Genomic DNA, 51906 nt, shown 5'->3' with positions numbered 1-51906 from the left:
GTATGCAGATTTCTCAAAAAATTAAAACTAGAAATATCACATGACCCAGCAATTCCACTTCTGGGTATTTATCCAAAGAATCTGAAAACACTAATTAGAAAATTGTATGCACCCCTATGGAGAAGGCAATGGCAACCCACTCCAGTACTCTTGCCCGGAAAATCCCATGGACGGTAGAGCCTAGTAGGCTGCAGTCTATGGGGTCGCTAAGAGTTGGACACGACTGAGCGACTTCACTTTCACGCATTGGAGAAGGAAATGGCAACCCTCTCCAGTGTTCTTACCTGGAGAAACCCAGGGACGGTGGAGCCTGGTGGGCTGCTATCTATGGGGTCACACAGTGTTGGACACGACTGAAGGGACTTAGCAGCATGCACCCCTATGTTCATTACGGCATTATTTACAATAGTTAGGATGTGAAAACAACCCAAGTGTCTACTGATGGGTGAATGGATGAAGAAGATGTGCTATGTACCCAGTTGTCCAGGTACGTCTGAATTTCAGATACACGTGGAAATTTTTTTAGAATGTTTCAAATATTGCATTAGGCATACTTGTACTAAAAAAATGTATCTGTTTACCTGAAATTCAAATGTAACTGGGCCTATATTATTATCTGGTAAATCTGGGGGACAAAGTCAAATAAAATAGTATGAGAAGTGTCAAGGCAGAGGTCATCACAGGATATTTGGGCACATGTCAGGAAAGACTTCAGAGAGCTGATAAGACAACTGAATTTTAAGCTGATAATTGTGTGGTCTGTGCCACTCATTTCAGAATTATTAACACATCATCATGATTTGTGATTTCACTTTTTGATGAATATATGTTTTGTGTACAGAAACTTGCTTAAAGACAGTAACCAGTTCTTTGTGTTCCCCATATCACCTAGTACGGACAGCCACACATAAGGCATGCATTGATGTTATGGAAATACCCAAACTTTCTGGCCAACCCAATAGTAAGTAACTGCATGAATTGATTCAAATGGTTTTACCTTCTCAAAGTGTAAAAATATTCTGTTTAGGAAATCATTGTTAACTGATATTTTCTTCTTTAGTTTTTAAACACTATAGCCAAGAGTCCTGTCTAGAACCTTTGGAGTCAAATTAGTAATAAAGATATGGGTTGTTCGTAGGGCAGTAACCTATCAAGTCTCATGATGCAGTGGGCATATTTTTGATGTTTGGGCTCCTTTCTAAGGCCCACCCTCCCCCCTCCCCACCCACATTTAGATCCCTTTTCCACTTACTACAGTTTGGAACTGTTCCCCCCACTTCCACTACAGGCAGCTCCAAGCTGATCCAGAGTGAGGTCTACTGCTGTACAAGGTGTTGGAACCACAGAGGAAGATCATTTTTCTGACCTCCTCTCCTAGCCTCAGCTATTAAGACTAGACCTGGGGGAGGCAGCCACATTCCCACTTAGCATATTTTCCCCAAGTGGCATCTTTCCAACAATTTATAAGGTAGTATGTTGACATGATAGATGTTAGATTCATCATGAAAAGACTTTAAAAAGAAGTATGAGGAAAAACATGCAGAGTGGGCAGTCAAAATGGGAGCCTTTTTAAAATCACTTTTCCTCCTTTAACTCCTTAAATTGAGTCTGAATTTATCATTCATGCCCATCCCTGGGCCAAGAGTATATTCTGTGGTCTAACCTAAGGTTCTTTCCAATTTCTTTTTCTGCAATATTCCTAAGAAGACAGTAATCAGGTCCAGAGTATCATGAGGACTCGAAGTTTCACCCCATGTGGCTGCCAAAATAAAAAATGTCTTTAAAGTCTATGCACCATAACCCATTTTCATGACTGCTTGGTTAGTTTCTCCAGGCCAAAGATAAAGCAGGACACCAGGTAAGGTGGTTAGGACAGACTTCAGTCAGTAATATATTGCAATAAGGAAAAGTGTCAATCATGAAGTGAACTCACCCTGGATTTGTACAGAAGTGACTGGGCAGTTTCAAGAGAAAATACGGGTGTGTGTGCGTGGTGACTCAGTAGAGTCAGGGAGTGAAAAATAAAAAAGAATGGGAAGGAGAACTGACCTGAGACTGCTAAGCAGAATTTATGGAAGTTAACCTCCTCCCTTCTTAGAGACGCTGGGGATAGAGATCTTGTCTTTGGATGTTAACGGGAACAAATGCTGAATTCTTTTGGTAGCCTTGAGCTTTCTCAGTTAGGCACTTCAAGTGGGGCTGGGGTGACCCAAGGGATGTGGTGGTAGTTGTTCAGCTGCTAAGTCGGGTTCCACTCTTTTGCGACCCCATAGACTGTAGCCTGGTGGGCTGCAGTCCATGGGGTCGCGAAGAGTCGGACACGACTGAGCGACTTCTCTTTCACTTTTCACTTTCATGCCATTGGAGAAGGAAATGGCAACGCACTCCAGTGTTCTTGCCTGGAGAATCCCAGGGTCGGGGGAGCCTGGTAGGCTGCCGTCTATGGGGTCGCACAGAATCGGGCACAACTGAAGCGACAGCAGCAGCAGACTGTAGCCCGCCAGACTCCTCTGTCCATGGATTTTCCAGCAATAATACTGGAGAGGGTTGCCATTTCCTTCTCCAGGGGATCTTCCCGACCTAGGGATGGAACCCGTGTCTCCTGCACTGGCAAGCAGATTCTTCACCACTGAGCCCCAGGGAAGCCCCAAGGATGTGGACTTGATGTTACAAACTATGTTACTATTCAAGTCTTTATAGAGCAAGGTTGAGTCTTAGTTGAGAAGAGGGCAGAGGAGCCCGTCCAGTTAGTTTAAGTAAAGACTCTCTGTCACTTATCAATTAAATTACTTAGTAAGCGCTTCCTCCACTTCTGGAAGTCTACAGGAAGGGTCCAAAGAATGTATACCTCAAGTTGCACTTTCTGTGTTCCTGGAACCACGTGCAGCGCCTGTTAAGAGCCAGGGTAAGCAGCACAACACAAGCACTAGGGACAATTCCAGCCAGGACCCTTTTTAAGTTTGGAAACCTCAACATAAACACAGGGCGGCGTTCTCCCAGCTTCAGCGCCTGGACCTGAGGCCGCAATTGGGAGAGATCCACGACTCCATCAGCCTGCGAAAGGAGCTCAACGAGCGTTCCGGGAGCCATGCCCTGTGAGGCAGCTCAGCCAGCTCCGCTCACCCTCCATAAGGACGCTTCGGAGTCCAGGGGCTGACTGCGGTGGCGGATACAGGTATCCAGGTGGCCAGGACCTGGTGTCTCAGGCAGGAAGCGAGGAGCCGTGGGAAGCTGAGCAGACGTCGCAGAGGAGGTGACGTCACTTCTGGGCGGAGTCTCGGGCCATCCCGCGCAAATTGAAAAGTCCGGCCCTCCGTGCTGCGCTGCGTCCCTGCTTCTAGCTTTTGGCGCAGCTGGCTGGCGCGCTGCGGCACAGGTGAGTGCGGGCCGTGGCCTTGGGCTTCTGAGTCCGCACCTAGCTGCCATCGGACGGACGGGAGAAGAGGGACCTCCCCGGGAAGCAAGCGGAGCCAGCTGTGCAGAACACGCGGTAGATCCGGGCTGGTCCCCGCCCCTGCCCTTGGATATCCCGGGTCTTAGGGGCAGAAGAGGAGCATCTGGCAAGTTACTAGACCCTGCAGCGGCCCTGGGAGACGGTGCGGGGGTATATGGGCCAGGGGAGGGCGCTCAGCCAGACCAGGGCTGCGGTTTGGCTGACTGAAGGAGGGTCCTTTCGTTTTCCTGAGGAAGCTACCAGGGCAGGCTTACCTGCAAGCTCCCACCTTCCAAATGCTTGACAAGTATATTCTTCATGTTGTGCAGGCCAAAGGAACGTGTCTTCTGGAAAGGGCGTGTGGGCCCCCCTTCCAGTCCGTGAGAGAGGCTGGAGCGATGACGTTGTGCTGTCAGTACTGCCGGGTGCCGCGGGCGGTCCCCTGAGGACGCTTTGTGCCTAAAACCCCCGATCTCCTTCATTGTTTCATCGTGCTAAAGAGGAAACATTTAGGAGAAACTTGTAAGTTTCACGAAATATATGTATTGTGTCGGGCTTCCCTGGTAGCTCAGTGGTAAAGAATCCGCCTTGGGGATTCCCAGGTGGCGCTAGTGGTAAAGAACCCGCCTGTGCAGGAGACAAGAGATGAGAGTTCGATCACTGGGTGGGGAAGATCCCCTGCAGGAGGAAATGGCAACCCACTCCAGTATTCTTGCCTGGAGGTCCCATGGACAGAGGAGTCTGGCAGCCTACTGTCCATGGGGTCGCAAAAGAGTTGGACACGGCTTGGCGACTAAGCACCAGCATACACTATGTCAATTTTCCTCAGAAGAAGAAAACTCTTTTTAGGAACCTCTGAGAGGTCGGAGACTAATTGTTTTTCATAAATTGTGGTGTGAGGACCTCCTGCATCCAAATGACCTGCCTTGTTTAAAATGCAGAATTCCCACCTCACTCGAGGACTAATGAATCATAGTCCCTAGGAGTGGAATTTAGACTGTAGGAAGAACTGAAATTTGAAGACTGCTGTACTAGACTATCAGAACTTTGATACAGGGTATCATCAGCGTGAGTCTGTCTTTTGATCTTGTACATTCTTCTTTTCCTCCCAGACTTAATACCTCTTGTGAGAGATTTATTTTAGGAAATGCTAAGCAACTGCTCAGTTTTTGTCACGGGGTTTGGAGGAGGGGACAGTAATTGCTAGGGAAAGGATTGGCAGCTACAGGTTTCTGTATAGAAAGGAGGCTTGGGGCTGCAACTTGGATGGAAGATGGTGGAAAGCTAAAACATTTTTCTCGAAACTAATTGGACAGTAGGTGCAGTTTCTCCTTATTTGGGGATAGTTTTCAGAGAGTCTGATGGAGTTGCCCCTGGGCACCACCACTGCTTATTAACAGAATGTTGGTTTCTTGGAATAAAGCATTCTGAAGGTGGTAAATTTCAGTCCTAAAAAAGTACACCTTTAGTTCTAGAATTGTTTGTTTTATTTTTCAGTTGAAATGTCTTATGAAGTATTTTGCATGTTATTTCATATAATGCCTGTGCAGATGCAGGTGATATCATAGCATATACAGTTTTATAGATGTTATAAAGCAATGCCTTTTTGGAGAGAAGACAGACTCATACTTTTTTAGTACCTTCTACCTGCTTTGTTCAGTGTTAAGGGCTTAGAGTAAACATGATTCCAAATGGGAAAGCACTTTAGAAAGAATAAACACTAAGGAACTATCAAGTGGCATTAGATTAGGATACTAGACTATGGAGGTTGTTTGACAGAGAGGGGCCCACTTAAAATATTAAAGAGCAGTGATTCTCAAATATCTGAACAATAACAGTTGCTATATCAATTTCCAAGCTCTTTTCTTTATTTTTCCAAAACTGCAGTAAATATATTTTGCTTTAAATTTTGCTGTTTTCCCTTTCTCTTTTTATATCATATAGTTAACTTGGCACTATGGGGATACACGGATTGCTGCAATTTATCAAAGAAGCTTCTGAACCTATCCACATAAGGAAGTATAAAGGGCAGGTGGTAGCTGTGGATACATATTGCTGGCTTCACAAAGGAGCTGTTGCTTGTGCAGAAAAGCTAGCCAAAGGTGAACCTACTGATAAGTAAGTTTGGATCTTATATTAATTCTTTGCCAGTTAAGAATGAGACTTACAATGACCTTTTTTCAGAAAGGAGTCATTTTTATTCAGTGCAGGGTTTATTAAGAAGTGAGAATATATGCTTTAGAATATTGCCAAGGAACATTTCCCTCTTTGATGTAGGTCTAGTTTCCATTCTTTCTAATAAGCCAGAGTATTAGAACACTAATGGACAAAGGCCAAAGACTCTCTTCTTTTTTCTATTATCTAAGGTAAAACTTTTTAACAATATTCTACAAATCCATGGTGATTTCACAATTCATAGGCAACACATTTGCTAAGCCCTGTTAGCCAAACAAGGCAGTTGTTTCTAAGGGACATGGTGTTCTCATTCCCTTTTACTTCACTTGGGGCCAAAAATTGTGGCCATCCTGATATCCAGTCATAACTCTGTGCCTTCATTTGAGGCAGGACAAATGCCTTCTTTATTTTTTAAATAGAAACACTAGAAAAACAAGCAAGCATAGTTTTTAGACAGAGATTTTCCACAGGGATTTGGACACTATTATGTATTTTCTTTTCTGCAATGCATGCTTTATCTCCTAGAGTAAAGGCTCACAGATCTTAGTCCGATGTACTTAAGCACAAAGGACATTAATGATCCTTTTTGTTTACAGAAAATGGAGGAGGGGGTGGGGATGGACAGCAATAGAGAAATCATTATTGAAAAGTAGCTGTGTGTTTGGGGCTTTCAGGCCTATCAAGTTAATTTGCCCAAAAGTGGAGAGTCTGGGCATTTCAGCCACTCTCAACTGTTGTAATCATTTTTGGAAAGTGATTTGTTTTCTACCACTGAATTTGAATGGGACGACAGAGGATGAGATTGTTGGATGGCATCACCGACTCAATGGGCATGAGTTTGAGTAAGCTCAGGGAGCTGGTGATGAACAGGGAAGCCTGGCGTGCTGCAGTCCACGGGGTCACAAAGAGTCGGACATGACTGAGTGAACTGAACTGAATTTGAGCAGTAGCAGTAATAGTTCAAAACTGCAAGTTTTTCAGTGCTGCCTTCAGTGTTTCTTTTAATTCTCTTCCCTAGGAGGAGAACTTTATCTCCTATTTATTGGTATTTGTTAAGGGTTCTAATATTTTTGAGTAACTGGAAGAGCTATCCAGAGTGCAGGGGATATCTTTTATTACCAGATGAACTCCACAGGTCCGGCCTCTGGCAACCACAAGCCTGTAGTCTAGATCGCCTCCTTTGTTGACGATCAGCTGTCCAGAGGTGTGTGAGTTTATTCTTGCGCTGTGTATTTTATTCCATTCATCTCTGTGCCTGTTTTTGTGCTGATACTGTGTTGTTTTGGTTACTATAGCTTTGCAGTATTGTGTGAAGTCCGGGAAGTTAAGCAGGAGCCTCTTGCTTTGGTTTTTTTTTTTTCTCAAGATTGCTTTGGCAATTCTAGGTCTTTTATGGTTCCATTTAAGTTTTAGGATTATTTACTCTAGTTTTGGGGGAAATGTCATTGGTATTTTCATAGATATTGCATTAAATCCATAGGTTGCTTTGGGTCATATGCCATTTTAACAATATTAATTCTTCCAATTAAAAGAGCATGGGATATCTTTCCATTCTTTGAGTCATCTTCAGTTTCCTTTTAATGTTTTATACTTCTCAGCATATGTCTTTCACCTCTTTGGTGAGATTTATTCCTAAGTGTTTCAAAAGGGATTGTTGTTTTCATTCCCTTTCTGCCATTTCATTGTTAATATATAAGAACACAACTGATTTTGTATGTTAATCTTGTATCCTGCTACCTTGCTAAGTTCGTCTATCAGTTCCCCTGGTTTATGTATGGAGACTTCAGGGTTTTCTATTCATAGTATCATGTCTTCACTACCAATTTAAATACATTTTATTTCTTTTTCTTATCTGATTGCTGTGGATAAGACTTCCAGTATTATGTTGAAGAGAAGTGGTGAGAGAGGATATCCTTGTTTTGTTTCAGATTTTAGTGGGAAGGCTTTGAGCTTTCACTGTTGAGTATTATATTCACTGTGGGTTTGTCATAAATAACTTTTTATTATGTTGAGATATGTTCCCTCTATACCCACTTTCATAAGGGTTTTTATCATGAATGGATGTTGAATTTTGTCATATTTTTTCTGTGTCTATTGAGATGATCATGTGGTTTTTGTCTTTTCTTTTGTTGATGTGATGTATCACCTTGTTTGATATACATGTGTTGAACCATCCTTGTGACCCTGGAATGACTCTACACATAGTAATTTTAATTGTCTTGCCAGAATAAAAATCTAAATGCAATACATGATTCTTGTTTGCATCCTGCACTGGGGGAAAACTGTAGCAGAGCTGTGCTACAGTCAACTTACATGAGCTTCCTATACACCATCTTCTCCCAGTTCAGCATTTAATGAGCCTGCGTTAGTAGTTTATCCACCATTGTAGAATACGCATGTCAAGGCAATTGACAAACACTACAAATCAGGCACCCCTTTCCCCAGAACTGGTTGTTGCACGTTTATTAGGTCACCACTGGTTATAACCTTACTGAGACAATTGGATAAATTTTAATATAGACTGTATATTAGATAATATTATATTACTATTAGATTTCTTGGGTATAATAATGGTGTTGTTGGAGAAATCAGGTATTCTACTGTTCTTTTAACTTTTCAATAGATTTGAAATTTCTCAAAGCAAAAGAAAACGGGTGGGAGGGTGGAGAGGTAAAAAGATTAGATTTAGAATAATGCAATGTCAGAACTTCAGGAATGTAAAGTCTTAAATCTACACCTGAAGAAAACATATAGCCAGTAGCCCATTAGGATCCAAGGCAGGATTTGAATCCAAGTCTAAATTAGAGTTTATATTTCTTAATTATTTTTCTTCATTTTCATAGGTATGTAGGATTTTGTATGAAATTGGTAAATATGTTACTATCTCATGGGATCAAGCCTATCCTGGTATTTGATGGATGTACTTTACCTTCTAAAAAGGAAGTGGAAAAGTCTAGAAGAGAGTAAGTGATACCTTAATGTAATTATTTAAGGTTTGACATTGTGGTCTCTATGATACTAATTTCTCTTTTGTTTTAGTTTGTCAAGGCTTGTTTTAAACTCGTACCTAAATGGATTTCCTTAAATGTTCCATGTATGCTGGAAAGGAAAGTATTCCTCAGTTATTGAGTGGATAGTTTTATGTCTGTCCAGTAAATCAAGCTTATTGGTTGTAGTATTCAAATCTTCCATATCCTTATTGATTTTTTGAATGTTTTTTTAAATGTGTGTCTACTTAATCCTACTTAATGAGCTTCCCTGGTAGCTCAGCTGGTAAACAATCTACCTGCAAAGCAGGAGACCCCAGTACGATTCCTGGGTCAGGAAGATCCCCTGGAAAAGGGATAGACTACCCACTCCGGTATTCTTGGGCTTCCCTGGTGACTCAGACAGTAAAGAATCTGCCTGCAATGCAGGAGACCTGGGGTCAATCCCTGGGTTGGGAAGATCCCCTGGAGAAGGGAATAGCTACCCACTCCAGTATTCTGGCCTGGAGAATTCCATAAACAGAGGAGCCTGACTGGCTGTAGTGGAGGCACAAAGATTCAGACACAACTGAGCAACTTTCACTTTACTTAATCTATCAATTACTAAGAAAAGTATGTTAAAATTTCACTATAATAGTGGAATTGTCAGTTCCCTTGTAGTTCTGTCCATTTTTTTTTCCTGCTTTGTTTGTTTTGAAGCTATTTTATCGGTAGCATTCAGGTTTAGAATTTGTTATTTTTTTGGCATGTAAGAACAATATGCACTGACTTTTTAAATTTCTGTGCTTTTTTGTTCTAAAGTCTATTATGTCTGATGTTAATATAGCCATAACAATTTTCTTTTGTATGTTTCTAATTTCTTTTTCTGTTGACTTTTACTATGTCATTGGTTTTAAGTTTGCCTTTTATAAAGAATATATCACTGTAATTTTTTTAATCGATTCCATCAGTCTTTGTCATTTTTAAAACTGTAGTTTTATTCTTTTTACCTTGATCTTAATTACTAATATATACCTCCTACCTTGTTTGATTTCTGGGTTGATTGTTTTTTCCACTCTTATTGTTGTCCCTTATTTCTAGTTGAAAAGTGATGTACTCTATTTTTATTCTTTTAGTAGTTTTAATTGAAATTGTATCTCATATTTAACTCAACAGAATCTAGTATTTTTACAGTAGACTTTAAAAAGGATTTCTGTATTTTCTTTTAAGAATTTTAGTGAAGCATTTTAGTGAAGGGTCTGTTCTACTACTTTCATCGATTCTTGTTTTTATCCTCTGTTGGTTTTTAGGAGTCATTATGCTGTACAGGAGACACCACTGGGCGTAGTTGTTAAAGCTAGTGTGAGTCAGCCCCAAATAGAAGTAAACCTCACTAAGTGGGGTTGGTAAAGTTGTACCTTTATAATGGAAAGTTAATTTTAATGGTATAAAAGCCGTGACTTACATTTTCTTAACGTGGCTTCATTACTTCACTTTCTTTTGACATGTACCAGTGCTGTGAGAAAGTCTGATGATTAGCTTGTGCATATGGGCACTGTAAATCCGTGTTATTTTTGTCTACAAGCCCAAAAGATCTGGGTTAGCATAGTCAAGGAACAGGTGTGCACGTTCATATGAGTCAAGCATTTTTTATTCCAGAAAAAATTCTTGAATACAATTCAAGGGTATAATATTGTAATATTTTGAGTCCTCTTCTCACTTTTTTTTTTTTTTTTAATCTTGCAGAAGACGACAAGCCAATCTCCTTAAGGGAAAGCAGCTTCTTCGTGAAGGGAAGGTCTCAGAAGCCAGAGAATGTTTCATACGGTCTATTAATATCACACATACTATGGCCCACAACGTAATTAAAGTGAGCTAAACAAGAAGCTAAAGTAACAGATTACACGGTTCATTTAGGTTAATGGGAGAGCAAGGAGGTGAAGGGAGGAGGATTATTCTGGGTCTAACCTTTAGGAAAGCTGGTTGTCAGAGGAAGAAGAGAAGAATATCTAGGTAAAAGAGAGGAGTCCAGCAATTTCCAAAGAAGAAATCCTGAGGAACAAACAGCTCAGCTCTCACTTTCTAGATGAGTCACTTACATAGATAAATGTTTTCTGCAGAGACAGAAGGAATAAATTCCTAGAGGTTCAATCCCACCCCACTCTCATAATCTTCAACACTTACTCTTGAGTGTCTGTCAGAAATCTCTTGAAGTCAACTGGCCAGCTCACGAGATTTGCAGCAGATCATTTCCACTTGACCTGCTTCTTAGAAGCTTCTTTCCTTATTACCTATTACCATAAATCTTAGTGTCAGCACACCCACAGTCACAGCCCACACAACCCCTTTTCAGGTCTGTGTTCAAACTATTTGATAAACAAATGGGAAGATAAATAGTTATAGAGTCTGTTAGTTTCATCAGTTCAGTGTCAGGCTTGTGTTCTGTGGTAAGAGATTGTGGGGAAACAAGTGACTTGTGTTCTTTAGAGCACAATCATTCTTAAGATGGTAGATTTCTATAATTTGAAAAATTGAGTTTGCAGCTTGTATTCCCCTCCCCCCCCCACCAAATGTATAGCAATATTTCTTTTTCCCTAATTCATACATTGATTTTTAAAAAAGATTTATTAGCGGCTATATGATTCAATATATAGGACTACATATAGCTCAATATGCCATCAAATTTGGAAAACTCAGCAGTGGCCACAGGACTGGAAAAGGTCAGTTTTCATTCCAGTCCCAACGAAAGGCAATGCCAAAGAATGCCCCAACTGCCGCACAATTGCACTCACCTCACACGCTAGTAAAGTAACGCTCAAAGTTCTCCAAGCCAGGCTTCAGCAATATGTGAACCGTGAACTTCCAGATGTTCAAGCTGGTTGTAGAAAAGGCAGAGGAACCAGAGATCAAATTGCCAACATCCGCTGGATCATGGAAAAAACAAGAGAGTTCCAGAAAAACATCTATTTCTGCTTTATTGACTATGCCAAAGCCTTTGACTGTGTGGATCACAATAAACTGTAGAAAATTCTGAAAGAGATGGGAATACCAGACCACCTGACCTGCCTCTTGAGAAACCTATATGCAGGTCAGGAAGCAACAGTTAGAACTGACATGGAACAACAGACTGGTTCCAAATAGGAAAAGGAGTATGTCAAGGCTGTATATTGTCACCCTGCTTATTTAACTTATATGCAGAGTACATCATGAGAAACACTGGGCTGGAAGAAGTGCAAGCTGGAATCAAGATTGCCAGGAGAAATATCAATAACCTCAGATATGCAGATGACACCACCCTTATGGCAGAAAGTGAAGAGGAACTCAAAAGCCTCTTGATGAAAGTGAAAGAGGAGAGTGAAAAAGTTGGCTTAAATCTCAACATTCAGAAAATGAAGATCATGGCACTGGTCCCATCACTTCATGGCAAATAGATGGGGAAACAGTGTCATAGTTTATTTTTTGGGGCTCCAAAATCACTGCAGACGGTGATTGCAGCCATGAAATTCAAAGACGCTTACTCCTTGGAAGGAAAGTTATGACCAACCTAGATAGCATATTCAAAAGCAGAGACATTACTTTGCCAACAAAGGTCCGTCTAGTCAAGGCTATGGTTTTTCCTGTGGTCATGTATGGATGTGAGAGTTGGACTGTGAAGAAGGCTGAGCGCCAAAGAATTGATGCTTTTGAACTGTGGTGTTGGAGAAGACTCTTGAGAGTCCCTTGGACTGCAAGGAGATCCAACCAGTCCATTCTAAAGGAGATCAGTCCTGGGTGTTCTTTGGAAGGAATGATGCTAAAGCTGAAACTCCAGTACTTTGGCCACCTCATGTGAAGAGTTGACTCATTGGAAAAGACTCTGATGCTAGGAGGGATTGGGGGCAGGAGGAGAAGGGGACGATAGAGGATGAGATGGCTGGATGGCATCACCAACTCGATGGACGTGAGTCTGAGTGAACTCCGGGAGCTGGTGATGGACAGGGAGGCCTGGCGTGCTGCGATTCATGGGGTTGCAAAGAGTTGGACACGACTGAGTGACTGAACTGAACTGATAGTTCAATATTTAGGACTAAAAGTAGAAACCTGTACTTCAAAGGAAATGACTTCCAAAAATAATACTAGCATGTATTCAATACATGTTGAGGCTGGTGATAAATTGGTTTGATACAGGAAGTTGTTCAGTGCTTTCCAGATGCTGTTCTTGAGACTGACTCATCCTTTCTCATAGGCTGCTCGGTCTCAGGGAGTAGATTGTCTTGTGGCCCCATATGAAGCGGATGCGCAGCTGGCCTATCTTAATAAGGCTGGCATTGTACAAGCTGTAATTACGGAGGACTCTGATCTCCTTGCTTTTGGCTGTAAAAAGGTACCTAACATAAATAAAGGTGCTGAAGTTTTTTTATCTTATATAATACCTGCAACTAATATCTACTTGTGATGTTAATAATAATTTTATTTAAAGTGGGAAGAAAGGTTTTGCTGCTTGACATTTGTATAATCTGAATGATTTTTCAGATTAAGCCCTTAAAGTTAGAGGATTTTGTTTTCTCTAAATTCTGTAGTGGTATGTAGCCTTATTTTTTAATAACGATTACTTATATGCTTTATAGTTCTCAATTAGATTAGATGAATAAGCTAACTTATCTACTAATGAGATGCTTTGCAGTTTTTTAAAATTATGTATAAAACTTTAATGGAAATTTTTATTATGATATTAAGATACAAAACTATACGTTGATCTCATTTTTGTTAATATCTATTTTATATTATCTATTTCATAAATGTCGAGAAGGATCTGTGAAAAGGTTGATGCTGGGTAATAGTGATAGATAAGACATTTGGGGCAATTTCTGTTTTCTTCCTGAATTTCTGTTTTCCAAATTTTCTACAAGTAACATGTATTACTTTAAGACTAAGCAAAGGGTTACTTTAATATGTAAAAGTGGAAGGTAAGGAGAAGATGCTTTTTGTAAGAATTGCTGTTTGACATGATAACCCGGTAGTGCAGGTAGGAAGTAGGTGCAGAAAGAGCCTTCTTTACACCAGAGGCTAAACGATCGAGTGCTGGCATATGACATTGTCCAGCCATGGCCTGTGTTTCAATTTAACTTATTTGCAAATTTCACAATAATTACCTGGCCTACGTATCTGTCTGCTCACTTATGATAAAGAACAGGAAAGATTTCTTAGAAATGCTGCAGTGGATTAGATGATAAAAAATAAAAATGACTCTTACAGGTGTTCACAGTTTCCCTTCCTCTTGAAGGTTATTTTAAAAATGGACCAGTTTGGAAATGGACTAGAAGTTGATCAGGCTCGTCTGGGAATGTGCAAACAGCTTGGGGATGTGTTCACAGAAGAGAAGTTCCGTTACATGTGCATTCTTTCAGGCTGTGACTATCTTTCATCACTGCGTGGAATTGGATTAGCCAAGGCCTGCAAACTATTAAGACTAGCCAACAATCCAGATATTTTAAAGGTAAGAGTGACTTACCAACTCTTGTGTTCAGTTTCTAAGCAATTCTTAAGTAATAGGTGAATCAATCAGAATGTGGATCTTAAATATTCTATTATATCCATAACCAATATTGTGTCATTGAAAGGAGAAATGATTAACACTACAGCTTTGCTTTCAGCAGCAGATGAATCCTGTTTTCAGCAGTTGACAGAAGATTAGTAGTAGTTTTTTGAAAATGAAGACTAATATAAAGAAACTTCAGGATAAGATATTCTAGGGTTGAATTAATGTTAAAATGCACGATTTTTTTTTTTTTGTTTCTGTCCTATTACTCTGTAGTAACGGTTCTCAAAGTTTTTGGTCTCACAGGATCCCTTTACACTCTTAAAAACTCTTTGTGACAATTATTTTTGTTTATATGGGTTATAGCTATTGAAATTTACTGAGTCAGAAATTAAAAGAGAAGAATTTTAATGTTTATTAATTCACTTAAAATTAACAATAATTAATGCATTGCATTTTAACATTGATATCGTATTTTTATGAGAAGTACTCTTCTAAAAAAATGAAAGTTATGAAAGGAATTGCACATTTATGTAAATCTCTTTAACATGGCTTAATAAAATATAGCCAGATTCTTACTTCTTCATACAATTTGAGGACGTGTCATGTATTTTCTAAAGAAACTCTGAGACCTCATTACATCACTGCTGTATAAATTCTCTGATGTCTTTTCCTTAAAAAATGAAGTAGATTATTCCTACCCTCACTGTACCTTGGGTAGTTCTCTTAAGCCCTTAGAGTTTGCAGAGCAGAATTTCCAAGATTATAAAATGTGAGTCCTCAGGGCCAAGGGTGGTGTACTGAAGTAGACAGATCTCAAGGTTGGGAGATAGTAGCAGATTTTGAAATAGAGCAACATGTACTAACTAGCCTGTGACTTCAGGATCACTTCAGGTCTCTGGGTCTTCTCTTCTTCATCTCTTCCAGCTTTAATCATCCATGACTCTAATAGAAGTTAAAATGTTGACTTCTTTTTTGAAATATGATCTACAAATATTTGTGTTTTTTTGTTTTTTTTTTTTGTTTTTTTTTTAATTCTCAGGTAATTGTGTGTTTTGTTTTTGCTTTCTGGATGAAAGAGACTTTGAAGGCGAAGAACATATCTTTGAATTTTAAGTCATGACGTGTTTACCGGTTGAGGTTTTTAATGTAGCTGTATGATGGCCTAGACGGGTGGGTTGGGGTGAATGGGAGAAAGGTCCAAGAAGGAGGAGATATGTATACATGTGGCTGATTCACTTCATTGTACAGCAGAAACTAACACAACATTGTGAAGCAATTATTCCACCTACCCCCCCAAAAAAGGCAATTGATTTTTCTATCCCTCCTCATCCTTCTCTAATGTAAAGTGATGGATCTTGGGAATAATACTTCCCCTATTCTTTATCTTCAGGTATTAAATAACTCATAAATATATTTATACTCATTATTAGGTCGTCAGGAAAATTGGACATTATCTCAAGATGAACATAACAGTACCAGAAGATTACATCAAAGGATTTATTCGGGCCAACAATACCTTCCTCTATCAGCTAGTTTTTGATCCCATCAAAAGGAAACTCATCCCTCTGAATGCCTATGAAGATGATGTTGATCCCAAAACACTAAGCTATGCTGGGCAGTATCCTTTCTGAACCAGAATGGTAGAACTTTGCACTCCTTCCATATCTTTGTGGTGGTATTTTTAGCTAGACATTCAGTCAAAAGCTGGCAAATTGTTTTTGGCTTTCTTTTTTTTATATAGTGGAATCTTTATTTTGTTAAATTTAATTATCATGCGAGTTAAAAATTTAGAGTAACTATTTGTTTATAAACCTGAAGCTCATCCATTATAACTTGCTAATTACTTAGGTTGATTTGACAGAAACATGTACAGTCAGTCTCTTAAGGTACATACTCCAGAGGTGGCACTGAAGAGAACCACTCATGGTAAGCAAGCTCAGTTAATCAGGAAGAACGCTCTGGTCATGTGAGTATACCAGTTGAGGATGCTGTCCGCAGAGCCACTGGCCACGTACATACTGGGTGATGTGGAGCTGTGAGTCACCTGGGCAGGGCTTTCCTCTCCATCTCCCTTGACAGGGAATAACTGATGCCATGGGGCTTTGCTTCAGAAAATCGCCAACTCCTGCTGTGACTAGTAAACTATCATGCGGTTTCAGTGAAGCCAAATGTGGAAAGGAAGTAGGGTCCTTTGAAGTCATAAACCTGAAGGTTTTCTCTGACAATAGACCACACTTTGCTGTCTTAATACAGTATTGTTTGTTTTGTTGTTAGTAAAATTGTTTTTCCTTAATCTTACCAACCTAGGTATGTTGATGATTCTATAGCTCTTCAAATAGCACTTGGGAATAAAGATATAAATACTCTCGAGCAGATTGATCACTACAATCCAGACACTGCCATGGTAACATATTAAAGACTTCTTTCTAAAAGCATGTTTTGTTATTGCTTAGGAACTAATACTAAAGGCAAATCTTCACTTAGTAAACATCTTTTAAACATTTCTACATGTGAGCACTGTACAGAGTGTTGATTGAAAACAACTCAATTCTAGAGAAAATATGTCTCTTAGAACCAATGGGTATATTGGTTAATTTTCTTAAAAAGTGACCACAAAATATAAGACCTTTATACTTGAACATTTTTTTTGAATATACCAAGTGCTTAGTGCCTTTTTCTCATCTCACCCAATCCTACCTCTAGCATTTGGCATTGTTGAAGACTCAAATCTAGAAATACCTCTCGGGAGTAAAAACTTTTTTTTCTCTCAATCACAGTTTAGCAGTACTTACTGACTACCTCTGCTATATGTCATTCAGTCCTTTCCTATTTTCTTCTACTTTTTCCCAATAGTATGTCTCTTGTGATGTATGCTCCCATCGTTCTCTCTTTTCTGTTCATATTTCCAGATTCTGTTCTCTCTTATGTTCAAATTTATTCCTTAATAAGTTCTTACGACTCTAATTGGAGAAGGAAATAGCAGCCCACTCCAGTATTCTTGCCTGGAGAATGCTATGGACAGAGGAGCCTGACAGGCTACAGTCCATGGGTCACAAGAATTGGACACGACTTAGCAACTAAACCACCACCACCTTGACTCTAATTATCTCATTTTATGCAGAGAACTTGCACATCTTTAACAGTCTCTAATCTGTGTACCAGCCACAATAATTGTAAATGTCTCCTGTGTCTACATAAGTACTTTCTTATAACCTTAAATCTATCTACAATAAAAAGCAAACTCTATTTCTTATCAGCTTCTTTTTATAACCTTTATTCTTTTTAGCACTTATTACACCATAAATTCGGAGAAGGCAATGGCACATCACTCCAATACTCTTGCCTGGAAAATCCCGTGGACGGAGGAGCCTGGTAGGCTGCAGTCCCTGGAGTCGCTAAGGGTCAGACACAACTGAGCGACATCACTTTTCACTTTTCACTTTCATGCATTGGAGAAGGAAATGGCAACCCACTCCAGTGTTCTTGCCTGGAGAATCCCAGGGATGGGGGAGCCTGATGGGCTGCCGTCTCTGGGGTCGCACAGAGTCGGACACGACTGAAGCGACTTAGCAGCAGCAGCAACACCATAAATTATGTCTCAACTGTTTATTTTCTGATTCTTTCCAATAGACTGTAATCTTCATAAAGGCAGGATTTTGTGATATTCATTGCCATATTTTATTTACCATTTTTTGTAATGAATGAATGTCAGTTACATGATCTCTATTATTCTCTCAGACTATAAAATTTGGAATTTAATTTTTTTTAATTGAAGTATTGTTAACTTACAATATTATATGATTGACCCTTGAATAATATGGCTTTGAACTGTACACATCCACTTACTCATGGATGTTTTTCGATAGTAAATACTACAGTACTACAAAATCCCATGGACGGAGGAGCCTGGTGGGCTGCAGTCCAGGGGGTCGCTAAGAGTCGGGCACGACTGAGCGACTTGACTTTCACTTTCCACTTTCATGCATTGGAGAAGGAAATGGCAACCCACTGCAATATTCTTGCCTGGAGAGTCCCAGGAACGGGGGAGCCTAGTGGGCTGCCGTCTACGGGGTCGCACAGAGTCCGACACGACTGAAGCGACTTAGTAGCAGCAGCAGCACACCATCCATGGTTGGTTGATTCCGCAGGTGATAGAGAACTATAAACACAGAGGGCCGACTGTCAGGTATACTCAGGTTAACCCTCACATTGTTCAAGGGTCAACTGTATTAGTTTCGATTCTACAATATAGTAATTTGATATTTCTGTAGATTATACTGCATACAAAGTTATTATAAAGTATTGACTATATTCACTGTGCTGTACATTACATCCTTGTAACTTATTTATTTTATACCTAGTCTTTTGTACCTCTTAATCTCCTTCATCTATTTTGCTCCTCCCCACCCCTGGCTTCTCTTTCATTGCTAAGTCCTCCTACTTCTTTTTTGTCTTTCTGGTTAATAGTTACTTCTTTCTCATAGATTTTAGTCTAGTCCAGATCTTTACCTTTACTCACCATTCAGTTCTTTACTAAGCATTAATTATTATAATGAACATACTCTGGAATGTTCTGGAATATAAAGAAAAACAGAACATAATCCTTGCTTGTAACATACTCATTGTCTAAGGGAGAGACACGTGGTTATATACATAGAAATATGGTATGTCCCATAATAGAGATGTATTCTAGGCTCCATGGAGACAAAGGGGATGTACTTAACTCCACTGAAAGAGAGAATACCTTTTACTAATAATAAGAGACATTTATTGAGCTGTTTTCTTAAGTGCCTTTCTAAGCACATTACACATAGTAACTTATTTACTCCGTAAAAAGCCTCTGAGGGCAGTACCATTATTTCTACTTTGCAGATGAGGAAACAATTAGAGATTAGGTGACTTGCCAGGTCATACATTTAGTCAATGGGGAAGCTCTGACTCCAAGCCAAGCCCTCTACTGTCTCCTAATAGAGGAGCTCGAGTGTGTCCTGGATTTACAAAGATGAGTTGGGATTTTCAAAATGGGTGAGTGGTTTGAGGCTAAAGGAATAGCATGTATGGAAGAGGATAGCATATTAAAGGTACTCAAAGTAGTTCATTCTGGCTGGACTAAGAATGTCTCAGTGTTTACCAGCTAAATGAATCAGAGCACCTTGAGAAAGAAAACGAAATGAGCCTAAAGAAGATGGCCACAGAGAAACTGGTGACAAGTTGAGCATTGAGAAGAATCATTACTGTCAGCTGAAATAAGCCAAGCTTATTAAGACAGCACAAATGTATAATGGTACTAAAAAAGAACTTTATGTTCATCAGCTCAAATTACATAATCCTTATACTCAGGTTGCTGTTTCTTCTTTTCTGTTTCCTCTGTTCTGTTTCTGGAACTTCTATTAGTTAGATATTGGTTTTTCCTGGTCTTTAGATTCTGGAACTTTTCTATCTTATTCGTCTTTGTCTTCTTTTCTTTCTGGGGGAGACTTTTTTTCTATTTTGTCTTTCAACTTTGTGCTATCCAGTATGTTAGCCACTGACCACAGTTCAGTTCAGTCACTCAGTCGTGTCAGACTCTTTATGACCCCATAAATCGCAGCACGCCAGGCCTCCCTGTCCATCACCAACTCCCAGAGTTTACCCAAACCCCATGTCCATCGAGTTGGTGATGCCATCCAGCCATCTCATCCTCTATCATCCCCTTCTCCTCCTGCCCTGAATCCTTCCCAGCATTAGGGTCTTTTCCAATGAGTCAACTCTTCGCATGAGGTGGCCAAAGTATTGAGGTTTCAGCTTCAACATCAGTCCTTCCAATGAACACCCAGGACTGATCTCCTTTAGAATGGACTGGCTGGATCTTCTTGCAGTCCAAGGGACTCTCAAGAGTCTTCTCCAATACCACAGTTCAAAAGCATCAATTCTTATACATGACTACCGGAAAAACCATAGCCTTGACTAGACGGACCTTTGTTGGCAAAGTATGTGGTTATTTAAATTAACATTAAATTAAATTTTAGTTCTCCAGTTGCATTGGTCAGTTTTCAAGTCCTTAGTGGCTACCATGTTGGACAGCACAGAACTTTTCTATCATTACAGAAAATTCTGATGAATATTTAGTTTTTGCTGTCATTTTCATATCTAAGAACCCTTTCTAAGACCTTGTTTCATTTCATGAATATACTCTCCTCTTTCCCACTCCTCTCAGAAATTTAATATTAATTTTAATATTAAATACATGTACATTTTCTTGTACATTTCTCTTGTACATTTTCTTCTCTCTGCATTATTTCTGTTAGCTTTGGATTTTTTTTTTTCCTATGTGTTTTGGCTTTTCTCTTTTATGGTGGAGACTTTTCTAACACCTAGCTTCTTGTCAGTTTCTTCCTATTTGGGAGAGGCACTGAGAAGCTTAACAAGCTTTGTGTAAATGAGTGGGGCTTATAGTCTTGGGTTTTATTACTCTTGGTTGAACTCGTTAGCAACAAGCTGACTTTGTTTTGTGAATTCTTCAACATCAGCATGTTTTCTTTGTACAGTTCTTTTTTCAAAAATGGGATCCTCCAATTTCTACTTAGCTATGTAAACATTTTAAGAGCAAGCTAGGGAAAATAAATTGGGGTGGACCAGGAAGGGGTGGATTTCCCTAGTGGCTTAGTCAGTAAAGAGTGCCTGCAATGTGGGAGACCGGGGTTTGATCCCTGGGTTGGGAAGATCTCAACCCAATGGCAACCCACTCCAGTATTCTTGCCTGGAGAATCCCATGGACAGAGGAGCCTGGTGGGTACAGTCCATGGGGTCACAAAAAGTTTGACACGACTGAGTGACTAACTTTCTTTTCTTTCTTTAGAAAGGGGTAGGGCTAGTGCCACCATTCAGTATTTAACCTTGCATTTGATCCCTGTGTAGACAAATGGCTCTTCTCACCTTTTGAAGTTTTTATGTTACTGTTTGTGGGTTTCGAAGGTCTGGTTGCTCTGAAGGCAGATGGGTATGAATTGACCATATTGGACAGATCAAAGATGATGGCCCAGGAGCCATATAATCCTTTTCTCAGCCCTCCCCCTACTTGCGGCCTCCATGGTACTTGGTTCAAGTCTTTCTCTAAGTTTCTGTATGTGGAATTAACGTCATTCTTTTCTGCAGACACATGAGTTTGATCTTTCTTAAGCTAGGTTCTTTATTTTTATCTTTTTATTGAGATATAGTTGATTTATAATATATGTTTCAGGTGTACAACATAGTGATTCACAATTTTTAAGGGTTATACTTTATAGTTATAAAATATTGGCTATATTCCCTGTATTGTACAGTATATCCTTGTAGCTTTTTTACACCTAATAGTTTGAACCTCTTAATCTCCACCCCTATCTTACCCCTCCCTCTTTGGGCTAGGTTCTTTAAATTTTTCTGTCTATACTCTTATCTTCACTATGGTTTGGAAATCACAGATATCTCCTAATTTTTCTGCAGAGGAAGTTTGCATTTGTTTCTTCTTATTGGTTTGGGCGTGATTTTTTTCTTATTGAATTATTATTGACATATTAGTTTCAAGTGTACACATAGGGATTCCATATTTATATACATTAATAAATTATCATGATCAATCTAATTATCATCTTTCACCATACAGAGTTATTATAATTTTATTATTATTATTTGGCCATGCCAGCATGAGGGATCTTGGTTTTCTGATCAGGGATCAAACCAATGCCTCCTGCATTGGAAGCACAGAGTCTTAACTGCCGGACCATGAGAGAAGTTCCACAATATTATTGACTGTACAGCCCTCCACATCCGTGGGCATCTGCAGATTCAACCAACCGCAGATCCAATTAGATTGAATCCTTGGATGCAGAATCCATGGATGTGGAGGGCTGACAGTACTACTCCATTTTATGTAAGGGAGTTGAACATCATGGATTTTGATATCTGAAAAGATCCTATAACCAGTCCCCTGCAGCCACTAAGGGATGACTGTATTCTCTGTGCTGTACATTATAGTATGTGACTTATTTACCTTGTAAATTTCTAGACTAAGGGGACTGAAAAGTCTTTATTCTGCTATCTTCTTTACACATTTGAATTACTGATATTAATATAATTTCATCAAGAATGATTCTCAAGTTTCTCCTTTGTCTCAGAAACTCAAAAGTAATTGGTTGTATTGCAAATGTTCAGATATCATTGGGAATGTTATGGATCACTAAGATGGCCATCCTTCATGAGACCAAATCCTTATCAGATCTTTTATTTCATGAGGACATTTCTTTCAGAACCACTAATTGTACATCAAACTAATTATTATTATTTATCTAAAATGTATTCTTCCCAATCAGATTTTCTACTCTGCTATTTCTCTTTTTTTAATGAAACCATCAATGAGATCTAATGCCATGACCTATACTGCTTAAGCTGTTTTTTATTATACCTTTTTTCTCAGTTGATTGTTGTTCATTCTTAAAATACATTGTGAATAATGTCACATTCGTTTTTATTTATTTTTATATTTAATCCTTTCTTTAACTGAAAGATTAGATTCCAAATTCAAGTGGGACTTTTGTCACGTGGAACTCACACCCTTAGTACCAGCATTTTTTATACCATTGTTAATTTTTCCCTTTGCCTCTTCTACTCTATTAGAGTATCATTGGCACCCTTTTAGCAGATCATTGTCATCTAAAATATATTTATTGTGAATAATTTGTATTAGCATTAAAAATGATTATTTACCAATCTTTACTGTCAATAAGCTCTTTCTCAGAGAAAGTTTTATGCATGACTCAGTGTAGACCAAAGTAGCTTTTTGTTTAATACATAGGTATTGTTCACTAATACTTGCCTATTTAATACATAGATATTGTCCACTAAAGAAGCTATTGTTTTGTAAATAAGATTGTTTCCATTTAAGCTCATCCAAGTTCTGAAGATACGATAGTTGATTAAATATATAATTTTATGGTTTTGATTTTCAGATCCTTTGTAAAGGGTATGTCAGTAATTAGAGGCTTATTTGCTATATGATTATTAAACTAAATATTGCATATTGAACTATTACTCACATTTTAAAATATTACTCACATTTTAAAAGTATTTTTTTTCTGGTCATACTTCTTCAAGTGTAATTTTATTTCTTGCACCACTTATCTTAGGAAGATATATTTTTTTATTGCTTAAAATGATCTAACAAGTTTGCTTGACCCTCATTAGGAGAAAAACAGACCTGGGGATACAAGACACATTTAATGGAAAAGTATAGGACTAGCAAATGGGCTTCCCAGGCTGCTCAATGATCAAGAATTCACCTGCAATGCGGGAGACGTGGGTTCAATACCCTGGGTCAGGCAGATGCCCTGGAGAAGGAAATAGCAACGCACTCCAGTATTGTTCCTGGGAAATCCCATGGACAGAGGAGCCTGTCAGGGTGCAGTCCATGGGGTTGCCAAAGAGTCGGACATGACTTAGCAACTCAACAACAGCAAATAGGACTAGCAAAGTAGAAAGTGTTATTAGAGGATGGATATTTCATCAAAAGCAGTTCAAAGGAGTAGTTTAATTATTTGCTTATAATTTATGTTGATACAGTGGGAAATGATTTAACCATTTTTCTTCTTTAAGTAACCTTTTTCTTTTTACTACTTTAGCCTGCCCAATCAAGAAGTCATAGTTGGACTGACAAAGCATGTCAAAAATCATCTAATATTAATAGCATTTGGCATAGGAATTATTGCCCTAGACGTGAACTGGATATTGTTTCAGATACTACAAAGGTGAAGGAAAATCCAAGTACTGTGGGCATTAAACAAGTGATTAGTATTAAAGGGTTAAATCTTCCAAGGAAGTCATCCATTGTAAAAAGACCAAGAAGTGGTATGTATTTTGTTTTTGTGAAATACTAGTGAGAACTGGTCACATTTTAGAAGTCTTTGTTAAATCTAAGGTTGTTAAGATTTTTTTTCCTGTTTCTTTTAGAAGTTTAATAATTTTAGTTCTTACATTTAGGCCTTTGATCCATTTTGAATTAATTTTTATATGGTGTGAGGTAAGGATCAAGGTTCACTTTTTTTTGTATATGGCAATTAAGTTGTTCTAACACCATTTGTTTCCATTGAATTGTCTTGGGACATTTGTGGACAGTCAGTTGACCATATACGTGCAGGTCTCTTTCTGGGCTCTATTCTGTACCATTGGTCTCCTCCTACTTTATGCCAGAAAAACTGTCCTGATTACTGTACCTTTATAGTCAGTCTTGAAATCAGGTAATGTGAGTCTGTAAGTTTGTTCTTCTTTTGAAAAGTTGTTTTGACTATTTTGTGTTCTTTGCATTTCCATACAGATTGAATCAACTTGTCAATTTCTTTAAAGAAAAAAAAAAAGGAGCCTGCTAAGGTTTTGATTGGGATTTAGTTGAATCTATAGATTATTTTCCCAGGTGGTGCTAGTGGTAAAGAACCCACCTGCCAGTGCAGGAGACTTAGTAAGGGACTCAATTTCCATCCCTGGGGTGGGAAGATCCGCTGGAGGAGACCATGGCAATCTGCTTCAGTATTCTTGCCTGGAGAATCCCTTGGACAGAGGTGTCTGGCAGGCTACAGTCCATAGGGTCACAGAGTCAGACATAACTGAAGCAACTTGACACATGCATGGATTATTTTGTGGAGAACTGACATCTTAATGATACCAAGTTTTCAGACCCATTTATTTAAGTCTTCTTTAGTTTAAGCCTTCAGAAATGCTTTGTAGTTCTTAGTGTACAGGTCTTTGCACATATGTTGTCAAATTTATCCCTATATTTCAGGTTTTTGATGCCGTTATAAATGATATTTTTAACTGCAATTTTTGGTTCATTGTTAGTATATAGAAATACACTTGACTTCTGTATATTAATCTTGTATTTTGAACCTTACTAAAATCACATATTAGTTCTAGTGGAAATCTAGAGCCCTGTTGTAGAGACAGACCCCCTTTCAGACCAATAGTCAGCAATAGTCTGTCTGGCTATTCAACTCGCTGCAAATTCTTGTAACTAGTATATAATAACTTTTGCTAAGCATTGTCCACTATGATGATATGAGACACTGAAGTGTCTTGATCAATTCAGGATATACTAAATCTATGAATTTCTCCAAATAGATAGTCTAACAACATTATCATAAAAAGAAAATGAGGTTAGCATAGTGTAACTTCTTGGTGAAGGCTTTTCTGTGGATCCTACAATATTTTTTTTTCCTCTTCTGTAGAGCTTACAGTTTCCTGCGTAATAAACAGATTTTGGTTTATACAAGTTTGCTGACCTGTAGGTATTTTTTTTAACCTGTACATTTTTGAATTTGAGGTGTCACCTTGTCTCTAGTATTTAGGCACCCTCCACTGCTCTACCCATGTCTTAATCATGAGCACTTGCTCCCATGTGAGTGGAAGCTATTTAGACTGAGAAGTAGTTGGATTAATTTTAAGCACATTAATGCTTTGTCTATGTGCTTGCCTATTTCAGCTTTACCACTTTTATGTTAATTAGTCTTATGATTTATTCTTATACCATTAGATTGCTACACAACAATCTTCTAGAACTCTATAGCTGTGTAATGAGGATCAGAGCTAGAGTACAAATTACTTTCCACTACAAGACAATCAAATATACCTCAAAAACCATCTCAGTGATGGTGTATATATACATATATTAGGTATAGCACCTGGTTTTAATGAAACATTCTTTTAAACCAAACATAGATTAATCATAGGTTTAATTTTTTTCTTCCCGTGGTGGCTCAGCTGGTAAGGAATCCGCCTGCAATGCAGGAGATCCTGGTTAGATTCCTGGGTCTGGAAGATCCGCTGGAGAAGGGATAGGCTACCCACTCCAGTATTCTTGGGCTTCCCTGATGGCTCAGGTGGTAAAGAATCCACCTGCAATGTGGGAGACCTGAGTTTGATCCCTGGGTTGGGAAGATCCTCTGGAGAAGGGAACAGCTACCCACTCCAGTATTCTGGCCTGGAGAATTCCATGGACTAGTCCATGGAGTCACAAAAAGTCAGACATGACTGAGTGGCTTTCACTTCACTTAATTCTTTTTTTTTTTTTTTTTGCATTCAAAATTAGGCCCTTTTTTTTTTTTATATTCAAATAGTATAATGAGTGTAGAGCCTTGCAGAATTGATTGTATCCTGAAATTCATACAAATAATTGACATTAAATCATAGTTAATTTTGAAACAGTAAAACACAGCCAAGGGAAGTTTTTTTTAATCATTGTTTTATTTCCTTTTCTGATGCATAATCAAAAAAAAAAAAAAGACTTCATCTTTAGGGCAATAGAACATAGGCTGTGAAACTGAGACCAAATCTCTAACTAGTCATGAAAGAAAAACTTACAAATAATCTTATTTTTATTTAGAAGAGCTGTCAGAAGATGATATGTTGGATCAATATTCTACTTCCTTTACAAAGAAGATCAAGAAAAATAGTTGTGAAGGTAACAAGTCACTGAACTCTTCTGAACTGTTTACGCCTGACCTGGTAGATGGAACTACTGTTAAAAAAAGCTTAAGCACACCACCTACGACAAGAAACAAATTTGCAGCATTTTTGCAGAGAAAAAATGAAGAAAGTGGTGCAGTTGTGGTTCCAGGCACCAGAAGCAGGTATTGTTACATCTATAGAATGTTGTGTGTCTATTAGATTATATACTCTGTTGGTGTTTATTTTCATTGTTATGAATAGCATTGAATCTAATGAAACAGGTGTAGGATTTGGCTTAATCCAGTTTATCATGTATTGCCTTAGTTCCACTTGGACTTCTATTACTTTTGTTATCTCTTGATACAGAACTAAAATAAGAATTGTAGACCTTACTGCATTTTGCATCAGAATATCCTCTGTTACTTTGCCAGGGGGCAGGGAGGATCCACCTTCTTTTTTTCTATTTTTTTTAGTTTGTTTAAGAGTTAAATATAATTTCACAAAGTACTTTTATAAATCTATTTAAATACAGATGACTATGGAATTGTCATATTAATTGATATTAATTAATACAATTAATTTAATTATATAATTAATTATCTCATATTAATCTGATATAATACTAGGTGCTGGGTTACAGAAATGAGAGACATAGTTTTTGCTCTTGAGAAATGAATAGTTTTCCTAGTTGGAAAAATAGGTCAGTAACAAAATCATTCCATACCCTGTGGTAAGTACAGTGACAAAATCATGCATGAGGTGTTTTGCGGGCATCTAATGCTGAGACAGTGGTTGGAAAGGGTGAGAGGGAAGGGGCGCGTGTAAAGTGTTCTTACCTAGGTTTAAATGATTCGTGAGTGAAGCAGATAAAGAATGGAGCCGGGTATTTTACCAGCAGACTCATGTAGCTTGGACAGAGGTATGGAGCATGGGGGCAACTCTTTGCTGTTTGATCACTGCTATTATTACTTCTGCCACAATGTAAATTGGAAAAAGAATGAAAAAGGAGCAGGAAGATACTTGATGAAGGAGGAAAAATAAGGAAGCCAGTTCATGAAAGGCTTGTGACCCAACCTAAGGAACTTTGAGTCTTTAAGGGTGATAGGAAACATTTAGAAGGTTTTAATCAGGAGAGGGTTGTGATTTGATTCCTGGTTTAGGTAGACCAATGGTCCTCAACCTTTTTGGCACCAGGGATCAGTTTCTTGGAAGACAGTTTTTCCAGGAACCGGGTGAGGGGATGGTTTCAGGATGATTGAAGCACATTGCATTTATTGTGCACCTTATTTCTAGTATTATTACATTGTGATACATAATGAAATAATTATACAATTCACCATAATGCAGAAGGGGTACATTCTGGGAGAGTGCACTCAATGGGAGCCTTGAGCTTGTTTTCCTGCAACTAGATGGTCCCACCTGGGGTGGTGGGAGACGGTGACACCTGAAGCATGTTGCTTATGTCCAGTCTACTCCATAACCTCGTTTTGGTTGCTGTCACTGCAGAAAACCCTGCTTCACAGAGTTAGGATGTTGGAAATGGAAGCCAACTTTTTAGTGTTTTTGTGGCAATCTCAGGCTATTCCTCCTTGACTTTAATCCAAAACGTATGGAGGTTTGAGGTTGTCTCAAACATACTTTTATGGCCACCATCATTTACGATCTCAAGCAGGTGATCCTCTTCTAGCATGGACAACATCTGTTCACCTGGCTTGTTCACAAATGGGTCACGGATACACTCCTTCCCAGTCTGGGGGTCTTTTGTGGTAGGGGGGTAATGCTCAAACTCTTGTGAAAACTGAGGCAGGTGATCATGCATCCAGCTGGGAAAAAGAAGGCCCTGGCTCAATCTCTTTCAAAATCTATAAATGTCAAAAATCCCAGTGTTCACTTGTCGCCCCCATAATTCCAGTCTGGCTTTGAGTGCAGCCACTGTATCTGCTGACTTGAACACAGTTGTTCTCCCCTGAAGTGACAGACTGAGTTTGCTGAGCAGGTTGAATATGTCACACAAGCAAGTTTTGCAACCCCTTCTGTTTCTCTGAAATGTGCTACCAGTGGTGACTGTTTTTCTAAAAGAAATCTCTGGAGTGACTCTCATAACTCAGAAACTCTAGCCAGTGATCTACCTTTAGAAAACCACCTCACTTCTGTATATAAGAGAAGACGTGTGTCCATCTCTTCACAGAGTTGTGCAAATAGACTTGAATTAAAGGTGTGTACTTTAATCACATTATTTTAATCACATCCTGCAAAACGTTAAGTTCAGGTGATATTTTTCAGCTAGCCAGCATTTCTCTATGGATGACACAGTACACAGACTCATATTCAGAAATGAGCTCTTTCACCCATGTAGTGGAACCAGAAAGCTGTCCAGTCATGGCAGCCGCTCCATCTGTGCATATCTCAACACAAAATGACCAGTTTTCCTGGTATGTAATCAGTCAGAGACTTTAGTTTTGCAGCTGTGGTGTTGATTGCCAACAGAAGTGCACATAACATATCCTCATGCACATCCTCCTAAAAAACAGATCGCACAAAAACAAGCATTGTTGTCTTGTCAACCTCGGTAGACTTGTCAACCTGGATTGTGTACCATGGTGACTCATTAATCCTCTCTAACAATTATGCCTCAATATCCTCTGCTGTTTCATCAGTTTGTCTAGTTATGGTGCTAGCCAAAAGGGGAACCTGTGCTGCCAAAGTTCATGACAAATGTCCTTAGCGGGATCAGCTCCTCACCAAGAGTAAAGGGCTTCTTAACTTTAGCCTTGCAGTCAGCCACTAAGAATGATGCTCTCAGTGTAGACACATTTAATGAAGTGGTGGCCTTCAAGAATTGCTTCTCTTCTTCATGTTCACATTTTTTTTCTTTTGAATCTCCAGAGGCTTGTCTTTTAATCCCGGGTGCTTGGTCTCCATGTGGCAAAGTAGTTTTGAAGGTTTCATGGCTTCTCTAGATAGCTAATCACCACATATTATACAAAGCAGGCCTGGAGAATGTGAATTGCATGTTTCAATGAACCCATAATTTAAGTAGGACTCTTGGTATTTTCTTTTAAATGCAGGTTTCTTTTTGTTGGCAGTCTTAGAGTGTTCTGCTGTTTCATCATTGGGTTTTTCCCCCTTTTCAAAGAAGTTCTCCAGTAATGTTTGTTTTTTACTCATTTTCACTAGGGTTAGCCTGTGGGCTTACCAAAACTGACTGAGACAAGTGTGCAGGGTGGAAAAGAGGCAAGGAATTAGAGGTGGTAAATAAAATAATGGGCAGGCCACACATGAACTAAAAATAAGCATTGCATTCTGACTTAAAGCCTGCTACCAGATGTACGTGTACAACTGAAGTATATCAACTCACTCACCACTATAAAGCTTGCCACCAGATGCAGCATAATTGTCACTTGCCATCACTGATAGGGTTTTGATATAAGTCTGCAAGCGTGTGATTTGTTTGATCTCTGTATATCTCTGCCTGTGATAATCTCTATTTGCAGCCGCTGCCCAAAGCTAGCGTCACCACCTCAGTTCCACCTTAGGTCATTAGGCATTAGATTCTTATAAGGAGCACGCAGCCTAGATCGCTCACATGTACAGTTCACGGTAGAATTCTCGCTTCTATGAAAATCTAATGCCACCAGTGATCTGACAGGAGGCAGAGCTCAGGCGGTAATGTGAGCAATGCAGAGTGACTATAAATACAAGTGAAGCTTCACTTGCTCATCCACCCTTCGTTTACCTCTTACTTTGTGGCCTGGTTCCAAACAGGCCTTCCCTGGTGGCTCAGACGATAAAAGCGTCTGCTTACAATGTGGGAGACCCGGGTTCGATCCCTGTGTTGGGAAGATCCCCTGGAGAAGGAAATGGCACCCCACTCCAGTACTCTTGCCTGGAAAATCCCATGGACAGAAGAGCCTGGTAGGCTACAGTCCATGGGGTCACAAAAAGTCGGACACAACTGAGTGACTTCACTAGTCCAAACAGGCCACGGAGGTTGGAGACCCCGAGATGGACCACTCTGAACACACTGTAAAGAGTGGATTCTAGAGGGCCAATGGCTGTTGTCATAGTCCCTGCTAGTGAAGATAAGAATTTGAAGAGTCAATATAACTTAGGGGTTAGGAATTTGGACCCTGGGGTTAGACCACCTGGATTTTGAATCCTGTCCTGTTTACTCATGAGATGTTTGACTTGGGCAAGTTAATTTCTAGGTGCTTAAGTTTCTTCAAGTATAGCAATCTTAGGATTGCTGATGGAGTTAAATTATTAACCTAAGTAAAGTATGTAAAATAGTGCCCAGTAGATGGTAGACATACAATGAATAGCTCTGTTTCATTGAATTCGGATAGTAGTACCACAACTAGAAACAGGAATTAGTAACTTTCAGATCAGATCAGATCAGTCACTCAGTCGTGTCCTACTCTTTGCGACCCCATGACTCGCAGCACGCCAGGCCTCCCTGTCCATCACCAACTCCCGGAGTTCTAAGAAAAGGAAAATTTATCAGCTTCTGTATTTCTCCAAAAGACTTAGAATGTGATTTTTTTTTTTTTTTCAAGTTTAATAAGTTAGGTTGCAGCCAATTTTGTCTAACCATGATGATGGGAAACGGTCATGAAGGAATGAACCACTGGTAATCCCTAAGCTCCTTTTAGGGGATGTGTCAAACCCTTCTCCCATCAGATCTTCTCAAGGAAACATTCACAGTGCAGTGAAATGATCATTTTGATTCTTCCTTTGTTAAAGAAGGAATTAACACCCTCATTAAAGGTGTTTGTTAACAATGCAATAATGAAAACGTGGCTGCACAAATGGAAAATGGGTTTCTAGATGATATATGTTGCTTTATACATTCTAGAAAGTTGAGTTCTGTCATTTGGAGAAATTTTTGAAATTTGTGTTTTATCTTTCCTTTTGGGTAAAAATAGAATTTCCTTTTTCTGCCTCTTTGGAGACAGCTAATGAGAATGAAATGGCAATCCACTCCAGTATTCCTACCTGGAAGATTCTATGGACAGAGGAGCCTGGCGGGCTACAGGAGTCACAAAGAGTTGGACATGACTGAGCACAAACAAGCAAAACAAATGAGAAGAATGTCTGTGTATCTCTTCAGGTCTTGGCTGTTGAGTCATTGTGGAAGCTTTAACGAAATCTTCATTCGAAGCTGTAAATAGCTGCTTTACCTAGTTTAGTGAGATGTTTCACTAATAGTTCAGAGGATGTATTAAGAAAAGCTTAGAAAAATATTTTTTTTCTGCATCAACTTCCTGTGAAATAATAATTGTGAGTGAAACTTCTGATGTATAATTTTCTGATCTAGATTATATAACAATATCTAATAATAACTAGATATTATTAAATTAGTTTTCTCAGCTGATTTTCAAGATTTTTTTATATGTTATTCTTCACAACAGTATTATGAGATATTCAGCTCAGCATTATTTTCTCTATTTGGGGCTCAGACATTGCGGCTCTAAGAGGTTAAGAAACTTTCCCAGGGTTGTGCAGTTAGTAACAGTGCTAGGAAAGACTCCCAGTCATAGTTGATTAGCCATACCGTGTAGTGGTGCGTTGAAAGGAGCACACAGTCAGGTCGGCCCGGATTGGATTGTCACTCTATTCTTTACTTAGACTTTCACGTGCCATTTAACTTCTCTAAGCCTATTTTTTTAACTATAAAATATGGGTTAGATAATATATAGAAGATAATATGTATAAGACTGTTCCAAGACTAGCGGCAGTTATGTGAATCAGACAGCTGGCACAGGTGCCCAGTCACTAACATATATGCCAGTGGTCGTTCCCACCCCATTCTTTTTGATGTAACATAACAGGAAGTGTATTAAATATGCAAAAGTTTGTCTCCAATTGCCTGTCTTTTGAAAGTCTGTTTTAAGTCTTTATCTTTATTATATAGATACTTATCCTAGAGTAATGCATATTTATTTTTTGAGATCTAGTTAAGTAACACCACAGGCTATTTGGAAAGAAGCAACCATGAACTGGGAGGAGTTCTGGGTTTTAATTCTGTTCTTTGTTGTTCAGTCACCCAGTCATGTCCGACTCTCTGCGACCCCATGGACTGCAGAATACCAGGCTTCCCTGTCCTTCACCGTCTCCTGGAGTTTGCTCAGACTCATGTCCCTTGAGTTGGTGATGCCATCCACCCATCATCCTCTGTTCTTTAGCTGATTAATTTTACAACCTTGGGCTCTGTTATTCTAATTTATCTTACCTATGAAATAATACATAGAAAAATGTTTGGGTATCATAGAGGTGATTGTTTGCTGAAAAATGAACTATGTGATCAGATAAAGGAGCTAATGTTTTCTGCTCAATGAAAAACCAGATAAGACTTTTCCTTTCACATGCTGCTTCCTTTCTGCCTTATACCCACACACATGAGCTAATGATTTGATGAAAAGCCAAGAGGATTTTTACTCTCGAGCATTTAGTAAATATTCAGCTTATCATCTTGGTTTTGAATTAATGCTTATTGAGGTACATTCTTTGTAAGTTTCATATTTAACCCATCATATGCTCCAGGATTTCCTTTTTAAACCTAAAAATGCTACTTGAATACATCCTTCCGAGTAATGATGCAATCTTTGTTTCATTTATATTGGAGTTTTTAAAATGAGTTTCTTAAAGCTACTACCCTGAGTAAGTAGTACCTCTTTAGAAATATAGAATTTAGTAATTGATTTGGAAGTCTTAACCTCAATATTTAAAATAGTATAGAAATATTTAGGGAATATAAAAAGCTTGGTAGATTAGTATGCTACTACAAGTTCCCAGACAGTTTACTACTAGGAGTTAAGCTAAAATGAGAGGTAAATAGCTAATTCATTTTACTAGTATTTTAATTAATTTATTTAATTTGTATTCAAATTACAGAATAAGAGACAATAGTTATTAAGTGTCCTTTCTGTTGCATATTTCTTTATCTGTTCAAATATTTGAGTGTCATGCATGTCTGCTCAGTTGTGTCCTACTCTTTTGTGACCTCATGGACTGTAGCCTATCAGGCTCCTTTGTCCATGGCATTTTCCAAGAGCACTGGAGTGGGTTCCTATTACCTGCTCCAGGGTATCTTCCCAACCCAGGGATCAAACCCACAGCTTTTGTGGCTCCTGCATTGGCAGGCGGATCAGCCATGTGTAAAATATATTTATTTATGAAATTAATATATTTATTTTTAAAAAGAAGCAAGCATCTTTCCATTATGAATGTTCTCACCTTCATGAGCAAACTCAAATATTTCTGCACTGTTTCTGCTGTTTTTTTCTGTTAGGTTTTTTTCCAATTCTCTGGATTCTGCTGACTGTATATCAAAGAAAGCAAGCAGCCAGCCTCTAGCTGAAACTGCTGTCACAGATAAAGAAACTGATGCAGGTGAACCAGATTGTCTAGAGGACAAGAAGTTGGTTGATACCAGTGTATCGCATAATTCCAGTGAGCAGATTCCAGATGACGTGACTGTGATGGCTGAAGAGTCTCAGTCTTTTAAGACCAGCACATTCACGAGGACCATATCACCACCCACCTTGGGGACACTAAGAAGTTGTTTCAGTTGGTCTGGAAGTCTTGGAGATATTTCAAGAACTCCGAGCCCCTCTCCAAGCACAGCATTGCAGCAGTTCCGGAGAAAGAGTGATTCTTCCACCTCTCTGCCTGAGAATACTGAGAAGTCTGATATAGCTCCGTTAAAAAGCGATGAGTCAAGTGATGAATCACATCCCTTACATGACGTGGGTTGCTCTTCACAGTCTCAGGAAAGCATGGACTTGTCACCACACAATTTAAACGCATCAAAACTTTCTCAGCCTTCTAGTAAGGATTCAGATTCAGACGTAAGTCACATTCTGAAGCCTTTGGTTTCAAATTCATATGTAAGAGAAAATAGGGTGTTAATCAGGTAATTGAGGAAACTTTGCCCGTGTTACGGAAATAATTGGTTGTTCTAATTTTTCACTCTAGACCTTACTGTATAGAAAGTTCATGTTCTACTCACCTGAAGGACTTCTCTGTATCTTTCATATTTTAGACTCTTATACTTTTAATCTAGCTGTATATCTTGAATCATCACTTATGTGTTCCACTGATAAGTGTCTCAAGTTGTGGAACACTTAAGACCTAAGAATGATAAGCTTATTGAAGTTATTATAAATTTAATATTTAAATCCTTCAGACAATGTTTGAAACCTTATAACTAAATGACCCTATTAACGTGTGGTGTTTGTCTTAAGTTTTAATACTTAAGAAATATATAAATTTTTTACTCTTATTATTCTTGTTGTAAGTCCCCTTTATGATAAAACAAGATAGTAATGTAAGGGATTTTATGTTATTCTGTTTAAATTAATAAAAGCATTCTAGCCATTTTTTCTTATTCATAAAATAGCCTTATTCTTACTTAAATAAAATCAAAGCTCCAAATAACTACTAGGAAGACCCAGTGATGTCATATTTTAAAATGACATGATGGCATAAGAGCATTCTTTAAATCTGAGTTATCTCAAATTTACTAATTTCACATACTTCATTTTATGTTCACAACTGTAGTTACCAAGTTGTAAGAACAATTATAACCTTGGTAATATTTGACAGAATTTTGAGGTCTGATAATCCTGAATATTAAACATCTAAGAAATCAGTATGTCTCTGTGTACCTGTGGTCCGTTGCTCAGTTGTGTCCAACTCTTTTTCGACCCCATGGACTGTAGCCCACCAGGCTCCTCTGTCCATGGAATTTTCCAGGCAAGAATACTGGAGCAGGTTGCCATTTCCTTCTCCAAGGGATCTTCCTGACCCAGAGATAAAACCCACATCTCTTGTGTCTCCCGCATTGGCAGGTGGATTCTTTACTACTGCGCTACCTGGGAAGTCCAATAAATCAGTATATCTTGTGTTTATCAAAAGGAAAATATTTTATTCAGGTTCCTAAAGGAAACTTGAGTTGTATTGGACTCAAAGAAAAAAGCCTAGTTAAAATGTGGAAACAAATTTTCATTTAGGGAAAGCTGAAATCAGTTAATGTCTTCAAATCCAAAATCCATTCCAGTTTTTTAAGTAAGAGGGGCTTCCCTGGTGGTTCATCTGTGAAGAATCTGCCTGTAATGCAGGAGATGCAGGTTTTAATCCCTGGGTCAGGAAGATCCCCTGGAAAAGAACCGGCAACCCACTTCAGTACTCACCTAGTAAATTCCATGGACAGAGGAGCCTGGTGGGGTACAGTCCGTGGGGTTGCAAAGGAATTGGATAGGACTTGGCAACTAAACAACAACAAAATGCCAAACCAAACCCTTGAGACTTTTGCTACTCTTTTCCTGTTCACTCACTTTGTGTTCAGTTCATCCATACTGTTTTAAAGACTGTTTCTTTTAATATGAGCCTCCATTTTAATGCCATCTTTTTCATTTTCCACGTCTTACTGCATTTTTCTCAGGGCACTATTTGGTTTCCATCACAGTTGTTTCTTGAACTTCTTTCTTTCTTTTTTTTTTTTTTTAATTTTATTTTATTTAACTTTACAATATTATATTGGTTTTGCCATATATCAAAATGAATCTGCCACAGGTATACATGTGTTCCCCATCCTGAACCCTCCTCCCTCCTCCCTCCCCATACCATCCCTCTGGGTCGTCCCAGTGCACCAGCCCCAAACATCCAGTATCGTGCATCGAACCTGGACTGGCGACTCATTTCATATACGATATTATACATATTTCAATGCCATTCTCCCAAATCATCCCACCCTCTCCCTCTCCCACAGAGGCCAAAAGACTGTTCTATACATCAGTGTCTCTTTTGCTGTCTCGTATACAGGGTTATTGTTACCATCTTTCTAAATTCCATATATATATATGTTAGTATACTGTATTGGTGTTTTTCTTTCTGTGAGGATACTTTCAAGTCCTCTGAACTCCTTTAGGGTATTTTTGTTCCTTTTCCAATAGACATCTTCCTGTTTTACTAACTTTGTAAAGCTTGCTTACCAGCTCACAGCCTAAGAGCTCGTCATGCTGACAAAACTCTCCACATGTCTGTCTTCTGGGCAATCATTTTTGTGCTTACAGTTATAGAAACATAAATTCTCTCCCCTCACCAAAAAAAAAACAAACTAAACTAAAAATCTTTCTTTAAATCATCTCTTGCCACCAGATGTGGTAAATTTCCCTTAGGATAAAAGGATTAATGGTCAAACAATTGGGACAATAACAGGTAACTTAAAAATTATGTTATCTTTCTTTATTCAGAAAATGTTTTAGAGTGTCACTGACGTTTCATTTTGAATATAATTTTTACTGTATGATTCTGAAGAAAATGCATTGGAGATTTCCATTGGTGGTTCACTGTGAAAAGCAACAACTGTATACTCTATGTTTATTAAGTTCATTAACCCTATTTGAGGTTAATTAATCTTAGGATCTTACTCTTGATCTTTCTTTTAAGAAACAATATAGCCCAGAGTCATCACTACTATGAGCAAGGAATGTTAGTGTTTCTGTAAGTTACAATCCAAATTAAAGGAATATTTTTGACTTTTGGATTGCTTTTTAAGTATATAATGTTATGTAGAATCCCAAGATAAATATATATATGTTTTAAATCCTCTTGAAAAATGCAGAAATGTAAAGTCTCCTGAATTTATTTATTTACTTTCTAAAGTCCTTGAAAGGGTGCAGCATCACAGGGATTCTGTATCCGATGGCTTACGCAAGAAGGTTGCTTAGAAATTTGGCATGAAGCATGCCATTGTTTCCATGAACATGAGTTGCTTTTCCCCAGATTACTGTGACTTTGTTGAGCATTGTTCTTTGCTTTGTACACACAGAAGCATATCTCTTGCCTGGGTAGAAGTCAATTTCATCTCAGGCATATGTCCGCTCAGTCATGTCCAACTCTTCGTGACCCCATGGACATAGCCCACCAGGCTCCTCTGTCCATGGAATTCTCCAGGCAAGAATACTAGAGTGTATTGCCATTCCCTTCTCCAGGGGGTCATCCCAACCCAGGAGTCAAACCCGGGTCTCCTGCATTGCAGGCAGATTCTTTACCATCTCAGCCACCAGTTATAAACACCTTCAATTTTAAGAAGAGCTGTGTGCTCTTTCTGGTTCTGGAGACCCCACTTAGAGCTTTTTAATTTATATTTTATACAATTTACTTCTCCAGCTGAAATTTCTTACTAGTTTTCTGTAGTGAGACTGGCAAAGATCATTCTTTCCACATTAATTTTCTTTTATTGTATTTCATGCTTTTAATACTTTTTTTCTTCTGAGAAGTTACATTTTATTTACACTGATTTTTCTCAATTTACTTGTTTTATGTTTTGTTGAATATTGGTCAGTTGTCATAAAATCTTGATAGTAAAAATCTAATTTTGCTTTATTTTTCGATCTTGGGGATCTAGGAATCTGATTGCAATTTTAAGTCACTTGATAAACAAGGTAATCAGAAATCCAAGCTACACTTGTTTCATTTTTCGAAGAAAGACACGCCTCTAAGAAACAAGGTAAAACACTTATATAAATTACTTTTAAATTTCAGAAGCAGGGCATGCTTATTACCAGGAAATATGTATATAAGCAAATTTAAAACTCAAAGTGCCTGTATTCTTATTTACACAAAAATGTCTACCTTCAAATCTTTAAGACCATATTTGTACTTGATTTGTATCGGGTTGGCCAAAACGTTCCTTCAGTTTTTAGGTAAAAATAAAAGACACATTTTTCATTTTCACCAAGAACTTTATTGAACAACATATTCATTGTTTTGTTCCACTACCTTCTGCTATTTTCCAGGCAACTTCGTAACTCTATCTTCCCAAAACTTTTTATCATTTTGAATAAAGAATTGTTCCAGGTACATTATTTTCAAAATTTTATAAAGACCAAAATAAATGAAAATCCGAAGTTATAATATCTGAATGTGGCAGTTAAATCAGAAAACCAGTCTAGCTGTAAATTTTTGCTTGGTCATCAAAGAAACCTTGTGGTATCCTGATGGAAGATGACACGTTTTCTGTTGACTCTTTTCATCTAGTGCTGCTTTCAGTTGGTCCAGTTGGGAGCAGTACTTGTTGGAATTAATTGTTTGGTTTTCCAGAAGGAACTCACAATAAAGGACTCCTTTCCAATTCCACCGTATGCACATCACTTTCTTTTTTTTTTTAATTTTATTTTATTTTTAAACTTTACATAATTGTATTAGTTTTGCCAAATATCAAAATGAATCCGCCACAGGTATACATCACTTTCTTTGGATAAAGACTGTCCTTCAGTATGGTTGGTAGTTCTTCTGTTCCGTGATCTCTTCTGTTCCACATTGTTGAACAGTGTCCACTTTTGATTGCCTGTCACAATTTGTTCTTATAACAGAATGTTTTAATTATGTTTAAGTAGAAAATCACATGCATAAATACTGTCAAGGTTTTTTTTTTTTTCACTTATATGGAACCTAAACTTCAAAGCAATTAAAATAAGCAAGCTGGTGCATATGATTTTCAAATGTGATTTGGATATTTGAGTATGTGAGTGAGCTATCTCCTGTGTGGTATAACTTTGATCTCAGTTTACATCTCCCTTTGATCACTGTCAACTTGAATTGGTCTACCTGACCGTGGATCTTCATCTAGCAAGAAATTTTTACCTTTCCTGGAATGAAAAGTGAAAAATGAAAGTGAAAGTTGCTCAGTCATCTCCAACTCTTTGCAACCCCATGAACTATACAGTCCATGGAATTCTCCAGACCAGAATGCTGGAGTGGGTAGCCTTTCCCTTCTCCAGGTGATCTTCCCAATCCAGAGATTGAAGCCAGGTCTCCTGCATTGCAGGTGGATTCTTTACCACCTGAGCCACAAGGGAAGCCCAAGAATACTGGAGTGGGTAGCCTATCCCTTCTCCAGTGGGTCTTCCTGACCCAGAAATCGAACCAGGGTCTCCTGCATTGCAGGTGGATTCTTTACCAACTGAGCTATCAGGGAATAATAAAGTATAATATTGCCAAAAATATTTTTAAAATTCCATCTTCAATATTAAAATGACTGCACAGAAATTCACTATTTTTTTTTTTTTAAGCACACTAATATGAAAGCTGTCACAATGCTATCTAACAAAATTGTTTCAAATGAAGTTATAGACAAGGAAGTGCTATTAGAGCCATCTTATGGAAAAAACCTAATGAACATTTTGGCCAACCTAATAGGTGTTTAAGTTGTGAAACTTGCTTTTTTTTTTTCTTTATAGTATTTAAAGATCTATTTCATGTACTTAAGTAACATTACTTATAATGACTAAAATATGCCATGGTGTGGGTTTAACTAATCTTCTTATGTTTGTCCTTTACTCTAAACATTTTTGTTATACCAAACAGTACTGCAATGAAGATTTTGTTGATAAATGTTTGAGTACTATACACGTTCTTAATTTTTCATGGGGATGAATTCTGTGGAGTGGTATTACTGGTCCAAGGGCAGGTATGATGTAAAGCTTTGATGTGTATTGCAAAAAGGCCTTTTAGAAACTGGGTCCCTGATAAGTCAAGGGTTTTTTTCAGTCAGACTATATAAATATTTGTGTGCCTGCATAGTGAAAGCTCATAAGTCAAAAGCCCATTTTATGTATTAAGTGTCTTGCCAGTATCAAAATACTAATTCCTAACTTAAAAATGGGCAAGAGACATGAACAGAGATCACAAAAGCAAAAAGCCCAAGTGGATGATTAACATATAAAAGCATGTTCAACCTCATTAGTAATCAAATAACACAAATTAAAGTAAGGCAATGGCACCCCACTCCAGTACTCTTGCCTGGAAAATTTCCATGGATGGAGGAGCCTAGTAGGCTGCAGTCCATGGGGTTGCTAAGAGTCAGACACGACTGAGTGACTTCACTTTCACTTTTCACTTTCATGCATTGGAGAAGGAAATGGCAACCCACTCCAGTGTTCTTGCCTGGAGAACCTCAGGGACAGGGGAGCCTGGTGGGCTGCCGTCTCTGGGGTCGCACAGAGTCAGACACGACTGAAGTGACTTAGCAGCAAAGTAATAAAATATAATTTCTTACCTCTTATTTTTCCAAAAGTTTTTAATTTACTGATTTTATAAGGGTATAAAGTGCTGAGATGAATAATCACATTTAAGATATCATAATACTATTAATTGGTATGTTAATTATCCCAATAATTAATTAATTAGGATAATAATTACTTAAGATAATCATATTGAGGAGAATAAGAATTGCAGTGCCATTTCTGGAAAGCAATTTGAAAGAGTTCAAATAATTTAACCCAGTAAGTACATTCTAGAACTTGAGCTTAAAGAGATAATGAGAATTTAAATACAAGACAACTTATTCTTGCATTGGTTGCAATAGTGAAAAATTGGGGGAAAAAATCTAAATATCTAAAAAATAAATGGGTGAAATACATTAAATACTTTGTTGGTTTTAGTGGACATATATTATTTTTCTTATATAAGAAAGCTATATTTATATAGTTAATAATGTTACTTTCTTATGTTTATTTGTAAAAGCATAGAAACTTTACAAACATTTTTAATAAGTGACTAGTACATCTATTTGAAAGAAGGTCATATCTCATACTATGTAAATATAAAACTGAAAGATATTAAGGATATAAATGCAAAATATGTAAATATAAAGTGAAAGTTGCCCAGTCATGTCCGACTTTTTGGGGACCCCCAAAAGTATGAGCTGTATAGTCCAAGGACTAGATGTATATGAACTGTATAGTCCAAGGACTTCTCCAGGCCAGAATACTGGAGTGGGTAGCTATTCTCTTCTCCAGGGATCTTGCCAACCTAGGGATCAAATCCAGGTCTCCTGCACTGCAGACGGATTCTTTACTAGCTGAGCCAACAGAAAATATAAGTTTCTTTTAAAAATCTCTGAGTGAGAAAGACTTTTTCAAACAGATTCTGTGTTGTAAAAATTTCTATATCATTTTTGAATGAAAAGGGAAACCATACTATTAAATAATATGTATAGCATGGTGTTTTTGTTTGCTTAAACTCTTGACAATACGCATATTGTGTATGTTTGTATGTGTGTGTGTGTTAGTCACTTAGTCGTATCCGACTCTGTGACCCCACGGACTGTAGCCCACCAGGCTCTTCTGTCCATGGGATTTTCCAGGCAAGAATGCTATAGTGGGTTGCCATTCCTTTCTCCAGGGGATCTTCCCGACCCAGAGACTGAACCCAGATCTCCTGCACTGCAGGCAGACTCTTTACCTTCTGAACCTCCAGGGAAGCCCATGTTTGTATAATCATGGTAAAAAGTCTGGAAAGATATTAAAATTATTTGCAGTGATAGGACTAAAGATATAGAAAGTACTTTCTCAAAAGAAGTTACGTCTGAACATTAAACCATCATCTTTTTATTATTATTATACTTTCAGATTTGCATTGTCAGTGTTTTAACTGACACTTCTGTTTTGGTGACAGCTCCCCAGATGAACCTTCCCTCTTGCTCCCTGGTGTCCATCTTCAGTATATAAAATCAAACTCATCTTTCTTTTTTAACCTATAACCAGTGCTTCTTAAAGCACTTATCAGCTGTAGTAATATTTGCTCTGTGTCACTTAGTTTCAAAATCTTAGGGTTGTCCTCTTTCTTTATAACATCGAGCTAGATCCTTCTTTTTCAAGGGCTAAAGAAAAACAATCAGGACATCTATACCTATCTAAATCCTGTTTCTTTCTCTGTCTTATTTCTTGTTCTCCTTTTTTCCTATCACCAACATCCTAATTTAATATTTCATCTTTCAGGTGTGAATCTGTCCATTCTTTATACACCCTCTACTAGGTTCATCAATTTTAAATCCTTGTTTTATATTACCACACTCATACTGTCCTAAAAAAAAACAGTAACAAAACTTTAATGGCTCCACATTTCTAGCAGCATACAAGTCAATGGATTCAAGGCGCAGATAAAGACAAATATCATATGACATCATTTAATCATGGAATCTTTTTTAAAAAATGATACACATGAATTGATTTACAAATCAGAAATAGAGTCACAGACATAGAAAACAAACTTAAGTTGCCAAAGGGGATAGTGGGGAAAGTAGGGTAGGGACATAAGCTAGGTGTTGGGGATTAGCATATACACACTGCTGCTACTGCTGCTAAGTCGCTTCAGTCGTGTCCGACTCTGTGCGGCCCCATAGACGGCAGCCCACCAGGCTCCCGCATCCCTGGGAATCTCCAGGCAAGAACACTGGAGTGGGTTGCCATTTCCTTCTCTAATACATGAAAGGGAAAAGTGAAAGTGAAGTCGCTCAGTCGTGTCCAACTCTCAGCGACCCCATGGACTGCAGCCTACCAGGCTCCTCCGCCCATGGGATTTTCCAGACAAGAGTACTGGAGTGGGGTGCCATTGCCTATATAAAATAACAAGGACCTACTGTATAGCACAGGGAAATATACTCAGTATCTTGTGATAACCTATAAGGGAAAAGAATCTGAAAAGAATATATATATAATATATATGTGTATATAACTGAGTCACTTTGCTGTACCCTTAAAATTAATACAATATTGTAAATTATACCTCAAAAATCAATAGATCAACTTAAATGTCAGTAGAGATCTGTTTAAGTAAATTATGGTACATATATACAATGGAAAAGATAAGCAGCCTATTCAAAACAAAATTCAGTTCTATATGTGAAATGGAAAAATCTTCAAGATACATTACTTGGTAAAATCAAGATATATTAAGCAAGGAAAAAAAGTACACATTGTAGTATGACACAATTTTTAGTATGCTGCCAGTCATGTGGTGTGTGTATGTAAATGAATTCAGTCATTGCACAGGAAACCAGTAATAGCAATTGCCTAAACGCAGTGACGAAGCAAGAGAGACTCACTTTTCTGTCTTTTCTTTTGTAACTCTTGAATTTAGGTACATGGATCACCTGTTAAAAATATTATATAAGTTTTGCAGACCTAAACCCACTTTTGCACATTGATTATAGGTTATTTTTTGTTCCAGTGTATAAATAATTTTGTTTCAGTGTATAAAGTTTGAGATTAAAGGTAGTTTGTTTTAACACAGTAGTATTAAAACAAGCATTTAATCTTCAGATTCCTGGGCTGTATAAATCCAGTTCTGTGGACAGTCTTTCTACAACCAAGATCAAACCTTTAGTACCTGCCAGAGCCAGTGGGCTGAGCAAGAAGCCACCAAGTGTCCATAAGAGAAATCATCACAATGCCGAGAACAAGCCAGGACTGCAGATCAAAATCAATGAACTCTGGAAAAATTTTGTATTTAAAAAGTGAGTTACCGTGTTACTGATTCTAAAATAGTATAAATCATTTTTTTTCTATAATCTTAATTCCTGTCTCCTCTTTCTATTTTCATATGAATCAGTTTCTTTTTCTCTTACCCTAAGAGCTTTAATTTCCTCTGGTCCCTGTAACTGACTCTTTGTAAGAAATATGTAGTCTCAGTTTCTGTATCTTCTTTTTAGTGAAAAGATGGCCAACTGAAAACCTCAGTTCTCAGTCTGGCTTTGGGGTCTCTATGTTGTTAAGCAAACTACTTTTCCAGGGCTTAAGTGCCTCAGCTTTTTTTCCTTCTAAAAGTTGTTTCAGACTTGAGAACGGAAAGATAATGCTGTATGGTTACTTTTGGACTTAAGGCAGTTTGTTTCCCTAAATTACCTCATCTAAAATGGGAAGAATCAATGAGTTTATGAGTTTTTATGATGAATTAGCCAGATTTCTATGGTATATGGCCAACTGTTTTAAGAAAGTTGACCTGGCATATATCTACATTTTTTGAACCACTTTACTTCCGTTAGACAACAAAATTAACCACAGAGTAGCATGACTTTATAGTTAATTTATTTTCTTGTTCTTATTACAGCAAATGTGCCAAGAATAAAAGCAAAGAGAAAGGGGTCGGGGGAGGTGACTTACATGGGATGGTAAGATTAAACTTTCAGTTCAGTTCAGTTCAGTCGCTCAGTCGTGTCCGACTCTTTGCGACCCCATGAATCGCAGCACGCCAGGCCTCCCTGTCCATCACCAACTCCCGGAGTTCACTCAGACTCACGTCCATCGAGTCAGTGATGACATCCAGCCATCTCATCCTCTGTTGTCCCTTTCTCCTCCCACCTTCAAGCTTTCCCAGCATTCAGTTCAGTTCAGTTCAGTCGCTCAGTTGTGTCCGACTCTTTGTGACCCCATGAATTGTAGCACGCCAGGCCTCCCTGTCCATCACCAACTCTTAGAGTTCACTCAGACTCACGTTCATCGAGTCAGTGATGCCATCCAGCCATCTCATCCTCTGTCGTCCCCTTCTCCTCCTGCCCCCAATCCCTCCCAGCATCAGGGTCTTTTCCAATGAGTCATCTCTTTGCATGAGGTGGCCAAAGATTAAACTTTACCTAGTAGATATTGTTATCACAATCAGTTGAGATAGTATTAGTGGAAATACTTTGTAATAAGTGCTGGACAATTAATTTTTACTTACATTGTGTAAAGTCTAGATTAAACCATATAGCAGCAGTTCTCAAGCTTTTTGCCTTTAGGAACACTTTATAGTCTTAAAAATTACTGAGAGCCCAAAAGTACTTTGCTTTATGTGGGTTATATCTGTTTTTAATCTGTTATTAAAAGGGACATTTAGAAAATATTTATTTATTTTAAAATAACAACAATCTCATTTCATCTTAAAATTGATAGTATATTTTTACAAAACTATGTTTTTCAAAACAAAAGTGAGAATGACATTGTTTTACATTTTTGCAGATCTTTTCTGTCCAATTTAATGTAACTGAACTGCATTCTTATATCTGCTTCTTTGTTTGATTTGTTATGTTTTGGTTGAGTTATATGAAGAAAATCTGGTCCCACATGTAAATGCACTTTAGCATAATAGCATTTTTTATTTAATTTTAATTTTTCTTCTTTTATATTACACCAAAATTCAGTACGTGGTAGTTTCTCAAAAGTTGTAATATAGGATATGAAACCATATTAATTGATTTTTATATATTACAGTCTACTGGCTCATATTGTATTTTGGTGTTCATCTTTTACTCATTCATAATTTTATAACATTGGTGTAAATCATTTGAAAAATGTGGACTTACTGAGTTGTGCTTATCTTTCAATTGTTGACACATTTCATTATACAATATTTTTAAAAATCACAGTCTTGCCAGCAGTCTTTTAAGTATTGGGAAGGCGTCAAGGGACAGATATAAGTTTTCCAAAATTCTAATTTTCACTGGAAAGCTTGAATTTTTGTCTCTGGCAACTAATGCTGTTAGGTTTTGTTTTTTTTTTCCTTAGAAATAACAAACAATCTCTGTTCATTTTAGAGAAGCCCTTTGCTAAATAATTAAATTTGAATTTCCATAGTGAGACTGACTTTTCTTTTAGTACTATCAATATTTCTTAAACAGTTTGGTGATACTGTGTTGACTCATTGTCAGCAGCTTATTATCAACACAAGTGTCCTTTTTTAGGTTATTGATACAAGTATCATCACAGTATGAAAAGTATATAAAGTCTAAATACTATTATGAAAATAGTTTTAAATATTACAAACCCCCCAAAAGGGTCTTGGGAATAGGATTAGTTTTTATAGACGTAGAACTTCCTTCCAAAAGTTGGGAGAGGGGAAGGAGTGAAAAGATAGGGCTTAAACGTTTGTTCATGCTTCACTCACGCTGCTTCTCAGCCAGACTTGAGAAGGATGCTAGAAAGAAAAAAACTAAAGTTTGTTTACTGAAATCATTCTACCTTAGCTAGTGTCTGTTTAGTAGTGGTGTGGTACCTCCTTTGAAAGATGATTTAGAAAGCAGGAATGGGTACTAAGAAGCAAAACTCAAATTCTGTGGGGCATACTCAGAGGAGAATTTGATTGTGTTACATAATGAATTGAGAGAAATTATACAGTAGAGGTTCTTATCCTCTTTATATACCTCTATTTTGTCCAGGCAGATTATTATCGAATAAACACTACCATAAAAACACCAAATTCATTTTATTATATTTTGCAGAGATTCTGAAAAGCTTCCTTCTTGTAAGAAGCCAGATCCCCTGTCTCCAGTCAAAGATAACATCCAGCTAACTCCAGAAGAAGAGGATATATTTAACAATTCTGAATGTATGCTTGTTCAGAGAGCACTATTCCAGTAAACGCAAGCAGCTGGGAGACTGTTGCCTGCAAGAGAATCTCTATCAATTTCGAGTCCTGTTTGGAAATGAGGCCATTCTGAAAGATTTGTTCTTAGATCTATGCTATTTATTTTAAATAGAACACAATTTTTTATAATAATTTTGTAACTGTTCTTGTTTGGCTTTTTATATTTTTATAAGAAGCTAACTAGAGAAAGAACTTTGGAAAATCTACTCTCCTACTTTCCCTGTGGTACAGCGGCTAAGACTCCTTGCACCCAATGCAGGGGACCTGGGTTCGACCCCTGATCAGGGAACTAGATCCCACTTGCCACAACTAAGGGTCCCCATGCTGCAACTAGGTCCCAGTGCAGCCAAAATACATAGTTTTAAAACAAAAATCTATTCTAAAGAAACAAAAATCTATTCCAAAGATTTCTATAATGTTGTCAAATACAAAGATGGTAAATGGAAAACCACAATTCTGTGATCATTTTGTACTATAAGAAATTACTATACTTTTCCATGTTTTCATTTTTTTCCACCTGCCTTTCTTGTCTTTCAGGGTTGAATTGGAAATATGGTTGCTGGGATGGGAGGGGTAGTTGGAAGGGTTAAAGATCACTGCATAAATGGGACAGTGCTCTGTCATCCCTGAAGAGCTTGGTAGGTTACAGATTGACAGTGAAGGAAAATTGCTTTCAGCATCTTATGAAAGGAACTACTTATATCATTCATATTCTTAAACTTCCAAAATAGCCTGTTTCTCTTGTATATCTGTTTTGAAGTGTAGGCTAAAAATTCCTTAACTTACATTTAAAACTTATGTCCTAGGTGTGATGTAAGATATTACTACTAAAGCTACAGAATCGATGATTTGTCCATACTCTGCAAAGAAATAGATGGGAACCAAAACCAGGTATGCAAGTGAAGATCTGAAGTAAGGAAGTGAAGTGACAGTCTGACCAGAAGTAAAACAGTTATAAAAGTGTCTGAGATATAGAGGATAAATGAAAGGGATTCAGAGCAGTTTAATTTTTATGAGACTTAGTAGAGGACTTGGATAAAGAGTCCAAGTGGAAAAAAACATAATGTTTTAAGAAACAGCATAAAAATTTTAAATGGAGACAATTTTTTTCTCAAAATCTGGAAAAAGGTATACAAAGAACAAAAGCAAAATGGAACTTTCTGTGAATGTTTCCTATTACAGAACAAATTGAGAAAGGGAAATGGCAACAGTGCTGTAGTTTTTCAGTCTCCGAACCCCCACATAACCACAACTGGATGACAAAGTCAAAATACCAGTGAACAACATTACAACAAATTCAGATGGCATCATGTATTTAAATCCCAAAATGTAAGTAGGTGAAGACAAGCCACCAACAGCCACAAGACTGCAAGGAGGTACTGACATCTATATGGGAGAAGTAGAGAATGGCAATAGGTCATCTAATGGACTTACAGAACTTACAGAGTAGTTGTTGAAACACAGAGCAGACCAAGTTGCAAACAGCATTTAAAACTGTTATGCAATCCAATGGTAAATGAGGCCTGCAATTATATCTGAAGGACTGAAGCAGTGTAGTCCATATGAACTTTTGAGATGATTTCCCATATTTGCCAAGGCTTCCTTCTAGGGGAACAGGGTCCCTCACAGAAGAGAAACTGCTGGCAAGTAAAACAAAAGCTTGAGTGGGAAAGAGGCAGTAGACACAAAGGAAGAGGAAGAGTTGGCCAAGAAATCTCAGCAGGATACTGCCTGAGTATACTTTGAACACTGAGAAAGCAGCAAAACAGCTGAGAAGCTCCCATGAGCCGTGCCTGCTCAAAGTTTAGGAAATTTATTTTTACTTAAAAAGAAACTACAGAAAAATGTTTAGGTCAGTCCTTTACAAAACTGATTTAATGACTCAAGCAGTATAACATCTCTACAAATAATGAAAATCTACCAGAAAGGCCCACTGAGCCAATCAAAACCAGTACATTTGAAAATGTGCTAAAAGTTAAGGAAATGCTATAGAATATGAAGGAAATTTCGAACTGGAAAAAGTCAGAGGGGCGGGGGGGGGAAAAGGCAAGCTCAGGAAAGCATTAGAAATAAAAATTGCAGAAATTAAAGCTAGAAGGAACACAAGCAAATATCATACAGATAGATGATGCCTTAAATAGGTTAAAAAAAAAAAAACCAAAATGGAAAAAACACCTTAAAAGATTAGCAAGTCACAGATACTGAAGATGGAGCAGAAGGTCCAATATACAGATAATAAGAGTCTCTGAAGAAAACACAACCTATTATTTCAGCAAAATTTTAAATTTTAAGATTTGAAACAATATTTTTAAAATGCACTCTTTCACCCAGGATTATTGATCCCAAACAGCTAACACCAAGACGTAAGCAACAAGTTACTTTAAAGAAGGAAAAATCCTCTGGATAGGCAAGGACAGTGAGTGACATGTAAGAAAAAAAATAATAATCATGAGATTTTTCCACAATTATTCTTTATACCTGAAGAAATTGAGTAATGTGTTACAGATACTCAAGGGAAAATGTAAGCAAAAGATTTTATATTCAACAAAATCACCTTCAAGTATAAAGAATACAAACATCTATCAAACAAGAATTTGGAAATTATTGCTCACTTAAGCTCTTCCTGAGAAATCAGAAAATAACCAAAATAACTGGAGAAATAGCACCATAACTATTGATGATGACCATCAAACATAGTGATTTGTACAACTAAAAATGAGAGCTAAAAGGGAAATATGATATGCAATGACTGTGTGCCCAGATGATATAGACAGTACAGCTACAGAGAAGAGACCATATGCAAAACATTTGGTTTAGTTTGAAGTAGTCTGATAATTGTTATTTTAGGACTGTTGTGTATATAATGTGGGATAGGGTAAACGAGTATTTGTGGGATATTTTAATTCATCCCCAATTTTCTTGAGAACCAAGATTCTTCCCCACCCCCAAGATTCTTAATGTCTAGGAAAAAGATTAAGACAAAATACAGAACAGCTTAATTTTTTTTAATGTAGTTATAAACTTGAGTTGGAAGTACTAGTAAACTTATGAATGTATATACACACATATACATATATGTGTATGTGTACATACATAGAGCTTCCCTGGTAGCTTAGATGGTAAAGCGTCTGCCTACAGTGCGGGAGACCTACCCACACATACTAAAGAGACCCAGAAAAAAGTAACCAATCCTTTACCAATGAGCATCCCAATCACTAGTCTTAATATACCACTTTTTACTGAAAGAAATGAGAGCTTGGAAAAGACGTATAAAAGCAAGCCTGAGGGATCTTGTTAAAACAGAAGTCTTTAGTGAGTAATATGTAATTTCAAAAATGTAAATTCAAAAATAAGAGAAATATAAGGAGACACCTGAAGAGGACCCCACTCTCCAAACATGGGTGATTTTGATCTTGAAAAGATAGGAACTGTCCTTTGTTTGATCCCATCATAAACATATTTTAAAAAATTGGTCACCTTCAGAAGATGACAGAGTATCAACGCATTATCTTGAATATGGGAAAGTAAAAGGAGAAATATCAGGCATTTCCCCTATCTTTATACTGTATACTTTATACTCCAGGCAAGAATACTGGAATGGGTTGCCACTTCCTTCTCCAGGGGATCTTCCCAACCCAGGAATCAAACCTGGGTCTCCTGCATTGCTGGCAGATTCTTTACCAACTGAGTTACAAGGAATGCCCATCTTTATACTGTACCAGTGGGTTACCAAACAGAAGATAAATCTCTTTTTAGTGCTCTAACAATGAAAAAGAGATATTACTGTTTTGCAATCCCCAGTGGATTAATGGATTTAGGTTTAGAGTGTCAGCTGCTATTAACATTGTAACTAGACATTTCATTTCTCTTAATGAAAGAACTCAGCATCCTCTAGTCTTGCCACGGGATTGGAGATGAGACATCATTCCTCTGGATCCAACTGCAGAATTGCAGAAAATACAGAGGACAGAGGAAATAGGGAACTGCAACCTGAGTGTGCAATTAGCAAAATTCAGACAGCAAGAAATTACAGATTAAATGCCTTTGGATTCTCAACAGATAAATTTTAAGGAAAGGGAGAGGAAAAGTCCATATTAAAAAAAGGACAAAACTAAATTATTTAGGGAGGCCCACTCTGGTGATTAGACAATAAGAGAAATATAAGGAAGCGATAGCTATAAAATTTAGGGTGGTGGTTACAGGGAGCTCAGTAGTGTCCAACTCTTTGTGACCCTATGGACTATAGAGTTCATGGAATTCTCCAGGCCAGAATACTGGAGTGGATAGTCTTTCCCTTCTCCAAGGGATCTTCCCAGCTCAGGGATTGAACCCAGGTTTCTCGAATTATGACAAGGTTTGCTCATAGTAGCTTATTAGGGTATTGATGTCAGAAAGTAAAATGGTGGCCTTCTAATTTATTAGGCCATTTACTTGTTTTGTGTGGCCCTTCATATTCTGTTTTTTTCATTTATGTAAATATTTGTTAAAATGTTTACAATGGTGTGTTGGTTTCTGCCATACAACAATTTTTTTAAATCATATTATTTTAATAGTATTCCATCAAATTGAAAATATGATTGTAAGAGGCATCATTAATTTATGTACCGTTGGGAATAAACTCCATCAACTTTAAGGTATACACTGTTCTTAAAAATGTTAAAATACGTACCTTAGACTATAGGCCCTGCCACAATTCAGTGATACACATCCTGTGCCTTGGGCACGGAATCCAGCAACTATCCTCGTTTCCAAAAGTTAACTGGACAGTCGGCACCAGACAACCTCTGTTCTTGAAAGACATGAAGCACAGTGAAAGTACAAGGAGGAAAAGATGGGATAAAGTGACAACAAATTGAACTCGGTCTCACTTCCCTATATAGGTCCCATTCTCTCTTCTTCTGGGGTTCCAGCTGCACACATTAGAAAGCTATAAGTTGTCACATAGCTATTAGGGCTGTTACGTTTACTTTCTACTCCGTTTTTCAGTTTGGGTAATTGCTATGAACCCATTTTCTAGTTAACCAATTCTTTCCCTGACTCTTCATCTGGGTTATTCTGCTTTTTGTTTTTATTTCTTGTATTTCTAACTTACAGTTTCTGTCTCTCTGCTGACATTCCCCCAACCCGCTCATGCACATATGGTCCATATTTTATGCAAGGCATATTAACTATAG

The 51906-nt window shown here is 37.9% G+C and overlaps 1 protein-coding gene across 1 annotated transcript; it reads left to right on the top strand.

The window, feature by feature from the left end:
* The first annotated feature begins 2976 nt into the window (after positions 1 to 2976).
* EXO1 (exonuclease 1) lies at positions 2977 to 51369 on the top strand. The gene is made up of 15 exons (XM_027564721.1): positions 2977 to 3376; positions 3763 to 3955; positions 5378 to 5551; positions 8452 to 8571; positions 10321 to 10444; positions 12800 to 12937; positions 13838 to 14050; positions 15526 to 15713; positions 16403 to 16499; positions 23728 to 23953; positions 26478 to 26724; positions 33834 to 34392; positions 37956 to 38057; positions 43654 to 43847; positions 46587 to 51369. The coding sequence occupies exons 3-15, from the start codon at positions 5391 to 5393 to the stop codon at positions 46723 to 46725; spliced, it is 2508 nt and encodes an 835-aa protein (XP_027420522.1). The 5' UTR covers positions 2977 to 3376; positions 3763 to 3955; positions 5378 to 5390; the 3' UTR covers positions 46726 to 51369.
* The last annotated feature ends 537 nt before the right edge of the window (positions 51370 to 51906 follow it).

Source organism: Bos indicus x Bos taurus, chromosome 16 (assembly GCF_003369695.1).
Source record: "Bos indicus x Bos taurus breed Angus x Brahman F1 hybrid chromosome 16, Bos_hybrid_MaternalHap_v2.0, whole genome shotgun sequence".
Classification (NCBI taxonomy): Eukaryota; Metazoa; Chordata; class Mammalia; order Artiodactyla; family Bovidae; genus Bos; species Bos indicus x Bos taurus.
The sequence above is the reverse complement of the archived record's forward strand: the minus strand, read 5'-3'. Positions and strand labels throughout refer to the sequence as shown.

Excerpts from the sequence above, each read along its gene's own strand:
- EXO1 (XM_027564721.1), top strand. The coding sequence starts at position 5,391 with ATGGGGATACACGGATTGCTGCAATTTATCAAAGAAGCTTCTGAACCT. Across the intron at positions 8,572-10,320 it reads GTGGAAAAGTCTAGAAGAGA|AAGACGACAAGCCAATCTCC; the intron begins GTAAGTGATACC and ends TTAATCTTGCAG. Across the intron at positions 43,848-46,586 it reads AAAAATTTTGTATTTAAAAA|AGATTCTGAAAAGCTTCCTT; the intron begins GTGAGTTACCGT and ends TATATTTTGCAG.